At 34.9% G+C, this 72,089-nt stretch overlaps 1 pseudogene; it reads right to left on the reverse strand.

Moving 5' to 3' along the window:
• Positions 1-33,458: 33,458 nt before the first annotated feature.
• On the reverse strand, positions 33,459-34,759 carry LOC106827603 (elongation factor 1-gamma-like; annotated as a pseudogene).
• Positions 34,760-72,089: the final 37,330 nt, after the last annotated feature.

The raw sequence follows: 72,089 nt of genomic DNA on the forward strand, positions 1-72,089 counted from the left end.
TTTTAAATTTCTCTTTCTGATAGTTCATTGTTAGCACATACAAATGCAACAGATTTTTGTGTGTTGATTTTTATCCTGCAACTTTAGTAAATTTGTTTATTTGCTCTAACAGTTTTTTGATGGAGTCTTTAGGGTTTCCATATGTAATATGTCATCCACAAATAGTGACAATTTTATTTCCTCCTTTCCAATTTGGATGAATTTTACTTCTTCTTCTTGCCTAATTGTTCTAGGTAGGATTTCCAATACTGTGTTGATTAAAAGTGATAAGAGTAGGCATCCTTGTCTTGTTCCTGATCTTAGCAAAAAAGGTTTCTTCTTTTCACCATTGAATATGATGTTAGCTGTGGGACTGACATATATGGCTTTTACTAATTTGAGGTGCATTCCCTTTATACCCACTTTGTTGAGAGGTTGTTGGAGGAATGTGACATCAGCAGAAATACTGTCAGTTTGAATTGAAAGGGACAGATAAAGGAGGAAATGAAATAAAGCTGTTGGACTCTCAAAATTCTGCAGGCAGGAAACAGCCTGATAAAACTACTCAGTTCCAAACAAGTGCTTACTTTTCAGGGAAAAGGAAGAATACCTCAGAAGAGAAAATCTTAGACTCAGAGAATGAAGCAGTGTGAGGAAAACTACATAATATATTATTTGGAGATGCATAGAAAGATGGTAAAATCTATAAATAAAATCAGAGAATGATTAACAAAATTTAGGATAGTTGCTACTTGTGAGGAACAGATAAAAGGCCTCAGTGGTAGTACCTGGATGTACATTTTGTTATTGTTCATTAACTGTCTAAATATATTTCCCACACACACACAATTGTGTAGGTAAGTCTGTGTATGTGTGTATAAGAGTGTCAGAGAGAAAATTCAAGGAAAGAGGAATAAATGAATGAATACATATAAAATTAGGAACTGGAGAGTGAGTTCAGCAAGACGGCAGAATAGGAAACTCTGTACCCTTCCCCCCCACCACAAACATACTGATTCAACAATTTGCAAAGAAATTCCCCTTATGAGAAATCTAGAAACTAGTTGAGAGGCCCCTGCATCCTGGATGAGCATGAAACCAACCACATCAAAGCAAGTAGGAAAATTCAAAACACGCTCTTGCAATAAATACTACTCCTGGCACAGTATCATATAATCAGGATGAAACTCCTCAGCTCTCAGTTTCTCCATGAAGAGTGAAAAATGTGGACCATGCGTTCAACACCCTAACTTTTCTGGAGGATACCTAGAAAACTGGCTTCTGTTTAGTCTGTCTCAGAGCACTGATGGGACCCAGTATAGCCTATCTTTCTGGGGGCCAGTGAGAATAAAAACTGCAGTTTGATCTGGCATGCAACTTATCTCCACAGCTTCTCTCCCTGGCTCAGCACAGAATAAACAGGCGAAAATCCTAGATCACAGATTCTCTCTGGGGAGAGAAAGAGTTGAACAGAATGTCCAATGATCCAATTTATCTGGGGATATCTGAGAAACTGATTTCAGTCTTATTTTCTCCTATATGGGACCTATATGTGAAGTCTGGGAGGGGTGATTCTTTTGTCTAATGCACAGGCACCAATACAGAAAAAGTAAAATGAAGCAATAAAAAAATATGTTCTAAACAAAAGAACAAAATAAATTTACAGAAACTGACTCTAGTGAAATGAAGAAATATGATTTACTTGAGAGAGAATCAAAATAACCATCATAAAATTGCTCACTGAGCTCAGGAGAATAATGCATGAAAGAGTGAAAATTTCAACAATGATAGAAAGATATTTTAAATAGTATCAAATGGAAATCAAAGAACTGAAGAATATAATAGCTGAACTCACTAGAGAAGTTCAAAAACAGATTAGATCAAGCAGAAGAAAGGATTAATAAACTCAAAGACAAGTTATTCAAAATTATTCAGACAGAAGAGCAAAAAAGAAGAGGATGAAAAAGACTGAAGACAGCCTAAAGGAATTATGGGACACTATTAGAGACCAGGATATTCATTACGGGAGTTCCAGAAGGAGGAGAGACAAAAGATCCGAAAGCTTATTCATTGAAATAATGGCTGAAAACATCCCAAATTTTGGAAAGGAAATGGACATCCAGATCGAGAAAGCCCAAACAATCTCAAAAAAGATGAACCCAAAGATACACACACCAAAACACATCATAATCAAATTATCAAAAGTCAAAGACAAAGAGAAAAGTTTGAAAGCAATAAGGGTGACTTTTTGTGTAAAACAGAACCCCATGAGACTATCAGTATATTTCTCAACAGAAATCTTGCAGATCAGAAGGACATAAGATGGTATATTCAAAATGCTGATAGAAAAAAAAGTCAGTCAAGAAATACAGTACCCAGTAAACTCTCCTTCAACAATGAGTGAGAGATAAAGACTTTCCCAGACAATCAAAAACAGAGGGAGTTCATCACAACTAGACCTGCTTCACAAGAAATGTTAAAAGTCGTTCTTCAAGTTGAAATGAAAAGTTACTAAACAGCAATACAATAGCATGAGAAAGTATAAGACTCAAGGTAAATGTATATATATAGAAAAATACAGAATATTATGTTATTGTAATGGTACTGTGTAAATCACTTTTAATTGTAGTATGAAGTTAAAAGGCAAAAGAATTAAAAATATCCATAACTAAAAATATGTTAATGAAATCACAATATAAATAGATGTAAACTGTGACATAAATGACATGAAATGTGGAGGAAGGAGATGTAAAATATAGTTTTTGTATGTGATTAAAGTCAAGTTATTATCACCTTAAAATAGACTCTTAATACTAAAAGATGTTATGTCTAAGCTCCATAGTAACCATGAGGAAAATACCTATAGTAGATACACAAAAGAAAGGAGAAAAAAAATCCAAGAATATCAATATAAATAAGTCAATAAAAGACAATGAAAGACAAGAACAGAGGAAAAGAGGAACAAAGAATAAGAAGGCAGAAAAAAATTAACAAAATGGATATAGGAAAATCTTGTCTATCAACAATTATTTTAAATGTAAATGAACTAAACTTACCAATAAAAAGACATAGAGTGACTGAAGTGTCAAATAAAAACAAGATCCAATTATAAACTGTCCACAAGAAACTCACTGTAGATTTATGGACACACATTCACTGAAACTGAGGCGATGGAAAAGATATTCTATGCAACTGGAAACCAAACAAGAGCAAAAATAGCTATACTTATATCTGACAAACTAGTCTTTAAGTAATAAACTGTCACAAGAGACAGAAAGGGACATTACATAATGATAAAAGTGTCAATTAACCAGGAATATATAACAATTATTAATATATAAGCACTCAACATCAGAGAAACTAAATGTATAAATCAAATATTAACAGAACTGAAGTGGAAAAAGACGGCAATGCAAGAATAGTAGAAGACTTCAATACCCCACTTTCAATAATGGATAAAACAACCAGAGGAAAAAGATCAACAAATAGTAGACATGAACAACATTGTAGACCAAATAGCTCTAACAGACATATACAAAACATTACCCTCAACAACAACAGATATTTCATTCTTCTCAAGTGTAAAAGGATCATTCTCTAAGATACATCATGTTAGTTCCCAAACATGAATGAATATTCACAAACATGTGGAAATTAAACAACACACTTTTGACCAACCAAACATTCAAAGACAAAATTAAAAGAGAAATTAGAAAATATCTTGAGACAAATGAAAACACAACATACCAAAACTTACATATGAAAAGAAGAACAAATTAAGTTCAAACTTAGTAAAAGAAAGGAAATAACAAAGATCAGATTGAAAATAAATGAAATAAAGACTAAAAAGATAGTAGAAAAGTTCAATGAACGTAAGTGCTGGTTCTTTAAAAAGATAAACAAAATACACAAACATTTAACTAGACTAGCCAAGAAAGAAAGAGACAGGACTCAAATAAATAGAATTATAAATGAAAGAGGAGATATTAACAATTGATGCCACAGAAATACAAAGGATAAGAGACTATTATGAATAACTTTGTGCCAACAAATTAGACAACCTAGAAGAAATGTGTAAATTCCTAGAAACCTACAACCTATTAAGACTAAATCAGGAGACACAGAAAATCTGAACAGATCAATTACTAGTAAGGAAATTGATTCTGTAATGAACAACTTCCCAACAAAGAAAAGTCCAGGACCAGATGGGTTCACCTGGGAATTCTACCAAATCTTTGAAGAAGAATTAAGCCATCCTATTCAAACTCTTCCAAAAAGTAGAAGAAGAGGGAACATTTTCAAGCTCATTTTATGAGGTCAGTCTTACCCTGATACAACATCAGACAAAGATACCACAGGAAAATAAATTTACAGGCCAATATCCCCAATAACTATAGATGCAAAAATCTTCAAGAAAACACCAGCAAACATAGTTCAACATCACATTAAAGGATTATACCCCACAACAAAGTAGATTTATCCCTGGAATGAGTAAGTTCTAGAGATCCATTGTACTACATTATGCCCATGATTAACAATACTGAATTGTACAATTAAAATTTTGTTAAAAGGATAGATCTCATGTTAAATATTCTTATCACAATAACAAAAAATGAATTATTTAATGTTAAAACAGATATAGAGTTATTTTAAAGAGAAAAAAATTAAAATGGAAAAACAACAGCCAACATAGAAGAGAAAAGAAAAGCAAAAAGAAACAAGATGGGAAAAAGGAAAACTGTCCTAAATAGAAATAAGAATGGGGTAAAACATAAATAAATATGCGAAAAGGATTAAAAAGATAAAGGATGAGCAGAGAACATTTTACTTAACTCCGTGCAAGTAAACTGAAAACACATTATATTAATGACTTTCTATACAACTACAATTAACTAAAGTTGATTTGAGAAAATATCAACATATCAGTTGCTATATAAGGAACTGAATATGTTTGCAAAGATTACTTGCATGCACTCCAAACATAAGAAACCAAAGAGAATTTCTCAGGTGAATTCTATCAAGGCATGAGGAATAGAAAATTCTGATATTACTGACAGCGTTTCATAGCACAGTTGGAAAGGCAACTATCTAATTATTTTTTAGAAAGATAGATCATACAAGATAGTATCATGTATACACAAGTGCACACAGGCACACTCAAACACTACTGACAAATTTCCTTTATGTATGTCAATCCAAAAATTCACGCATAATGTTAGAAATGTAGAACCTTGCAACAAGTTTAAGACTGGTACACAATGACCAAGTAAAATTATCCTAGTATGGTTTAATATTAAGAACTCTGTTAATATAATAGAATTCATCACGTAAGTAGGTCAATAGTCACAAGATATTCTCCACAGTTCTAGAAACAGCTCTTATTTTTGTCCAAGATTATTCAGAACATCCCTTCAAATATATTTTCATAGAATTTGATCAAATAAATAATTCCTTAACATAATTTTAAAAGCAAAGCACAGCACCATGTTTAATCATGAAACACTTCCATCAAAATTAGTAACAAGAAAATACAAGAAAAAATAATTGGAAAGTATACGGCAAAGTTAGTGTTTAAAGATTGTACACATTTAAAACCCTAGAGAAACACTAAAAGTTATAAAAAACAAAATGTACTCAGGAATATGGTAATTCAGAATTGCACTATAAATATTTACGGATTTTTTAATATATATGAACAATAACAATGAAGAATAGAGTAAAAACTAAGAATCAACATATTATTACAATTGAAAATGTTGGAAGATGCTTAACAGGAAGTTGTAATAACCGTAAATCATAGAAATCCTACCTCTAGAAATAGAAACTACAGATATATCACACAAATACGCAAAGACACATTTAGAAGGAGGATCCTTGCAGCATTTTTTGTAAGAGCAAACACAGAAAACAATGTTAATTTTCATTGATAAAGGACTAAGTGAATATATTACAGTTCTAACCAGGTGAGAAAATACTATTCAACTGATTAAAAAAACTCTACCAAAATATACCAGTATGGAATAATCTGCAGATACATTCTTAAGATAAAAAAGCAAGCAATATGCATTCATTATGCAGAAAGAAAAGTTCTATTTCCATGAGTCTAGAAAATTTCTGGAATTATTTATACATATAAAAACTGCTTTGTTGTTTTAGAATGAGGATTAAGGTGGTGTGGTAATGGAATAAGACTTCAGGTTATGTTGTATACCGCTTAAAATTGTTTGCAATTTTCACATTTGTTACTTTTAGATTTAAAAAATCATAATTAGATATGGATAGATAAATAGATGATGAATGAGTGAATGGATGGATGGATGATTAGATAGAGGATAGATAAATAGACAGAACAAGATAAAATACAACCTTTTTAGAAGACAAGCCTATGAAAACGATCTCATTAACAACCATCTCAGTTTTCTGCTAATTTAGTCTATTTTCCAGAAGAAGCTAATTCATTGTTTTTCTTGTTTATTCAGACTTTCCTACTCAATACCTTCACATACGCACACTATTGCTAGTAAACTATCAAAATTACCTTGTGTACTCTGCCTTCGAATTCTTGAGTAGTTGCTCAATTTGTCCCCAAGGATACATTGGTCCTAATGCTAAAAGAAATTCTACTTTATCTTACACAACTTCTCTGACCTATACATTACAGTCTCATAGTCATTCCATACATAACCATTGCCTACACAAAATCTTAATTATTAGCAAAACACATGAAGACTGGTAAGAATTTGTATGACAAATTAACTTGGTCATTCACTAAATATTTTTTGAGATCTTACTTTACATGCCTGGCATTCTGTCAAAGAAATAAACTGAAGGATTTATTTTTAGGTTTCTACTCTCCAAAATTTCATGTTTAAGTAAGGAAGCAAACATATACACAATTATAGTGTAATGAGTGCTATAAGGAAGACATATACAAAATATCAATGGACTAACTCAAGAAGGGCATAACTGCCTGCAAAGTAGTCATGGAAGGTTCCCAGGGAGGTGACATTCTGGGAACGCGCTGAAGAATCCTTTGGAAGTTGCCTAATATACAAAACAGAAAAAAATTCTAGCAAAGGCACTGAGATTTGGAGAATATGACAATTTTAGCAAATAGCATGTAGTCTAGCATGGTTGGAATAAGGGTTTGTTGTATGGTGGGAAACTGGCAAATCCTTAGGGTGAATCTTTTTCAGGCACGTTTCAAAGTGTGCATTTGTGCTAGAAGCAGGGAAACAGAGTAGAATGTGAACATGTGGAGGATGGGGGAAGGGTTGCAACATAATCAAATTCATGTTTTGGAAAGATTATTCTGGTAGCAACATGGAGAGCGACAGGAACAATAGACTAAAGCAAAGACAAGACTGGATTTGAGAGATATGTTTCCCTGCATTTGAGACAATTTATTACAAAAACCGGAGAGTAGAGTTGCATAAAATCAGGTGTAGGTTTACATATACAAATGTAGAAGCTTTTAAGTTTTTAAGATCATCTAGTCTGCCCTTTAATCAAACTTAAATTCTCCACATACCATCCCCAACAAGTGTTTATCTAGCCTGTGTTTAAAGACCAGGAAAGCAACACCTGCCCTGACAACATACTACATTTTTTAATCTTTTGAACAATTGTGACTTTTACCAAAATGTCATTGTAGCAAAGTCAGAAAATTCATGCTGTCATTCCTTTCTCTTAAAGTTCTTTGATAATTAGCAGCCTACTTATCCCTTTCTGCCCTCTACCCTCTAAACCACCCAAAGAGTATGTGTTTAGTCTCCTTGGCCATCAATTTCTTCTTGTATAGCATATATAAATAATTAAGCTACACAGAGTAAACATGACGTTTAGAGTCGACTTGTCATATTATAATGAAGGATACTGATTTCTAGATTAAACAGTGTACAATATATGCACTTTTTTTTTTTTTTTAAAGATTTTATTTTTTCCTTTTTCTCCCCAAAGCCCCCCGGGACATAGTTGTGCATTCCTCGTTGTGGGCTCCTCCAGTTGTGGCATGTGGGACGCTGCCCCAGCGTGGCTTGACGAGCAGTGCCATGTCCGCGCCCAGGACTCGAACTAACGAAACACTGGGCCGCCTGCAGCGGAGCGCGCGAACCCAACCACTCGGCCACGGGGCCAGCCCCTACAATATATGCACTTTTAAAACCAAAGAATAATATCATATACTTAAGGAAATATGGATAATAAAAGCCCAAAAAGCCAACAATTAAAAAACAATAATTTTAAGTTGTTAAAAATGGACTTACTCAATTTGTGGATTTTTCTTAGTTTTAAAAATTTTAAATTTTTTTCCAATTATAGTCACACGCATAACATTGTGAAACGTTCTTGTTTCACATATTAAAACACATCTTAAAATATACTCGTGTATTGTGAATAACTTTTCATCAACAAGAGGATACTAGAAACCATTTTTTTGAAAAATGAACACTTAGTCCTGGAACCAAACATGCAAAATGACAGATAATTTGGTAATTTCTTTTCATTTCTGAAGGTATGAACTATGAACTATTTTATAGTTTATAGTTTGTATATATATGGTTAACAGGAATTTTAAATATACAGAAATTGAAGTTTCCAGGAGTTCAGTGTCCAAGATAAACACACAACACAAATTGAAGACCAGTTTTTACAATTTCAAACCCCATGTTGCAACCACTAGGCCATATTTCCTGAGTTAATAGAAAGTAAAGAATCAATAGTCATAACATTCTATAGCCTCTTTCTTGGTTATAGATTTGCTTTCCAGGCATGCTGTCACTTTCATTGGGCAAGGGGAGTTAGAACCCACAGCCTTCAATCCTCATGCTGCTTCCCCTGTACCTGGAAAATGGTTTTAAGTAACAAAGGTATCAGGGTTCACTGCTAATATCTGTAAAGTTTGCTACATGAAATCTGTTTCTGAGTCCACTGTTAACTAAAAGTGTTACACAACTTACTATTTACCACCCTCAGTATATATAAATTTCCACTATTAAAATTTGTTTCATGGAAAACATTTTTTTAGGTAGACTTTGATTCTGGAAGATGTATTGCTGTTCATTTGTTTAGGAAAAATCTTAAAAGCAATTTTTGTTTTATTTGAGAAAAAATGCTTGTCCATAAAATTCTGCACATTTGTGTTCCTTTTTTAACTTCATTGCCTAATTTCTATTCTTTACAATTTTTCTTCTACGTGGATTTTAAGTAATATAAATCAGTGTAAATGTTTGTAGAATAGATTATCATCCATGTAAATACATATCTAAATGAATATTTAAAAAGGAAGAAATCTTGAGGCAGGCCCCATGGCCTAGTGGTTAAGTTCGTCATGCTCTGCTTTGGCAGCCTGGGTTCAGTTCCCGGGCATGGAACTACACTACTTGTTGGCGGCCATCCTGAGGCAGCGACCTATGTATAAAATAGAGGAAGATTGGCACAAATGCTCACTCAGGGCAAATCTTCCTCAAGCAAAAAGAGAAGATTGGCAACAGACATTAGCTCAGGGAGAATATTCCTCAGCAAAAAAATAAAAAGGAGGGAAGAAATCTGGAACAAGGAAATTGTGATACATAAATTTAAAAATAATGTTCAATTGTAATTTCATCTTTCCATACAATTTTAAAATGTTTGTGTTTCTGTTTAATTAATAGCATCTTATGATTTTTGAACTATGCCTTGTAGTGGCATACATAATGATCAGGAACTTCTGGTATCTAGAGAAATTGAAACTATTTTAGTGTGTCAGTTAAGGACAAAGTTTAATATACAATAAATTCATTCATATGGGTATAATTAAAGGCTTATCCATACAAGACAGAAAAAATTGTAGCTGAGAAATAAAGAGTAGTTAAAGCCATGTAAACTGCAAATTTCTATATAAATTGCTTGGCATCCAATTTTTGTTAAATATTTAATGTTTTTGGAGTGGGTTCCTGCTTATACATCTGTCTTTTTGCTTTTCTCTATAGAAAAAGTAGAGCAGATGGGGACAGTGAAACAATATAAAGATAATTCTTCTTCCTGAATGTGAATTCGCTAAATATTTAGGATCTTGGCAGCAGCAATCGTGTGCCATACACAGAATGACAGTCCTGTAATCTCACCATCTACAGATGACAGCTGTTTTATATATTGACATATTTTTTCCAATTTTTTTACACCCACAGATAGCAAACTTGAGGCATACATGTATGTGTGTGTGTTTGTGGACATACGTATATATAAAGTTGTATATGTGTGTGTGTATATCCAGATTTTCTCAATTAACATTCAGTTACAAATATCTTCCATAAGTAATAGTCCATTATATTAATATCCATAATGTACTTTAGTATGAATTCTTAAACATTCAAATTTTTTTCTTTTTTTTCCTATTTGACTCTAGGATGAATATTAATCTTTGCATCATACCTAATGACATTCTTAACACAAATACCTGAAATCAATTAACTGAGGTCATGAAAATAATTAAAATTTTAGAGGGCTTGACTCATTGAAATTTGTTATGTATATGTATACATACATAAAGAAAAGTAGGAAAACCAATATATTCAGAAACAAACATTTTGGAAGCCCTTATTTTAGACGGTAAGACTAAAATTAGTTGGATGATTATACATAGCATTCTTACAGATTACTTCAATAATTTTATTAGTGCATCAGTAAATGAACAAAGCTTAAAGATAAAATGGATCCCAAAATTAAACATAAGCAATTGCTGAGGCAAATTACACATACTACAGAAGGGTTTCAATTCCTACAGTGGAATCCAATTTCCTTGGATATAAGTTGTTGATTTTAGAGACTTCAGGTGACACTAGAAGCTACAATTTTAACTTTTAAAAAATAAAATATTAACATATATTCAAAAACTATTGTAAAATGAAATAGCAATAAAGAATTGTGATGGGGTAATCACAGTTGCAATAATACATTTATTTAGGCACAACTAGAAGAAATTAGGAAAATCCCTGTCCTTGTTCATTCTACATTATCTACATAAAAAGATGTATTTGACAGTTTTGAGTATCTATTTATGTAAAAATTCACTCTAAAATAGATTAAAAAGCATCCGTCAGGGTATAGATACTTCAAATTTTCAGAATACGCTCATACTCTATGAAACTCAGATTTCAAACTCAAAAAAAATTATTATTTTACAGGTACTTGAAAAGGAAAATTTGGTCTAGAAATGAAGGATTCTCTTTAAAAGTGAGAGGAATTATCCTGGTGTCGCCATCTAAGCACACTGCCCGACACCTAGCAAACGCTAAATTCGTATGAGTAGAAATGCTCAGACTAAAAATGTGTCTTATAACATTACAAATTAATTGCCTGAAAGAACTCAATCCTTTGTACCTGCGTGCTGGTTGAACCAGGAATTCCAGAACCTAGACCTTCCTGGGAAATCTGTATCCCAAAATTCTGGACCTTGAATATTCAGTGAGTAGACATCTCAGTTAAGGCCAAGCTTAAAACATGTCACACACACACACTTTCCCTTAGAAGAACTGCTAAATGTATTATCTAAGCAACTTTACGATAACATCAGGCTATACCTTGATTTAATTGAAGAAATAATGTTGGTCCTCAATATGGATTATTAAGTAGATAAAAATGAGAATTAATAGTTGTAAGACATTATTCTCCCTAAAATTCTTGTCAGTATTCCCTTCTATTTCTCACCAAGAGGAAATAACCTGGCTGTTACCTGTAATTGGCTATGGCTTGCTTCCCAAAATCTACTGGTGTTCTCCCGCATCTGCCTGCAGTTATGCACAAGGCACGTCCGCATAGCCAAGCAATGGGAAGAGGAAATGCCTGTCACCACCTGTGGCTTCCTGACTTGGGGGTCAGCTAAGACCATACTTTATCTTTGTAAGGAAGAGATTCAACTCATTCTTTTGCCCCTATAAATGACCCTCATTATCAAAGGGTACAAAGAGACGCGTCCATAGTGGACATAAATTGTACTCAGTGTTTTAGGGGCCATTAATACTATCTAGTGATTACTTTAAAAATCTTCCATGCGATTCTAATTATCCAAGCTTGAAATCCATTGATCTTTTTCACCATCCACGAATACCTTTCAGAATAGACAAATTGCATCAAGATTTATATATATATATATTTTTTCAACAAATAATTATTAATTATCAATTATGTGGGGGCACTTTATGTGAATACAAAGATTAGTAAACCATGGCCCCTTCCCTCCAGGAACTCAGTGTAGAGCTGGATGAGATAGATAAACAACACATCATCACCAAAAGAGAAATGCTCCATATCTGTTAAGTGACTCAACAGGTAAGAAACGGATTTGGCCAGCCCAGAACAAATGCCACTTAATGACATCTACCACCAAGAAAGCATTTATTCTGATTTAGACTTACTTGATCTATTTTTGATAAAGCTAAACTGAATCCAAGAACATTTTGGTGTTTATTACCCCATTGAATTCCTTTATTTTAGAAACATCTCTATGTAAATGGTGTGTTGGCAAATATACTTCATTCTCCATTCACTCTCTGAAGTAGTCATTCATGGTTCATTTGACCATCTAGAGTTCAAGTTCTCTTATCTGAAAATGAGAATGCAAATCACTTCACAGATATAAAGCCTGGGATCAATGCTACTTAAAAAAAAATCTCATGATTCATTAAAACACTTCATAGCCTCTGTACCCCACACCTCTATTAGGTGCTTAAGTGCTACCAAAGCTTTATCAACAAGTACTCACACATCACTCACAGGAAACACTCGCACTGTGAAGGACATGTATTCACGTAGTAAGTGCCAAATGTGCAGAGCTTTAAATAATTACAATGCGCAAACTTAAAACAGCTCCCCATTGTCAGATTTAGTTTAAGTACCACCAATTTTGAATGTGCACTTAACATCTATGCACGTATCTTACCTGCAAAACTGAGAGAATTTCCAAATGGATTTAAAAGATTTTTTTCAACCAAAATTATTTTTCACTGAGAGGTTACTAAATAGGAAGCATATAATTAAAAAGTAATAAAAATGGAAGGCATATAATAACTATTAATTTTAATACTGAAAATGCTATATAATTTATCATGGCTATCAGCAGATATGTATGTGGTTCTTTTAATTAATATGTTGACTACTTGAACTAAGGAAGGCTCTTAGTAAAAACACCCCACAGCAATACAAAACCGTTGCTAGAAGTCAATGCAAAACTTAAAATGAAACTAATTGGACCATATGGAGCCTGTGAGTAAAGATTGATCAAACTTTGTCAAAACTTTAAATGCCATCTCAAGACCAGCGTGAACTTTTCATGAATATAATGCAAACGGAGTGCCAATTCACCTGTAAAGCTTTTTCAACTCCTAAACTAGATGATTTTATTTTTAATCTTATAATGAACTAAAGTAGGAGAACTACTTAAATGATAAATCAATATGTCTCTATAGTTACAAAAGTAGTTCTGGCGTCTTCCCGAATATCAGCATCTACTAAGGAAGTATGGCCCATTGGAATTGTTTTTTTCTTCCTTTGAGTATGAAGAAGAAATTCAGGGAGACTCATCCTTCTGCCATTAGGGGAAAGAGGGTCCACATATTATTAAACTATGCCTCTCAAGCTATTTACATCTCAGGCATTCATATAGGGGAAAACGAAGATTGAAATAGATTTACAAGTGATTGAGAAACCAATATGTAAAGCTTTTTTAAAAAAAAATCTTGATTTTATGAATATAAATGAAATTTAATTTTCCAAAGTAGACACATGTAGGCACTATGAGGATGACATTTTTAAGGTCTGAACTGTATAATATTTTTACCAATCATTCTGGTCCAACATGAAATACCATATAACTAATAAATGCAGAATATCTATTTGGGTCTGCATTACAGTTGGTTTGACATGATGCTAACCACTGCATTGGTTACCTACTTTTTATACACTCCTTCCTATCATCTTGTTACATGAGAAACAAAAATGTATTTTAGGAACATTTGAAATGAATTGATAAATAAATTGGTAAATTTAGAATTTTGAGGAAAAAATGTCTGAACAGTTGTTGCATGTTACTTAAATATATGTTCTCTGCCTTTTCAACTTGAATTTCCTTTCCAGAAACAATGCTATAGATAGACAGACATTTTGGTCTTTAAATGTCTGAATTTTTGAGAGGTTTTAATAAAGTTAATTAAATTGCCACTGCAGAAGAAAAGCTGATGAAAAGCAGAAGACAAAAGTTCTGCAAAATACTAGACACTCAGATAAATAAAATTTGATTTTTTTTTAATAATTGTGTCACACATTCTTCTAATGTAAGTAATCATGAAGTTGTTTTTGTTCATTTGGGCTCATTGATGCCCTATTCTTCTGGTGTATTGTGGAACAAACACAGGAACTTGCTTTCCACTCTATGCTCAGGACTTTCACATTTTTCTCCCTCCACAATCTTTACAAGAATTACATTTATACACTCCCATCTGTGACATTCTTCATTTATATAAGTTATTCTCAACAAGGGTGAGCCTGGATTCCCATGTATTTTAATACCTTCCTCATTCCGCTTCCCCTCCCCATATTTGAAAATAAACTTCAGTTAGAATTGACGGAATCGTATCCTCTTTAAAACTTTACTTCATAAAGTATGGTTCCAGGACCAGTATGGTGCATCACACCAGAGCTTGCTAAAAATGTAGAATCTAGGCTCCTACTCAAATCTGCTTAACCATGAAGATTACGTGTCAATCCTTCCTGGTCAAATTGAGAGTGACTAGTATTGCGGGATCAAATGAGACAAAGTATGTCTAAGTGTTTCCAAGGAAATGCCTTCGGCTGCTTAGTTCCAAAGGGGTTTTATGCACATGGCAATAGACATTCAGAGTTTCATGGGCCCCACTCAACTACAACAAATGACTACTATATATGCTAGAACATCATAAATGCCATAAGAGAATGGTTAACGTTTGTCTTGACGCTAAGAAAGAAAGATCTTTCTGTTTTGGACAGTAGAGCCTACTGGGAACTTTTTGAAAACATTAAAAAACTGCATTGAACCAATCACTTTTCCCATAGATGAGTATTTTTCAAAATGCAGTGAGAAATTGCTTAATTATGCAGTAAAAATAGATTTTAAAAATGATTGGTGAAAGTCTCAGCTGCTTGCATTATGTGGTCTGTTGTTCTTAATTGATTATTAATACTGTCAAATATAGTTGTGCCAAAATCAATCAGTTTGAGAAGCACGCTTGAAGGCTGTCAAATATTAGATGAATTTCTTGTTTGTTTATATTCAAAGTCTATCCTTCTGTTTGAGTAAAAGAAGTCCTAGATTCTTATAAACAAGTATTCATTAACCATGCAACATTGTTCTCTGAAATCAGTATATAAGGAAAAATAACTGTGTTTATTGTGTTAACAAAAATAGAGGAGACAACAAAATGAATTTCACACCCAAGATCCTCCATGATAGGACCCAAAACTACTTCTCCAGCTCCCTTTCATTCCCCTCCTACTTCCCCACATGGCACTCGCCATTGTTTAGATGGACCACACCCTTTCATCTCTCCTTGTTTGTGTCTATATTGAATTCTCTGCCAAGAATATCCTCCCTCTGGCTTTGTCCTTCCCATCCCCAAGTTTGGAAATCTCTTGATCATCTTTTAAGACATAAATCAAATAAAATTTTTCTATATTTCTTTTCTCACAAGTCAAGGGCAACATCTACTATGTTGCAATATATAGAAATTGGTATATATTATTATTGTAGCATTTATATTATCACATTGGAATAACACTTTGCATGCCCACTTCTCCCACTAGACCAGGCACTTCTCCAGAACAGAGACAATATAGCATCCATTCTGGCACTCCATTAGCTCAGTGCCTCATACACTTGACAATGCTTTTTGAACGAAGGAATGAATTTTTCATTGACTAGGCATTAAGATAAATTCATCCAAACAAAATCTTCCTTTTATTTTTTATTGTATGCCTTGTAGCAATGACAACAGCAACAAAAACAACAGACAGTTATTGAGAACTTGTCTACTGCTAGGTACTGTGCAAATAGCTTTACATCCATTATTTATCTCATTTACTACTTTACTGAGGTGGGTACAATTATTTTCCCCAATTTAAGATAAGGAAATTGAACAAAGAGCGATTACACATTTAGCAAATGGTAGTGTCAAGATAAAAACTCAGGTCTTCTGACTACAGCACTTGCCATTTTGAACAATTATAAAAGGCAACCTCTTACATGATTGATATAAGAGCTAATAAAATGCTTGAGCTAGTGGTATAAATAACAAAACATCTGAAAATAATTCCCTATTAACTGCAAAAATAAATGACTCTTCATAAGAAAGTTTCCACTGTGTTCCTCTTTCCCACTCTGCACTCTATTTATTAATGTTTTGTGGTTGTGATATAAATAGATTCCATTATTTACTTTGGTATTATTCTATTTATATATGCCTGGTTCACCACTGCATAGTCTTAATTTATCAACCATTCTACCCGTAAACATTTCTTTCAATTAGTGTAACCCATTTTGCTTCTAAAAAACTTGGCATTTATTCTGTAAGACCATAGAATATAAAAATCGTTGAAAAATTAAATTTAATCTTTGAATAAAGGATTTTTAGATAATGCTTTGATTAATCATCCTAATACTTTATTTAAAATTTAGAAAGATAGCTTTGAGCTTTTGCACATATACACACCTACGTAGAAAAAAATCTATCGTCTTAAAATTTTCTTTTGTTTATATTAATGCATATGAAAATCAATTATACCAATATTATGGTTTCAGTGTTTCTACCTTATCAGGAGAGAGGTAAATTGAGTTAAAATTCAATCATCCATAGAAACCACAACAGTGTTCATCTATAGGGCTTAGAGAGTGATTGAATGGAGAATGAGGAAACATTTGTGGTGAAAAACAAGTTCTGAATTTTGATTTGTTTCTTAGTCATCCAAAAATATATCTTTTCAACTTGATTTGATCTTCTATTAATATATTGTATTTAGTTTTCCATTATCCTTGAACTAGACTTTCCTTGAACAATATGATTTTAACATTATAACTTTACTAACTCTATATGACCTAATCTGAAATGCTTGAGATTACTAGAGTCAAAACTGAATTTATCTTGGTTAATTATCTTGAAAAAATACTGAAGACAAATTTTACATCCTTATTAGAGAGAGTATAAACTCTCTCATAGGCTTTCCCATGGGCAAGAGTAAATTATTTTCTTAGGATTTTTAAACTATTTCCATATATCCAGATTACATAGCTAGAAAGAGGTTTTAGGTACTTCAGATAAGACTCACAGTTACTATGATATTTATATGACTATCCATAATACGAGCACTGTCCTGTCATTATACTCTTGGAAGGGTTAGGGGTACATCTTTGTCAAACAGTATATTCTGGAGTATGCTTGGTTGGCAAAGAGCTGAAAAATACTATGCTCTTCTCTTTCCTGTTGTGGAAAATCTTGCTTCTCTAACTAGGTATTACAGAATGTATTTATTAATTCATTGATAGTTTCGTAGACATTGCTTAGGAACCCACAGTGGGAAAGGTGCTATGCTAGGCACAGGAAATCCCATATGGTCTGTGCCGTTAAGGAGTTCAAGATCTAGTGGAAGAAAAAAATAATTCTAGAAAATTCCTACAAAAATAAATTTTTAAAAAACTTAAGTCCATTTTACTTGCCAGAAATTATTTAAACAGGAGTACTTTGAATAACATCAAAGGATTTCTGCAAGATTTCTCTGTCTCACATTTATAAAGACATTATTGCTGCCATCAATGAACGTACAGTTTTGTGAGGAGGTATCTACAATCAATTAATTTTGCTATGATTTTTAAAGTTCTATAATTGGGCTAAGTGCCTGTATGACTTTTATGTATACAGACCAATTTTAATGCAATATTTATCATAAAAAGATACCACCAAATTGTATTTCCATTGTTTAACCTTTATTGACATTTTTATAGGCTAATTTCCAAATACTTTAAAAATATTTTGCAGAAAGTCTTTAGTTTCAACTTGTTTTTTTGCAACAATCAATTCTCTCCCATCTTATACGAGTGGCACATCTTTATTTAAAATTATGTGGAGATAAAATGGAATGTTGAATTGTAGTTCAGAATGTGACATGCCTGGTCTCATTTTAATACTATGTCTAATTATTTTCAAGTGTTTTCAGACTGTTCATTCTGTTCATTTAGACTTTTTAAAATGGAATCCATTCATTCTGGCATGAATTCTAGTACCTCCAGGGTATGCAAAACTGTAGTGTACTGGTCAAGATACTTTCCTGCATATGACTCTATCCAGTCGTATTTTTCTAAAATTTTCAGAGCAAATCAATGAGGAGGAAAATATTTCCTCCTTGAAATCTATCTTGAACATCAGATAACATTCTCATGATCTATTCAAATATTGCCATATTATTTCTGGTTGATTTGTTTTGATTTGATTTTGGATCCTTTTCGTGTTCTTATATTTTCTTTACGGCCATTAAAACTTACTCATTTTCTTAAGCTAACATTTTTATGGCTCAAACATTGTTTATTAATTTAGGAAACAGAATCCAAAAATTCAGTAGTCTTATCAGTTAGCTTAATATGCTCAGATTCAAATAAAGGGAATGAAAATAAATATGCTAAAGGAGGTGTGAAAATGCATGAAGCAGAGGTGACAATATTCTGTGGTAGATTTTCTAATGCCCTGCCCCTTTAGGACTGAAGGATGTATTCCTCCAGCTGGTGGGAAGTCTGCCAACAGACAGCTCTCAGCTGACTATCCTTTTTAGAACTGCCTCGCCTGGATCACATTGTCCTCCTCAAAGTCATGAGTGCTTTCCCAGGACAGTCTGAAGCCAATGACCGATTCATGTGCAGCTATAGCCACTTGCCCCCTTTGATCCTACCCAGAACAACTCCAAACGTCCATCCCAGCTTCAGAGCTCCCCATGATAATCTGAGGTCGGTATTGAGACTGTATCACAGCTCACCTCCATCTTCTGTCCAATCCTGCTTCTTTCCCTTCTACTCTTTCAGTGTTAATCTCTAGATTGTATCCTAAAATTCCTCCTGCTTGCTAATCTCCTTCTCAGAGTCTGTTTAGAAGGAAACACTGAGATGAGACCTGTCCAGAAAACTCTAAGAGAGGATCAATGGCTTCAATCTTACCTGGAAAAATCTAATGTATTCTACGATTGAATATATTGGTGAGGAAACAAGCACCATACTCAGCCAAAAATTCAATGTAATCTAGTATTTACCTAAGTATGCGAAAGAAGTTGATCTTTCTCTCCCCTTGGCAGATTTTACTTATCAAACAATGCAAGAGGGGCTTTCTTAGGAGCTTTGCCTAAAACAGCAGTATGGGAGAAAAGTGACAATCATTCAAGAGAACAGTAGCCTTCTAGAGAAGATTCGTAGAATTTGGGTGTCTGTAATAGGATCACTGCAGATCCACAGAAAGACTGTTCCTTACACTGGGCAAAGCTATCACATTGTCCAGCTTCATTCTTCTCCTCCTCTTTAAAAATGTGAAATTCATTCTTATATGTCTCTCCCATTTTTAGTTAATAAAAAGGACAAGGAAAGCTAAAGCTGAAGTAGAATCAAAGTCCACAAAAATTTGAGAAGAAGGCACTTTTAGGGTCTCTCATTTAGGTCTCTATTTTAATTTGATAACCTGTATAGTTAAGTTTTAGGGAAGGTACTAACAAAAGGTACTTTTTTTTTCTAAAATATTGTAGTACATTTTCACCAAAGTTTCTGTATACCAAACATGCATATTTGTACAAACTGCCCTCAATTCTTATACCCTACAGTGTGGTGAGGGCAGATACAATTAAGTAACAGTTATGTAGCAGTTTGATAAGTTCCACAGAGAAGTAATTCAAGTGTGCCTTTTATAGTTGTAACTAAAATCTATAATTAAAAATTATGTATATGCGTACATATGGTGTGTGTATCTGTGTGTGTTGTATTTCAACTTTAGATCCTATCACTTTTATTATTTCAACTTTGGGTTTTAGCCTTGACTGTACTGAACATACACTACCAATTAAAATGTTTTTTTTTTTTTGAGGAAAATTAGCCCTGAGCTAACTGCTGCCAATCCTCCTCTTTTTTCTGAGGAAGGCTGGCCCTGAGCTAACACACATGCTCATCTTCCTCTACTTTCTATGTGGGACGCCTACCACAGCATGGTGTGCCAAGCGGTCACATGTCCACACCTGGGATCTGAACTGGCAAACCCAGGGCTGCTGAAGCAGAATGTGCACACTTAATCTCTGCGCCACCGGGCGGGCCCCCAATTAAAATTCTTAAATTGCATAACTGATAATAGAACTCTCTACCGTAGATAAATATATGCAGATATCTAATCATCTACTTAACTGCACATTCTCAGGTGTTAGATATAGTTTTATCAATGAGAATACAAATATTATTATTAATATTTCTATAATATTAGTAATAATGAATCCTTTTATAATTGCAACAAGGTATAGCAAGCCACAAAGTAAAGTTGATTAATGCCTTTCTGACACAGATTGGAAGCACCAAAGAAGTGCATTAATCAGAACTACTGCATTGCTTGTCATGTTCTATTGCTTAAGTATTCCACATACTACTTTAGCCGCTAAATTTTAAATGAATCTAAATAACATATTGCATCAAATTAATTTACTCCCCAAGGAACTAATTCTATAGATATTAACTGTATATCTGAGAATTGAAAATATATTTGCCTCAGAGTGTGTAACCATTTACAACTCGGGTCATATTTACATTGCCTGCCATTGGCTTATTACAAATCATGCAACTCATTCCTATTAGAATATATCCCTATTCTATGAAACTAAATTGTATACATCATTTAAACCTCAGAGTGGGGAGACACAGTTCATCTTCCCAATGACTAGTGTAATGTGTCACCCTGCTCTGCAGACTTTAAACTCCAGCATCAGATGTGAAGACAACAATCTTACAGGGACTGCCTAACCAGATCACACAATTGCATAATGTCAAATCCCTTCATAAGCCCTGTTTCTGTTTGTGGGCGTGTGTTTATAAACACACACATATATACAATCTCCTCTGATTGAAACTTCACTGACACAACTATCCCAAACAAGTCAAGCAAAAGGAGTTTGGACTCTAGGAAAAGAAACTAAAATTGCAAAAAACAACAACAATAAAAAACCTTTACTTTTCCTTCATCCTGAAGCTAATTAAAGAAATGTCCTAATAGACCCGTCACTGAGCTCTCCTTATAATCCTCAGGATGCACTCATCATCGTGTATAACTTAGTAGATATTCTCTTTTCTAAAGCAGGGATCTTCAAACATTATTGTACTGTATTATTTTACTTTATTGCAAACTCCCATCAGTAAATTTGAGAATACATGGAAACATATGCATATTTATTTACCTTATGAATCATTCATATGGAATTATATTACTCTATATATCAATATTGTAAAACTTTATTTTCATTTTTAGATACGAATAAGTAGAAATTGAAATTCCAGAATTTTCTCAGCATATCAAATTTTGTCTTGAGCACCCACTAGCACTGGTATGCAGTTATTTAGGATGGGGCAAATTATCATTGCACAGACTGTCCCACAAAGTGGCACCCTAGTCCCCCACTAAATGCTAGTGTCTCCCCTCTAGCCATTGAGACAACCAAAAACACCCCCAATGTCCGTATGCTCTCTAGGTTAGCAGTACTCCATCTAGTTGAGACGCTAACACTGATCTGGAGGTCCAGAGAAAAGGCTGAGTACTGGCAATCTGACCATATTGGGTTTGTTCTTATTTTCTCAGCTGTAGATACAGTCAGTTGATGGGATTGTTCCAGTGGTAAGATTGACATTCTCCTTCATTTACAGAGTTGAAAAACCTGGCACTTTGCTGCGTTCACTAACATAATCTATAAATTAGAAAAAGAGTTCAAGGGGTATTGTAAGCAAGGAACATAAAATGTTGATGTTAAAAATTGCAAAATATAGGTAAAATTCCCAGTAAAACAAGGATAATCTTCCCTTTCCCGTCTGTTTTAATAGGATTATATAGAAACACCAACCTCATTTCCAGTGTTACAGGTAAGTTAATTCTTTTCCTAAGTTCCCCTTTGCCTAAGGGTGCCTTGGTAAAGTTCCAATGCAAATGACATTTGTAGCAACACACATTCAGATCTAAAAGCATAATATAGTCCACATTCTGGGTTAAGAACATACAAAAAATTACAGCTATACTTATAACATTATGTTTATGAAATTAACCACATTTTCTTGTTTATTAGGAACAAAATGTAAATAATGATTGCAATTGCTCTTCAATGTAGATGAGAACAGTATACATAATTATCTGACATAAATAATCAATTTTTAAAACCACTATTTTTGCAGGCTTAAAAGACGATATTTTATAAAATAGTTCCCTATAATGCAATTCACTTAAACAATTCTTGTATGTATTTCTTGTTGCAAATGAGATTTTACTGGTTTATAGAGAAGAGATGATAACAAGATTTCTAAACTTGTGGCTAAGAGTCATTTCCAAGATATATTTCTACTGTCAGGGTTTATCACCAATTTCCATAATTGATGTTTCATCTACAATACCACAACTTTTTAAATACAGTATAGATAATTAGCTAGTCCTTACTTCCAGCTGATTATTTCTATCCTCTGAGGACCCTCATGGTATAACGGACAAAATGTCAAGAGTAATTAGGAATAATGGTGGTGGCAACTACGCTGTCAACTGACGTGCACCACAGACTGAATCTTTTATACTTTGCCTTTGAAGAAGAGATTTAGACAATTTAAAACTTCGTCTTTTAGGCTTTAATTTCCCTTGATGCAAAAATAATAAGATTTTGAAAAATAAAAACAGATTGCCTTTATGTTCATATATATATATGGTGCACAAAGCCTGAATTTATGTATTTATTTTCATATTTAAGGTCATAAAATCAATAGAGCCTCAAGCACTTCACAGCTTTAGGGTGTCTCTGCTTATGTAATCATTTGGTATCTTCCACATGATTTTTGAAAACTAATGGAACTATTCATCGTGCTGTATGAAGTCAGCAGAAATAATATTTTCTTTTGCTTTGTCTGGGATTTGATACATTTATCTTTAGTGATATAGATACACATATTTTTACTTCTTGGGTAACCCAATATGTGCTCATCCAATACATTGTCCAATAGCAGCTTCCTCAGGGTGGTTTAGCTGAGCAGAGGAAAGCAATGGGTTCTCTCATGGTGTCATAGTCAGTGTAATTCACAAAGCGTCCCTTCTGTCAAATTTCATAGAAACCATCTTTAACAAACAAAGAATGTTGAAGTTTAGAGAAAGCATATTTGATTCTTGTATATAACCTTCACTCCCAAAGTCTTGTGTATATCACCTCACCTGTCAACCAAAGTTAAGTAATGTTGAACTCACAAAATCAACATTCACTTTCACATTCAGAAAAGAGTAAAGAAATGCAACAGGAAAATGATATGTAAGAAGATGACCCTTTCTGGATCCCTTGGACTCCTCAGATTTGTCATTAAAACAATAAGTAAATAAATAAGAAATATTGCTTAAGAGGCTGCTGTTCAGTCATGCTCCTGGGACCATGCTCTAGAAAATCATAAGCAGAGCTTCTTGAACAAAAGTGTATTATCCATGAAGATAGGTTAATCCTCTGCCATCACCTAAATCCATGCTAATCAAGTAAAGAGGGGAGAAGCCTGGGAGGAAGGGAATCTAATGCCTCACTTAATGAGGAATGCTGTATTCTTCCCAATCTACCCATTTCATGCAGTACTGGTATTGGGTTAAGTCTAATGCCATAAAACAGGTTGACAACATCACTAAAGTCCTCAAGGACTGGGAAACATTCACAGGAGTAGGAGACCAATACAGATCCCTTCATTCTTCACGTCTGGAAAAAACATTCACATCACCACACATGCCACATGTTACCACTCAAGTTACTTATGCTTATGATCTGGTAGTTGGAGATCTTTGAGGATGGAATCTTCATCTGTCCTGGGTGTGAAAGTTTCCTTGATTTGGCAACTCAAGCAACGAAGAAGCTGAAAATTACACCAGTGATGTGATGGATGCCAGAGTTACCTGCAGCAAATGTTTCTAATGGTTAAATGATTCTAAATTAGAAAAGCTCAAAAGACATGCTTTGCAGCCCCTTAAAATAATATTTTGAAATATTTTTATATATTTTAAATAATTCCTTGTCTGATTAATATTTATGATTTTCCGTAGAAGCTAGCTTGGGTGCTGCAGTTGGAAAGTTAATAATTTACAAAGACTGCTTTGTAGTCTAATGGCAGCACTTGACCTTTGCTACTGCTTGAGGGCTTGCAACTTTGAGGTTTCTGTCTTAAATTAAGAGCAAAGAAAGAGTCAGGTATCAGCTCTTGTTCAGTTACTTTTCTGAGGGGTTCTTTTAACTGAGTTCCATGAAGCCATAATGTCTTTTAAGAAGAATATTGATTTCAAAATAAAGCCTTGTTCCATTATCTTCTTAGAGGAAGCATCCAGATAGAAGTGTCTTAAAAGTTTGAGTAACATTAATTCTTTGCAGAATACAAGTGTACCGCTCACTCTCTGGAGCACATAAAAGGAAAGTTTTCAGAGGGGTTTGTTATGTAAGCAAATCTTTTCATCCTCCCCAGTTCAAAATAAATTTTAAAAAGCCACGGTATCATTTCTTCTGACTGTGAGTGCGTACGTGTGTGTTTTAATTTAGAGTAACTCTCGAGACCTCTAGATTTTACTTACCAGTTTGATAACAACCGTGTACAATGAACACTATTGCCTGCTACCTCGAGACCTAGGAATTGACAGGTAAGGGTTATTAAGGTAACCAGCAGTGCCAATTATCCAGCCCCAGTGCCCAGTGAAGCTGGCAGACTAAAGCTCACCAAAGTTAACTGTTGCACACTGAGTGTGCTTAGCAAAAACTCAGAGGATCTCCTTATCCAGTGGATGTTATCTTTAGTTCTTCATCATCACTGCGGTTGGTTATTCCCAGATTCCAAACATACTATTCGAATTCAGCAACCCTGCCATTTTATATTATAATAAACTGTACAGTTAAATATAAACTTTGAAATGTACTTATTTTAATGGTCTGCCAAATAATAAACTGAAAATTTTCATTGAACAATCCAAACAATCAACAATTATTTTATTGAAATATGAAACACTGATATATTGGAAGTCTGATTTCTGACTCCCAAGCAAATGTAAAGTAGAACTAATTCAAATGTTTTGAACTCATTTGCCAAGGGTTATATTTTGCAGACTACATTAGGACTCAAACACAGACAAAGAGAGAAAACATGACAATGGGGTAATTTCCGATAGCAGGAAGGACAGAGCTGAATCTAAGCTACTCATACTCTACAAGTAACTAAATAGTAACTAAGTTTATGTGGTTGGTGAAAGCTTGAAAGCCTCACATAATTTCTACTTAGTCAAAGAACTAGTGTTCAGTAGCTTTTTGGAGCCTGGTGGGAATTGCAGAAATACAAAGGATGGTATATTTATGTGACTCAATGACTTGTCCATTGATAATATACAGGCAATAAGTAATAAAAATTCATTGAGAGTGCTTTCTTAATTTCCATACTAAAACACAGCTATATCACGATAAGTATATAAATGATACAAAGCAACTTAAGTGATGATTTTTATGTTATTTTGTGAACATTGCTGAGAAATTTAAGTGCTTTAAAATCTGAGCTTCCATATGTTTGATTAATTCAAGAAGATTTTTGAACACTTAGCATGTTGTTTTTCTAATTGGTGGCTATCAAGCAGAATTTAACATTAGTTCCAATTTCCCATTTTTAAGCATTTCTCATTAGCTGAAGTAAACCATATCCTGAGATAACCCATATATATCATGTGCTTCCAGAAAAGATGTTATGTAATACTTTGGGTATTCCTTGAGTTTCTCTTTAACTCTTTTTATAAATCAGATTCCTCTTCTGTGCAAAAGCATTTCAGGCAAATCTTCCTAAACCCTGTCTATGGGTTACTAATATTCTTTCAAATTACCTTTATTTTTTTCTTAAGTTTTTAAGTTACATGATTTTTAAAATCTGTCCATCTCTCTATCTAATCTATCATCTTCTATCTATGTGTGTGCAAGTTTTGTCCACTTGTATTTATTTCATCTTACCAAATTCCTGTAATAATGGGGAAATTTCTAAAGAATTTGCTTCATTTCCTTTTTTTGAGGAAGATTAACTGAACTAACATTTGCTGCCAATCCTTCTCTTTTTGCTGAGGAAAACTGTCCCTGTGCTAACATACATGCTCATCTTCCTCTACTTTATATGTGGGATGCCCGCCACAGCATGGCTTGACAAGCGGTGCATAAGTCCACACCCGGGATACGAACCAGTGAACCCCAGGCCACCAAAACGGAACATACGAACTTAATTGCTGTGCCACTGGGTTGGCCCCTGCGTCATTTCTTGATGCTCCCTTATTGATTTGTCCTACAGATGATCAATAATCACCCACAGATGTACCTTAGGATCTTTAATATATGACAGAAATTAAAGAAGGAATGGAGGTGGTTAATACTGAGAATACCATTGAGAAACCCACCAGCAATGTGAATAAGTCAGAATATGTGGCGAAAAAAGACTGGAGAAAATGATCACCTTATTAATTAGTTTTTCCCAGAAACATAGTCAGTCTCATGATTTTTCAGGGGATCAAATTGATTGAAGTTTTGTAAATCATATAGACCTCATCATGCGTACTATTGACCTAATGAGAAAATACTTTTTTTTAAAGATTTTACTTTTTTCCTTTTTCTCCCCAAAGCCCCCCAGTACATAGTTGTATATTCTTTGTTGTGGGTCCTTCTAGTTGTGGCATGTGGGACGCTGCCTCAGCGTGGTTTGATGAGCAGTGCCATGTCCACACCCAGGATTCGAACCAACGAAACACTGGGCAGCCTGCAGTGGAGCACACAAACTTAACCATTCAGCCACGGGGCCAGCCCTGAGAAAATGCTTTTTAAATAACACCTTTTAGCAGATATTTTAAAAATTATTTTGTTGCATTTTTCTATTGCCATGCAAATAAAAATAAAATTACCCTATTGAAGTTTTGCACAAACTGCACAAAATTTCTTCCTTATGGCCATAAGGAGGCTTGTGCTTTTTGTATCTGGCTTAGCATTTCAGAAGCATAGATTATACACCGAGAAAAGGGCAAAACAATTTACCCTAAGGTTATGTCTTCATAAGCAAAGTAATTTTAGATAATTACACAATTCAAGTAGAGTGGAGTTGAAGTCACATTACACAAATTGTATAATAAGGTAATGCTTTAGCAGAGCACTGCCAAGGAGTCCAGAATTCTATTTCTAGTATTAGCTCTTATTGTAACAAAATCTGTGAACTTGAACTAGTCACACTGACACTTGGTCTCAGTTTCCTCATCTATAAAGTGAGGCACCTGGCCTAAGTTATATCCATGTTTCTTTCCTCTACTATTTTATGTTTACCTCAGTTTTCACTTCACGTTAGCTTCCAGATCATAGTCTTGAAATTCTCGAGCTTTTTATTCTATTTGAAAGTGTTTACAGATTTATAGTATGCTAAGAGGTTTTCCAAATCTACTTGTAAAAAATATATCGTTTAAAGACATTATCTTTGGACAGAATTTCCAATTAAAATATACACTGAAAGTTAGAAAATAATTTAAATGTCCATTTATATTGATTCATTTAAAGGACAGAATGAATGCAATATTCTCCTGATAGAACAGTTTTGAGGAATAAACATGAACTGAATTTTAAATGGATGAAATGAGAAAGCAATTTTTAAACAGGGGTAATCTATACATTTGGTGTTTCTGTTGTGAGAAGTAAATGCTTATTCTAGTGCATTTAAGCAAGCAGTATTAATTATTAATGATATTTCTGATCCTGTAACTAGACCTACAATTTCTTGAATAATTAATAAGGTACTCAATACTGTACAGGATATACATCTGCTAAGAATTATGTGTGTATATATGCGTGCAAGCTATTAATATTGAAAGCCTTACACAAAAACATGAGGGAGGGACTTTGGGGTTGAAGTCATAATACCTATTAAAATGTACAAATTTTTTTTCCTTGTTTTAAATGTTAAAATACTAATAAACTGGTCATAAAAGAGGTAATTATGATCTAATACATAAATGACAATGATCAATCCTTTCTTGATTATGTTTTTCTCCTATGATAATAATGAATAGCTATTGAAGAATTACTAAATTGTAGGTAGTGTGTTGGATCTTAAAATCCAAAATTAAGTATAACATAATTTAAAAAGTCATATTTCTTCATTTTATTTAGTGTCTGTGAGGTTGAGAGAAAATTATTTCAATGGGCCATTTTTCTAGGCATTACTTGTGTGCTCAGTGGAGACACAACATTTTTGAGAAATATAATGAGAAAATAAGTGTTAGTCTAAAAGTCACTACCATGTCACCCTAAATGTTTAAAAGATAATCTCAGTCTTCATATTTAATCTCATCTTCTAATTTTCAGGGTGAGCTCTTCAAAAGAAAGAATCCTATGGTGATCACAGAATTACAGAGACTTAGATTAGAATGGGTTTTCAGGAACATTTAGCTCTGCTCATGTGATGGAACAGCTCTGTGGTCTAAGGTAGTCGCCTGGAGAGCATAAAAAAGTACCATTCCTTTTCGCCTTGGAAGCATATCACAATTCCCTATACAGTGGGAAAGCAGAGGGCATGGAACTATTTAAGGTACCACTGAGTTCAGCTCTGAATTATTCTCATTTCATTATCAAATAAAAACTGATAGACAAGTTATAATAACAATACGCAAACTATTGACAAAAATATTTTGTAAAACTAACAATATAATTATCTGCAATTTTGACACTGTTGTCAATATAATCCAGCCAGCTTATGTGGATATAAACTTGCAGTGTCATAAAGCCTACCTGTTTCATTAAGCTAATAATTTGACACACTGACACACACATTCATAGAAAATGGATAGACATACAGACAGCTGTGTTGTTACAGTACTGTAAATGTTTCACTCCTCTGAGAATCAGAGACCTTTGAAGTTAAGTTTCAGGACTTTTATAGTATCCTAATTTCCAAACAAAGAAACTCCTAAAGCTCAAATGACTCAAGTTTATCAATGAAAATAGAATCCTGAGGATCTTATAATCTATTTTCACTTAAAAAATATTTTTGAATATGAATCATGGGTCAGGCACTAGGAATATTGTGGTAAACAAGATAAACACACCTCTGTCCCTCTAAACATGAAGAGGCTAAAATAATTACAATATGATATAATACATTTTTGATATGGAAAAATAGTATGTCATAGTAGAAAAAAATTCAAATACAAATTAGATTAATTTATATGGAATTTTGTTTGTAAATTATTTTATTGGGCTACAATTTACACATATTAAAATGCACTGATTTTTAGCGAATAATTTCATGAGTTTTGACAGCTCGTATACATCCGTGTAACCAACATCTCAAGCTCTATGTTTCTATTACTTAAAAAGTTTCCACATGCCCTTTCCCAGGCAACCTTCCCCCAGGCAACCTTGGATCTGATTTAGATCCCTATAGATTCATTTTCCCTATTATAAAACTTCATATGCAGTCATGCACCACATAACTACATTTAGGTCAACAGACTGCCTATACGATGGTCGTCTCATAAGATTAGTACCATACAGCCTAGGTGTGTGGTAGGCTATACCATCTAGGTTTGTGTGAGTACACTCTACGATGTTTCCACCACAGCAAAATGACCTAACAATGCATCTTTCAGAATGTATCCCCAATGTTAAGACACACATGACTGTAATAGAGTCGTATTTATATTTTGGTTGTAATCCCAAATCTAGGAGTTTAAAGTCTTTGACTAAAATCTATAGGAAGAATACTGGTAAAATATCAAGCTGGGCCTTATGTTGAAGGATGCTATAATAAACGATACCATTAAATTTGGCATTTGGCCTTAGAATACTATTATTACTTGATATAAACATTTTTTATACTGCATTTTACACATTTTTATTACTTTTATAAATTTTACATATACAATATTCTCACAGTGTTAGGAGGATTAACTTTACAGTATCACTCTCTGATTTTTTTAAATCAGAAATATCCGTGCATTTCCTTAACAACTATTCGGTATTTATCTTAAGAATTTTGTAAATAACTAGGTTTCTTTTCTCATGGTCACTGATTAATGTCAAAATTCTGGCCCACTCCTGGCAAAGGTATAGCACTTATGGTATCCATTTCTATGATAACCTCATTTCTAGCTCTAATTTGTGTCTTTAACTCTGTTGAATTTCTTTAGTATCTATATTTTAAAGTTATCTAGCCCTATGCATAATGCCAATATGAGCTGAATTCAATAGATTAATTAAATCGATTAAGCTAAATATTTAAATTATTTTCAAATTCATGTAAACTTATAATCATTTAATATTTGGTTCAGAGGACCACTCAAAGTCATTGTCTTTAACTCATCTTTCCTCTTTTTAAAAGAACAAAATGTCCTTTGATATATACATCTTGGCATGGAACTATCTCCTCGAGAACACTGACTTGCAGGCTAGAAAGTATTGCGAACAAAGTGAATTTGATATATGCAGGATACATATGACCCTTTGTTGTTAACGTTTATGTGCATTGCACTTCCGGAAGCAAAGTCTAAATCCTACCAGCTGTTACAGAAAATCAGTCTTAGCCCATTACTCTAATTAATCCAAGCTTATTATCGGCACTTCCATTTTCCTGCAAATAGAAAGTCAAAGAAAATATAGAATCAGTGAACTTTCTGAGATTAATTAGAAGGAATAGAAGCCTCTAAACATTTCTAACATAGTAAAATTCTTTGATCACTAACAATACCACACACAACCCCACATGTACATTTGAAATAAAAGTTTGAAGGCATAAAAAATATGCTCATAGTAGAAATTATTGCTGAAGCTAACCAGCTGCCTTTTCATTCACAATGAATTGCCAAGGTATACCATACACATATGGCTTTTAGTTGTCCAAATATTATTAAAATATAAAAATTGAACTCCTTTTCCCTATTGAGAATAAAAATACTAACAAGTTTCTTGCCATGAGGAAGAAAAAAATTGCCAATATCAGTGCTGCCTGGTGGCATAGTGGTTAAGTTCAAACACTCCACTTTGGTGGCCTGGGGTTCCTGGGTTTGGATCCTGGGCACATACCTAGCACCACTCATCAAGCTGTGCTGTGGTGGCATCCCACATAAAATAGAGGAAGATTGGCACAGATGCTAGCTCAGTGATAAACTTCCTCAAGCAAAAAGAGGAAGATTGGCAGCAGATGTTAGCTCAGGGCCAATCTTCCTCACAAAAAGACAAAACACTGCCAATATCAAAATATAAATATTTAACACATGTAGCCCAGTCACCTTAAAGACAGGAAGAATGTGGCTGAGACCATCACATTAGGGACTATCTCAGAGTGAATGTTTTGCTTCACAACATTAATATGAATTCATATATTTAATGGAAACATGTAAAAGACCACAAGAATAAATTGACATTATGCATTACTAAATCTATAAGAATTATGATTTTGGCCTTAATTTTCAAATTTCTAAACACATAAAGTAAAAACTTCTGAAATTTAATTAGACTTGTGTGCAAAGATAAAAACAAGACTATTGTAGATTTTCTGAAGATTATCTCTGACCCTTTAAGCAGGAAATCATTTTCTAAGCCTAAATTAAATAAATCAAAGAAATCCTCTCTAATGCAGGTTGGTTAAAACACGCCCACCAAGGGTAGTTTCCAGGGAGTTAAACTAACGATAGGCTCCTGATATGACAAATGCTTGTCAAGGATGTCCTCCCATGCACAGTCAGTTCTGAGATACTGGAAGTCTTCTGGCCAGCTTTCAGGATGTTTTATTCCACCTGGCAGCCAAACTCAAAGATTGTATTTGAGGCAGACACTGAAATCTATTTCTGATACCTGTTCTACTGGCTCATTTCAGGTCAATAACTTAACTTCACTCTATTGTTTTGGAAATGAGAATAACTATAATGACATTTGTGAAATTGTGTTTGTAGACCTCTTGAATAACAATCACCTGGAGTGTTGTTAAAAATGCATATTTCTGAGCTCCACCACATCTCTATAATGTCAGAATGTAAGTTGTAGAGTCCAAAGCAATTGTATTTTTGATAAACTTTGTGGTCAATACATATACAACAAACTTTGAGAGCAACTAAACCAGGCTGATTATATGGGATGTAAGAACAAGAGGAACAGAGTCTGATGGAAATTCTAGATCTTTTTTCCTTCCAAGAATGAAGAAGTGACTGCCCTCTTCCTGGACCTTCACGTTTTCGTGAGCAGGAGACAAAGGGGACCTGAGGGAGCCCAGCTCCTGGTGGGACTTCTGTCTTATTTTTCTTTCTTTCTTTTTTTTTTTTTATTTGAGGAAGATTAGCCCTGAGCTAACATCTGCTGCCAATCCTCCTCTTTTTGCTGAAGAAGACTGGCTCTGAGCTAACATCCATGCCCATCTTCCTCTACTTTATATGTGGGACACCTACCACAGCATGGCTTGACAAGTGGTGCCATATCCGCACCCAGGATCCAAACCAGTGAACCCCGGGCCACTGAAGCAGAACGTGCAATCTTAACCACTACACCACCAGGCTGGCCCCCCCATCTTATTTTTCTTCATCATAGTTACCAGTATCTGACTAACAATATATATTTTACTTCTTTATTTTTGTCCTTATCACCCTCACCAGAATTTATGTGCCAAGGCTGAGGGAATAGTTTGTCAATAAGTATTTTATAAATGAATAAACAAAAGTCCATAAATTATATTACTCTTTATATCTCTACGAAGTTACAATGAATTTACGATAAATTTTATAGCCCTTTGACTATGAAGTTGACTTCCGTTCCTCGATAACTAAGAGTGAATTCCAGCTTTACAGAAGCAGAGGAAATATTTTTTTGTAGTCTCTGATGTTGGGATGGCCTCCCTCCCACCTCATACCCTCAGTTTACCAAGCTGATAAATGGTCTGTCAGCCTTCAATCATCTCCTCTTCTGTGAAACGCTTCTGGTGCTTTCAGACATCATTCATAAAATTTTAGCAGTCATTCATAATAAAAATCTCATAACTAAAATAAAATGGAGTAGGGATTTAAATATGGAAATCTAATAATAATATTCATATTGTTAATGTTTTCTCATTAACTCTGAAATCAAGAGCCTATGACGGAGGTCCATTGATTTTTTTTTTCTTTCAATGTTCAGTTTCTTTAATGGCCCCCATTTCTCTGAAGGGCAAGAGCAGGCAGCTTGGCAATGCCAAGAGACATTCACTTGAAGACCTTGCCCCGATGGAAGGCTTTGCTCACATCCTGGAAGGCCTCATCCCTGGAAAAGTATTCTTTAATCAGCATCTGGATCTCCCTGCTGCCAGGATCCAGTTTCTACCACGTATATGACTCAGTCTACCTGCCAATCTGGACTCACGGGAAAGGCAAGCTCCTAGACTCAGAAGATCTGAACTCCTGAAATGGGGCTGCTATTGTTGGTTCCAAAGAGGGTGACACTGGCAAAAGCATTCTTCCTCAGCTTGCCCAGTCACTGGAACACTCCAGTGATGATGAGGCAACTCATGAACATTTGGGTGAGTTCTTCAGGGAAGTAGTCCTCGAGTATCACAAGGACCAGCCATCCTTATCAAAGTGGTTCCCAAAATACAGCAATGTCACAGATTGTGTCATCATTGGAGTACTTGATTTAAATTTACCCGACACAAACGTACTCTTGGTCAGATGAGCAAAGGGGTCTTTGGCCTTTGGTTCAGCAAACAGAGCCTGCACGTTTACCCATCTCCTCCTCGGGACTAGGGGCAGCCACCTTTTTCTCCTCTTCCTCCTCAGCCTGGGGCTTCTGCTTTCCTCACATGAACCTTTCTCTTTCCATGGGGTGTCCTTTTAAAGCTGGCTATCTGTAAACTTTTTAGCACCAAACTGGGACGTCTTCTCCCAGATTTTCACCTCTCCCAAGACAACTCGGAAGTGGAACTGGTAGTGCAGATGAGGAAGCAGCAGTTGGTATTGGGAAAGGCCTGGCAAAAAGAAGCCACCAATGCCTGTTTATACAGCCAAAGTAGAGTGCAGACAACTGTGACGTCAGCCAGTGTCACAGTTCACCACCAGAAAAGTCCTCATTTTCAAGTGAGCATCTAATAACCTCAGAATTCACCTCACCTCCTCCTTTGCGTTCTCTGTGGCCTGCTTATTGTGGTACACGATGCTCAAGGTGGGGAATCATCAGGTACTGGCTGGGGGTACTATGTTACTATCAGCAAAGTTCATCCACTGCACCACAGAGGCTGCTGCCTCTGAAGCACTTCCCCGCAGCTCCTCATTGCTAGTATGGTAGACAATGGCATCGCTCTCAAACACAAGAATCTGTCATCACCCTCAAATGCTGAAAACTTGCCAGTAGGAAATTTATGGAGAAATTCAGGGGTGCTGTTGGTTTGGCCGAAGTGGAAGTGGGATCGTGCAGACAGCACACGGACCTGAGCTCCACTGTACTGGGCGGCTGTCAGAGCCTGGAAGACCTTCCAGTTTTCAGGATCTGTCTACAAGGTCCCAGCTGTCATGGTGATTTTGCAGAGAAAGACGCCATTGATTCTTTAACAGCTTTAGCATTTATCCTTTCATCTTCTTCATTCCAACCATCAGTGCCATTGCATTCCCTTGTGGTCTCTTCACAGCACCATCGTAAATGATTCCTAATTGACCACCACCCATCTAGCGCATCTGCAGTCTGTCTCATGTATTGCCAGAATGCTTTTTCTAAAATGCATATCTAATTATAGCACACACCTACTTATAATACTACTTTGCTTTCACATCATCTATTGAATAAAATCCATAATCATTTCCTTTGATCCATAAGGTCTCCATTATTTGGCCTTTAACTACTACTGCAAATGATTGCTCACCAATTTCCTATCTTTACCTTCTACTCCACCAGACAAAACTACTTACGGTCTTTCAAATATATAACAGTTTCATGTCTCTGTGCCTTGGCATATGTTCTCTTCATTTTGAAAAGCTTTTCCACCTACTTAATGACCTGGAAAATGGCTACTCAACTCTAACTCAAGTATATTATCTGTATGAAAAGGTCTCTGATTTCCTAGTTTTGTTGTTTATTACCTCCTTGTGCTCCCATTATATGTTTTATGGGATGTTATCATTGGTACTCTTTACACAGTGGTGAAATTATTCCTTTGTGTGAGACAAGTCAGTCATTTCAAGCTTTTCTACTGTTAACGCCTAAAGAAAAAATTAAACATCCATGTTTTTAATCACTTTCCTTCCCTTTCCTTAAGCCACAGAAAAGTAGATTATGGATGAGTACCAAGTCCAAGGTTACCTGTTCAACAGAATGAACAGAAAACACAGATGAACTAGGCAAACATAGTTTGTCTTTCAGGAATTTGAACTGGAAAATGTGGGTGTGATAAGGTAGTTTTTAGCAGGGAATAAAAGCTAGGAAGACCCATTCAAGAAAACTCGGGTCATTTGTGACAGGTAAGGAAGAGTCAGCTTCATAAATGTTCATGGCATGCCAAAATTATGAGGAAGCAAAGTTATGAGTAAATAGGAGCTATATGGCAAATCAAATATCTATGCACAGTGAAGAGGAAGACAAAGTGAGCTTGTACCGAAATAGGAAAATGACAGAAATTTGGAAGGTCATGAGTCACAGAAGCAGAGCACATAATCATTAACAATTCTGTCCAATCTTCTACAGCTGGTGTACCACCTTAGATACTCAAAGAAATTTAGTTTCTACATTTTCTTGTTGGTCTGCAATATTACTATTTCTATCTCCTTATGACCTAATTATGTATTATATTTCCCTTGGGTGAACAGTTAGTCTTAAAATCAATTCTTCATTACTAGATACTTCATAACTTGAATGACTCTCCTTTTAACCATGAGAGCCTAGCTAGAACATCTTTTCCTACCATAACGTGCATTTCACACAGGCTAGGATGTTCTCATCTTTCTCGTTATGTCTCTGATCCATAGTAAGCACTTTCCCTTCCACCAGTGCCAGATACCATTAAATGCTCGAGTCTGTACCCAAAATTCTATCGCTTATCCTACAAGTTGCCAATTCAATGCAACCATGAAAATTACAGTGTATAATCTCTTCTAGTAATTACCACGAGGTGTTGGGAAGAGGGCAGCTGGTCAAACTAAATTCTGTCGGAAAAAGATTAGAAGAGCAAACGTCCTGACTCATGAACAAGCAATTCAGGGTGTGTTACATCTCCCAGTGACCACAATGGGGAACACTGAAGACAGTAAAACAGCTGGTTATTGGGCCCAGAAAGCAATAGGAGTCTAGAACATCTAGTATGCCTGCTGAAGTGAACACTTTCACAAGGCCCATTTGAAAAATCTTCCAATCTTCTCAAAACTGTCCCCTGAATTCAAGGCTCTCAGCAGGTCCTGAAATTCTGAATTATGATTTGTTCAGATGACCAACATTTCTTATATCCAAAGTCTCCATTAGCCCCCCACACCCTCATGTTCCCCAGTTCTCTTTCCAAGTCTGGAAGCTTCTCATTTCAGACTTTCACAGTGCAAAAGTTCTCATGCAATGGCAAAACCCATCAATCCTCCTAAGATATTCTCCTAATACTTTAAATGATCCTTTACATCAGCTTCCACCCTAGAGCAAAACTACCTTTGGTAACTCAAAGATGATTTATTCCTTTATGGGTGATAAAAGGGACCTTTTTTTTGCTGAGGAAGATTAGCCCCGAGCTAATATCTGGTGCCAATTCTCCTCTTTTTGCTGAGTAAGGCTGGCCCTGAGCTAACATCCATACCCATCTTCCTCTACTTTATATGTGGGGCGCCTACCACAGCATGGGGTGCCAAGCGGTGCCATGTCCGCACCCAGAATCCAAACCCGCGAACCCTGGGCTGCTGAAGCAGAATGTGCGCACTTGACTGCTGCACCACCGGGCCAGCCCCAAAAGCTATCTTTAAAATATCTCTTTTGCTAGAGACTTTGATAAAGCAAGGAAAAGAAAAACACCAAACATAAGCAAAATTAAATTTTTGTCAGAGTATGCTAAAACTGTAATGAAGGAATGAGTCAATGGAAGATATTGCACAAAAGACAAGTGGTCAAGACCATGATCTTATAACCTTTTTTTACACTTAAAAAGAGTATGTAAAAGAGTACTGTTAACAAGGTTAAAAACAAATTATTTTGTGATCACAGCAGAAATGATATAGGCACACTAATTTTCCCAGGGCTCCGGGCTCATTATCACTAAACTCAGCACTCAAGTAATCTGGCTTCACTGTTCTTTCTATATTAGGAAGAACGCTCTTAGTACCTTTGTTAGGTAGCATTTACACACCTAACATATCAAGAAAATCTTCACGCATTGTCTTACATCCACAAAATTATACGATTTTTTCTGGAACGAGTTTAGAGATTTTCAAAATGTAAATGTAGAATAGCTATAAGAAATCCATTTTAAATTTAGAGCATTTTATAAAAGAGTAGGAATAGATTGATAACTGCACAGTGTACATTTTTAGAATCCAAAACTTCTTAATTAGATTAAAAACTACTGGTTCCTCCTATTCTAGTGTGAGGCATTCCATGTTCTTCCAAATAAAATGGTTGACATGGTATTGTGAATGGAGGAAATAAAAGAGTCCCTGAGAATGATAGCAGACATTGATAGGAGAGCTATTTTTGTAGTTTATCAAGGTATAATTACTAGGGTATAATTTTCAAAGACTCGTGCAAACCAAAGTATATTCACATTATCTTTTATTGCACATGTATTATTAACCAGTCTGTGGATTCCTTAATTGTTTTTCCATACTGGACAATTATTAGATTTACATTTCAACTATACATAGAATTAACAGTGAAAAGTACAAATTTCAATTATTCCAAAACTATTCTTTTAGCACCGCTACAACTGCATCATTCAAGCAGTCTTACAAGGCCTTTTGCCTATGGTTGTAGCATCATAGAAAGATTTGTTATTGTTCCTAGTTCCAGGCACACAGTTCCTAAAACCCTTGAAATTTCCTGAGTGATAAGGGTGATAGGTGCTTGTTTTTTGTTTGAATAAGGAAACTTTTGGTGGGCTCTAAGATATCTTCAAAATGGGGGCTAGTTGCCAGAAATACCAAACATTCATTAGAAACTTGAAACTCTCAGCCCCACCCCTCAACCTCCAGGGAGGGGAGAGGGCCTGGGAATTTAGTTACTCACCATTGGTCAATGATTTCATCAATCATGCCTATGTAATGAAAATTTACACTAAAAAAACCACTAAAGGATGGGGTGCAGAGAGCTTCTGCGCCAGTGGATACGTTGAGGAACTGGGAAGGCGATCTGCCTGGAGAGGGCCTAGAAGCTCCAGACTCCTCTCTCGCAAAACCTTGCCTTATGAATCTCTTCCATTTGGCTGTTCCTGAGTTGTATCTTTTATAACAAACTAGCAATAATTAGTAAAGTGCTTTCCTGAGTTCTTCTGAGTCTTCTAGTGAATTATTAAACCTAAGAGGCAATAATGGGAACCCCTGATTTATTTACAGATGGTTGGTCAGAAATGCCAGTGGTCTAAGACTTGTGAATGGCTTCTGAAGTGGAGGTCTAACCTTTTAACTCGCGGGATCCGATGTTAACTCCTAGTAGATACCACCAGAATTGAACTGAATTCTTGGACACCAAGCTGGTGTTAGAGAGTTGGAGAAGTGATGGTGGAAAAGATCATGTGTTTGGTGTCAGGAGGGAAAAAACACCCCTCTTATTTGGTGTCAGAATTTAGAAAAAATAATCTGTGTGAATATGTTTAATGCAACCTTTGAAGAGAATGTGTTTTCTGCTAGTTCTCTGGACACCCCAGGCAATGAATGCAGTTGCTAGGCAAGAAGATCAATGGAATGAGGAAGGCTATAGAACACAAACCTAGATTCAACAACTTTAGTTGTTATGGAAAAATGTCTTGGTATTACCTGATATTCACAAGAGGGTAAAGTATTTCTATAGTATGTAAAACCAGGAAATTTTACATACAAATCTTTAGAGACCACTGAGAAGAAGCCATAGCCTGAATTTAAAACAAATGAAAATTTAGTAATGACTCTTCTACTGCCTTCTAGTTTCTGCTGCTCCAACTCATTGCATTTCTATTGAAGTTGATAAAACTTGCAGACCAACTTCAGAAGGATCTTGAGATGCAGTACTGAGTGCATTCTCCAACCTTCTATAGAACATATTAGGGTAGACAACGCTGTACATCCAGCACTCAGCAGATATCCTAGGATTTAGAGAATGGTCTTCCTATTCAGAATAACTATAGGATCCTAGATAGTGTGTTTAGTGTATTTTCTTGAGAAAATATTTCTGTTAATATAGGAGAATGAAGGATGAATCAGTATTAGTTGTAATTTATAAGGGAATTTTGCCTGTTTTGATCACTACTGTACTCTCAAAGTGTAGAAAATTGCCTATAACATATTAGGTGTCAAAAAAAATCACAAAATACTTGTTGAGTGAATTAATGAATGAGCAGAAGCAAATTTGAAGCTAAAGAGAAAAGATCCAGGACCTAGATAACCTTCCCTATTTTACAGATAATGAAATGTGCCCTAGAAAGGTGGCCTTCTCAAAATCATAAATCTAGTGAATGGTAGAACTAAAACCAGAGCCAAATTTCCAAGCAAAGTATTAACCACATGACACCAGGTGTTGCCACTATACTTCTAAGCAAATTTCTCTGGTAACAACTGTGTGATTGGGCAATGAAATTGCCTTTTCTGTAGGTCAAAATTAACCAAATATCAGCAATTTCGTAAGGTTAAACATATATACATCCATAAAGACAGGTAAATAGACAGATAGACATAGATGATAGGTAGATAGACCTATCTAAATATATATATATATAAACACAGATATATCTATGTACACTCAGATATATCTATATAAGGTAGATATATCTCAATGAAGCTGTATGTACTTATACAGTCATGTATTGCTTAACAACAGGGATACGTTTTGAGAAATGTGTCAGTAGGAGATTTTGTTATTGTGCGAAAATCATAGAGTGGACTTACACAAACCTGGATGGCATGGCTTACTACAAATTTAGGCTATATGGTACCAATCCTATTAACCACTGTTGCTTATGTGATCCATCATTGACTGAAACATAGTTATGCGGCACATGACTACATACACGTACAAATATACACAAACACACGTATATACATGTACATAAAAATACATATAAATATACATATACATAATCATAGAATTTCACTTCCCATTTGAGTTGTGGAAGCTTAGAGAACAAAGGGGAAGCACATTCGTTTCTTTGCAATTCCTGCACCATTTGTTCTAAGTCATTATAAATGTATTACTTGAGTATTAATCAATCTGAGAAAGACCAAGTTGTATGTGCTATGTCGAGTGTTTGCCTGCAAGAAACCTCTCTTCTAGATAATGCTTTTTTCCTTCTTCTTCCAAAAACTTTCTTCCTTCTTAGCAAATTAGTTCCTTCCTTGGAAATTTTCCGCTCCTGTTACAATGTGCACATTTTGAATTTGTTTTTCAAGAAGACACATTTGAAAATATTAATCTATATTGTTCATATAAGATAGTTTCTTTAACCCTCTTCCATTTCTAAGGGAAAAGTTTGAGTTTAGTAGAAGAAAAGATTAAGAAATTATGTTAGTATTTTTAGGCTTTCTATCACCATTAAGATGGCAAATTAGGGTATCTATGTCATGGAGAGTTCTTCAGTTGCTGTGAGAAACAGAGAAAGAGGGCGTCAGACAGTCATAAAAGAACAGTTCATGTTAACATAATTATTTAAATAAATGTATAAACACTCCCTTATTTTTATGCTACTTGAACCTACTTGGAAACCCCACCTTCTTCCCTTTCTGTCTCTAGACAGTTAGGTAAGGGACAAGGGAGCTTATCAAACTCAAGGAGAATTTTCTGGCAAATAACTGTGACACGTATTTGAAAGGCCACAAACAATATGACTTTTTTGGAGGACATGGACTTTGTTAGAAATGCAGTAGAGATACAGGAAGTGGGAACTTGGAGATTTCCTAAGGAATCTTTAAAATAAATAAGAGCCCACATAAATTCTGTAACAAAAATGAGGCCGAGTGGATGGATAAATAGATGATTTACAGAAGTTTCTGCCAAGACTTTTAATCTGTGATTTCAAGAAACATGGAAAAGTCTAAGCAAATTTATATGCAAGCTTTTCAGAACAGAGAGTATCTAAATGTCATAATATTAAATAATATGACACAAATGGCATAGCTGTAATAAACGTACTTTTTGAGTTATTATCTACACTTGCATATATCAATGCAATAAGCTCAAAAATTCCACAGATTACTAACCTCCAATTTGAATATATTTACTTGTAAGTGGTAATTCCTTCAGGGCAACAACCTGCATTATTTGTAACTTAATTTTCTATAATCACTACATTAGCTCACAAGAGTGTTACGAAGTATAACTAATTAATGATTATAGTATTTTTTAAATTCAGTGTGTTAAATTAGTATGAAGTAATAATGATAACAATAATGTCAGATGTGTAGTATATCAATGGACCCTTACAAATGATAAATAATTAAGTAAACATATAATTGTCTCTGCCTGAGCTATTATTTGCCCCAAATTGGAACAGTTTATATTTATATTTTACTAATCTAAGGATAGTATTAAATTACTTATTTATTCCAGTTCTGTCTTAGAAATCATACACTAGGAAACATTTCAGAGATTGCACCATGAGGAAACTAAACACCAAAATGTTATTTTTGCATTCAAAGCTGAAAATCTTTCTGATGGAAAAACGTTACACACCTGATTTCACAATCCACTCATGGAGCCATGTATTTGCTTAATTCAAAAAGTATCTATACTACCGATAATAAAAGGATCAAAATTGACATGTTTTCAGTGTTCTGAGACCCCTTTCAAAATTTCTAAAATAATTACATATCTAGTATATGACAAGATCTGATTTTGAAATCATGTAATCCATTAATCATTAAATTATAATTAAGTACATGGTTCATATCCTCTGGGTAATAAGCAGAACATATATAGTAACTCTTTCATAACTAACAGGACATTAGCATGAGTTGAAGAATTTGCTCCTAATATGTCAGGGCATAGAACGTTTGCTGTATTTGACCACTATATTTCCTTCATCCTAACACTTGTCGTGTTTTTATTTACGTTTGTGTTAGGTCTAGCACTGGGCCCTTGTGCTTCAGGAACAAACTCGCCAGCAGATGAAGCTGGGAAGGTGGATGTTGAGAGTAAGAGCAGTTTGGTAGAAATATCTGTTAAACCAATCAACAGATCCCATTCCCCTAGTCAAAATTATCAGTTCACTGTGAGAGAATTATAGGACTATCCTTTGAATAGCTAGGATGGAAGTGTTTTTTTCCTACCAATAGAAAAATGAAGTTGTTATTCCTAGTTACCTATAACTATGATGAAATCAGCCTAAAGACAAAGAAAGAGGACAAAAATGGAGAAATCTTAAAGAAGCAGATGAATCCTTGATCAAGCTGGCTCTCAAGCCTTCCTTACTTCTATGCTATTCAGATACATGAACCAGTAAATCTCCCCTGTTGTTTGAGATGGATTTCATATTAGACAAATTGTATAAATTTCCCTAATTTGGCAAGTAAAATTTTATAATTGTCCTATTAACTGGACATCTGTTCTATAATGGTATGAATTGTGCAATCTTATGAGTGGTACAATTTCATCTGTTCTACGTTGGTATGAATTTATGATTAAACACCAAAGTCTCTAGTGTATATATATATATATATATATATATATATACACATACATATGCATATTATATGTGTTTTATATATATATTATATAGAACATGTTATATATAACAAGTTTCTTTTGTTTATTTGCCTACTGTTATTAATTATACACAGCTCCTAAGACAGTTTCCTTCACAGCTTATTTGATATATACCTTTCCAGTCCAGAGAATCTTTCCTGCTCCCAAACTCTTTCATCAATTTTCTTCCTTCTCCTTTTCATTATGTTCTTTCTTTTAAGTCAGTCCTACAGCTTCTGCAATATTATTGACTTAGCAAAGTTTCATAGAATAGTTTGAAAATTCACAGCTTTGTAAAATCTTTCTATTTCTCTCTGGGTCTCTGGAGTTCATTCCTAACACTGACACGTACATAACATGGAAAATAGTAGGGTTTTAGATAGCTAGCTAGCTAGCTAACTAGCTAGATAGGTATAGGTAGATAGATAGATAAAATAGAAATAAATTAGGTAGACAGTTTAGAATATATATTATATGTCAATGCCAATATGTTTATATTATCATTACATCATTATACTGTATCCCAACATAAGGATCCTACACTAATACCTACCAATGTTAAAATTCTATATGGAACTCCCCACTTCTTAAGTGTGGGATGCATAGTGGCTTTTTTCCAAAGAGTAAACTTTGGAATGAAAAAACAGAAAAAAAAAAATAAGAATAACTTCACAGTGGAGAAACCTGGCAAACACTGTCTCAGCCAGGTAATCATGATTGTTGACGTTAATCATGATTACCTGGCTGAGACAGTGTTGCTTTGTATACCCTTGATATGATGTGATGAGAACAGAACTTATCTCTTCAGTCTTCTAACAAAGAACTTACAGGTACCGCAGTCCAATCATAAGAAACACATAAGACAAATCCCAGTGAAGGGACATTATATAAAATATCTGAACAGTATTCCTCAAAACAGTCAAGGGCATCAAAAATGAGGGAATTCTGAGAGATTCTATGGCCAAAAGGAGCCTAAAGAGACAGGATGACATTGCAATATAGTATCCTGGATGGGATCCTGAAATAGGAAAAAGACATTAGGTACAAGCTAAGGAAACCTGAAAAAACTGTATGGGCTTTAGTTAATAATAATGTATTAATACCAGTTCATTAATTGTGATAATATTCTAAGGTAGGATGTAAATAATATGGGAAACTAAGTGTGGAGTGTATGGGAACTCTCTACTCTATATATTCACAATTTTCTTTAAATCAAAAGGCATTCTAAAATAAAAAGGTTATTCGAAAAAAATAAACTATATTTGGGACCCTTGAGCCAGCCAAGCTTGCATCTTTTCTACCTTTGACCCACTAAATTAAAGCCTAAACTAAAAGCAGGCTATGTGACCACTCTGGGCCATTTTACGCATATCCATATCATTGAGCTCTAGCATCACTGAGCTCTTACATTTAGGTAGAGTACGATCTCACAAAAAAAGGAAAGAGAAACAGGAAAAAAACCCCAGTCCCCTGGCTTTGGAGCTGACTCTCAATCTGGTGGACTGATCAGGAGGAGAACTAAGTGTGAGGGGCCCAGGTGTATGAAATTCTGAGAATAGAAGTCAAGGCCAAGAGAATCTTTGCCCAAGTCCATTTCTATTTACAGTCCCTTCATTTCTTTCCCTACATTTTCCCCTATCCACCTCCAAGCGCCAAAAGATCCTCAGTGTCCTTCATTCTCATCATAACTTTTTTCCGTGTGGAGAAGGGGGAATATACCACCACAACATTTATTGCATGCCACTAAAGCAATAAATCAATTTTGAATAGCATAAATATAAAAAATGGCACCTTTTAAAGAGCTAATAGAGTGTAACCATGAGTTTAGGACACAGCAGTTATATATGGCATAATTTTTAGCAGTGGGTCTTACTTTTAACTTTAAGGAAACTTACAATGAAAGCCATATGAGGTACATTTGCTCTTCTTTGTAACTTCATTGGTCTCATATATTGACATTTATATAAGATCATATTATACTACTTTATATTTAGAAGGTACATCTTGTGAGAATACAAGTGTGTTTTGTTGTATTACTTAATTCAAACTAATGTCTGCCATGAACTATTTTTTCTTTCATGTTAATCTATACTCATCTTCACTGTCCACTTTCCACTTTCTCATTGTTGTTTTAACATTGTCAAATCTTTAAATATGAGTGTATAGCCATATAATTATCTACTACTAAGTAACAAGTTGCACAAACTTAGAGGCTTAAAACAACATACATTTATTATCTCATAGTTTCTATGGGTCAGAAATCCAGGCATGGCTTAGCTGTAATCCAGGTGTTTGACAAGCTGTATGCTCATCTGGTAGTCTGACTGGGGAAGATTTCATTTCCAGATTGTTCCACATTTCCCTCAGATTGTTGTAGAATTTATTTTCTTATGGCTGTAAGGCTGAGGACCTGGCTTCTTGCTGACTCTTGTTGAAAGATGTCCTCAACTCTGAGAGGCTTCCTACAGTTCCTAGAGACTGCCCACAAATTCCTTCCATGTAAGCTTTCCTAATATAGCTACTTTCCCCACCAAGCCAGCAAAGAGAGCCTCTAGAGCAAGTCAGCCAGCAAGATAGATTCTGATATATGTAACATAATCACAGGCGTGACGGGCTGTTACCATTTCCATATGCTATTGGTTAGAAGAAAATCACAGTAACCCCGCAAACTCAAGGGGAGGGGATCACACGTAGGTGTAAATATTAGGGGACAGGGAGAGGGGGGCCACCTTAAACTCTATCCATCACAATGACACAGTTGACAAGACATAGTTCAAAGTTATGACTTCCTAGCATTTTTCAAAATATGCCAGAAGAGACATATTCATTTTTTATATAATTTGTTGATATATTAGCAACTATAGCATGAATAACATAGTATCAAAACTCAGAACACATTTTATATAATAGTGCCATTTATGAAAAAATAGGTGACTTTATCCATTTATTTATTTATTTTCATAGGTCTATGAATTCACAAAGTATCTTTCTTTAGAAAGCCGTCCATAGAACAACGTAATGTTGGTAGTTTTCTATGGGGAGGGCAACTGGGTAAATTTTTATTTTATTTATATATTTGAACCATATTAGTGGTTCCCTATCCAAAAATTTAATTGACATAAAAAATTCATTAAAAATAGACACAAATTCTAAGCAATATCACAAAATATTAAAGCTGAGAACTATCCCTATTCTTTCTGCAATTATTAGTGATGATGCATTAAATAGAAACTTCTGGCTGAAGAGCTAGAGAAAGTAGTATTAAGAAGATAACATCTATTAAACACTTTGACAGTTAAAAATATGTTAATCTTCCATGTTCTTTTGTGTTGATCCACAAGAGGGTTAGAGAAAAGGAAAGTGGGAAACACATATGTACATAGAACCCAAGGGATACTAGCAATTAGGGAAACTTACTGCAGACCCCAGAGACAAATTTAGTGACCTCCACAGCATCAACACAAATTTTTGACATCCTTTTAGGTGTGTTAATGCCTTTTTTTTTAAGATAGGTGTATCAGCATTTAACGACTTTGGTTCCTGGATACCAAATGGGATTTGAGGCCCATGCTGATCATAAAGGCCAATTTTGTTCACTTCCATTTTTCACTGTTGAAACTAACAGTGTAGAACTGAAAAGGAAAGAAACAGGAAGAGCAGTGTTTATGAGCTCACAATTTTTGAGGCGAGTGCCTTTTAGGAGTCTTCAGAATGAAGTCACTGAGGAATATTACAACCATATTTTGAAAACCTTTTAAATGAGCTGTTTGCAATGCTCTCATAAATGCTCTCTTCCGAGCTCAACCATTTCTGTTTTGTTTCTGCCCATGAGTTTGAATGTTGCCCTAGAGGCTAAGGGACATCAGTCATAAGCACTAGAGTTTGTCTGTGGCCAGAGTAGATGCAGATGTACAAATCCATCTTTCTCCATTTGAATAGTCTGCCAAATTCTGCATGCAGCTGCTGGCTCTGGATGGTTTTTAACTCTTCCATAAAATATATTCTGGAAATATTAAGTGTACATTATTTTTCTCTCTATCTACTGTCCTTTATTCCCTTTATTCTCTCATTTGCATGTACAATTTAAATATAATGAATCTGATGATTATCTCAAATCCCCATAAGGTGAGTGTCTGCAACAATATCATGGTTCCGATACATTTTTGTCTATTCTTCGATTATAGAAATAACATACAACGAAGCAGAGCAAGAGAGCAAACAATATCAGTTTAAATTTAGAACAAAGATATTGGACAAGTTTCTTCTACAGCCAGTGTTCAATCAATAGCTTTAAAATAAAATGGGAATAATGAGGAGAATAAAGACACAGGATAGAGCGGAGATCTAGGGCGGAGAATAAAGCTTTCTCAAAGTTTCAGCTTTGAAAAAAGAAGATCAGAAAAATACGGCATGATATGGCTGACAATTTCCTCACTTTTCCTCCCTATTTAGGAGGGTTAGTCACTTTCCACTCATGTCTCTTCACCCTTCTGTTCACTCTTAACTATTTCAAAAGATTGAATCTAGCTGTTGTCAATGAGCATATCCAGCAGTCTCAGTCTTTAACAGAAAACTAAAATTGGGCAATTTTCCCACTCATGTCCACCCACAAGTGTTAAGTGAATGCATCAGCAAAGTAATCATGTGTAAACTCCCCCTTGCTGTAAATGCATATCTTCTAAAAATGTGTTGCCAAAGGCAGTTCAGGTCTACTCTTTAAAAGAGAAGCCTATCTTACTCATGAATGCAGTCATCTCTTCTTGCTCAGATCAGAGTGCGGACCATTACCACTGAATAAGCTTGGAGGCACCGCCACACTCAGAAAATGAAAACAGTGATAATTTTCTACTAAGAAACCAAGTACACAACACAGATTCATTCACATTGTGTGGTTCTGGCATCTGCCATCTGTAACACACAAGCAAATTCCCCTAATTACTGACATCTGTCTATGAAGGCCTGTGTTCTCTGTGTGTGTTTTGCACTTTCCTTTTCATCAGCTCCCTTGTGTACCAAAAGCAACAATTCTGCCAGGTGAGCTTAACAGATGCCGTTTTCTGACCTAGCCAATAAAAGGTCTGTTGCTTTGTTTTTAGCTGGAAATATGTCTTGTTGGATTGTACAAGGTTTGTGATTTTCAGACTGAGCCACCAGCTTGTAGCCCATGTTCCAGCTCAAAATCGTTATCAAAATTAGAAAATGTATTCACAGTGTAGCTATGGCACATCCATCAAAGGCATATAATGCATGCCAAAAATATCATCCATGAAAACAATGATGAGTGAGAAACATGATGGGGTCAGGTACAGAGAAATCAGAGCAAGCAGCACTCAGTCCTAGTAAGCATGCAGGAGCCAAGATCTATAGACAAGTTCAAAGTCAAGGTCAGCTGGCATGAGGAAGAAAGTGAAGTACATGAACTTGGAAGATACTAAAGCATTTTTATACAATATAGTCATTTCTGGCAAGTTTCTGAGAAAATTCCAGACTCGGCACCTTTGTTTATGTTTCTTTCTTAAAGGCTCTAACATCTGTTTCTGTCATCTAGACTGTTTTACACTATCTATTTCCCCAAATTACCCCAACTCTTTGATGTCTACCTATCTTCTTACAAACATGTCCTTCTTGTACTTGAGTATGCAGTCATTTCTTTCATTTCTACAATACCATTGTGCTTATAATCTCTATCTTACAAAGCTAAACTTTATTTAGTCATTCCACAAGTATTTATGAAGTTTTCATGATGTCCAAGTTGTCCTTGACTTATATTTGCTTTTTTCTTTCTGCTTAGATATAAGAACCTCAAGGATAGGTATTTGGTGATATAAACTTTTTTTATGTCTCCCATATCCTTTAGCATAGTATAGGATAAGAATAAGAATTTAATAAGAACGTTTTAATTAAGAAAAAGATAAGATGGAATTATAGGCAGATAAAATCGAGTTGAGTATTACAATTTAAACCAAATATGCAACAAGTATATTTGTTTTGTTTATTGGAAAATCTATGTGTAAAATGAACAACAAACTTCTTGGTAAAATTGCAAGTTAGGTCCTCAACTAAGGCTATAGCATTTGGTATGCTGAGGAAGGGGGCAGAACCAGAGCCAGAGTAGAATTGTCAGAATTATCACTGATTGGACATGAGGGATAAATTAAGAGAAGCTTTTATAGGATGAATTCTAGGTTTAGGGATGAATGACAGAATAAATTTTAGTATCATGAATCAAGATTTTTTTTTGTCATGCCTTATCTTCCAGATGAACAGATGAAACTTTCTTTCAGAATCAGTAGCTGAGTCTTATTCCCTGTCAACTTCACTATCCGAGATGGATAAACTTTTCATTCAGCATTTATTTAGCAATTTTTCACAGGATGAATAACAGGAGAAGAAGTCAGACTGGCACAAAGATGCATAAGACCCAGGGGACAATTTAGTCAGACAGACAGTATTTAAACCAGGGAAATTTGATATGCTTTACATATTCACAAAGTGTTCTGGAATCACTTATAATCTGGTCTTGGAATTCAGAGAAAGGTTTCATGAAAGGAGGCATGCTATTTGAACTGAGTGTTGAAGAACAAGTGCCATTGAACTGAGTAGTGGACATTCCACCTAAAGGAATGCCTAGGCAAGCCCATAGAGACCAGAAAGAGCATGTTACCTTAGGGAGATTCCCAGGTTCCAGCCTTCCCTTACTCTTCAAGCTTCTGTAAGCAAAGGGACAGTACTCAGCTACGTCTTAAGATGTAGTGTGCTTTGTATAGGAATTAAATCTCAGAAATGCTGTATTTTAAAAAATCAACTCAAGTTGTTGAATCTCCTCCCAAGGTCAAAAAGATAAGCCATGATCTGAGCTTGAGTTTTGGCTTCATTTCTCCATTTTACACTGTGTGTGTAAATCATATTATAATAATGACATAGAGCTTTCATTTTCAAAGTCCTTTGAGAAACTCTGCTATCAAACCAGGTCAGAGCATTTTGACAAAGATTATTTAGAGTTTTAAAAAATATAGTTCTCTATTCGCCACATGAAGTATTTTAATACTTTTTTTTCTATTAGAATAGTTGCATACCATCACAGTGAAATTGTAATAGTGAAACAGCTGATTTACGTGATGGTTTCTCTCAAAACTATGAATTTACAGGGACAATGATGAAACTGATATATACACCAAACAAGATCTCTTACTGATATATTACACGATATTTTTAAGGATTTTGTTTAAAGTAAAAATATTTCTTAAGACTAAATTTTAGCTACTTGCTAGATTTCTATTTAATATCGTTCACGTAAAATGAAGGTGAGGAAGTGACTATGTTAAACTTGAACTAGACTACCGTGAACACTTCAAATTGTGAGAAGAGTCTTAAGATAAAAGAGAAGGGTAATAACACTGCCTTTCCCCTGTCCACAGAGTGCAGAACTCCTATTCATAAGGAAATTGTAACCGCCTAATCTTTGGGCTTGAGTGTTGAATTGCAAGACAATCAAAGGTAAATTGAGAGAGAATTGGGAAAATTGAAAATTAAACAATCAGTGATGCCACTTTCTTTCTTCTTGAAAATCTCTCCAAAAGGTAGAATGTATGGAAAAATTTTTTAAGTTTTGTGATTTTCTTTTATTTTACATTTTCTCTGTTAATGACTCTCTACTATCCTTGCAATAGGACTTTACAATTGAGTTAGTGTGACCAGGTAGATCTCTATGCAGGCAGAAAGAAGAAAGCAGGATGCCAGCACTCTATTTCACATCCCCACCGATTCCTTGCTTGTTAGCCACCTTTGTTTCAATGCCTTACTAACTAAGCAGGTAGGGGAAAGGTTATACCCCAAGTGTCATTGATCCTGCTTAGTATAATGTGAAAACATCTCTTTAACCTGCTTCTGCATGAATGGGTTATCTGGTAACAATCTCAGCTCAGGCACCACTTGTGCAACTATAATCAATACAACTGTCAGACACAATTAGGAGAAAGTGTTTCCTAAGCACACTTCCTGTGTTCACACAGTTGGTTGTGTCCACTTGGGTTTATCTGTTTCCATTTTAATGATGCTCGAACAGGGTCTTTTCAAAAATTAATTAGGTGAGAGCCACAAAAACAGTTACTAGAAAATTAAACTATATATTCTATATGTTGATAATTTCGATATGCAGAGCAATCATGATTTTTATTTAACAATCATTCCCAAATCAATGGAGCCCTAAATCTTTTGTGGTTAAAGGAAATATGTAAACCCAGATACTGGTCATTTGTTGTGTGTCATCCTATTCTCTTGTCCTCTTCAGTTATCTGCTGATGAAATAGAAAGACCTTCAGAAGGAAGCTGTCTGCAGGGCTTTGACACCTTCTGCACTCACTGAAATGCAAAATGTGCTTTCTGACAACGACGAGTTTCTCTCCCCGACTGAGGTAACTAATGATGGCAATGCTTTTTGTGATTATCTGTCTTCGATTGGAAAATGCCCATCTCTCCCTCTGTGAGTTTGCATGTTTTCACTGTGTTGTTCTACGCACTGAAGCTACAGTCTCACGGTCTCTTTTATTGCATCATCCTTCCAAGCTTGCTGAGCAACTGGGTTACACTCTGTGGACTGATGTCCTAAATAGTCTCTCTCATCTCTGCTGATCCCAGAGTCTCAATGATCACTGTGCTTTCCACCCTGAGCACATTATCCTGCTGTCATCATTTTGAGTGTGAATTAGAATAATGGCTATAATTGTTTTTAGTGCTTCTTATATGCCAGATACTGTGATAAGTACTTGACACACATTATCTAATGTAATCCTCAAAAATAAAAATGTATGAAGGAGGTACTGATATCACCCTCTTTTAGAGGTGAGAAAAACAAGATCAGAGGAAATTTTTCTATTAAATACTGTTTACAGAGCTAATAAATGACTCAAGCCTGTCTGACGCCAGAGTCTACGCTCTTGTCAATTAATCTCAACAGTATGACAAACAGTTCTCAGGCAAAGTGAGACTAGAAAAAATATATCCCTTTCTCTGACCATGTCCTTATCTCTTTCAAAAACTTGCCATCTATTCCATATCTAAAGAAATGAGTGTGTCTCTCAGACAAATTAATATTGACAGGGAAGTCAAGATTATATTTTAGCATTTTAAAATATTTTACCTCTTTCCTCCCACCAATGGGCTCATACTGCATTTATAGTCAATTTTTTCGAACAAACAAAAACAAAATCTAATTATGTTCTCCAGAACTGAAATTGTAGAAGGTCTGTAAACCAACACTCCTTCTAGAGGTTGGACCGTTTAAGAGAGACAAAGGAATTACATAGGTAGAAATTAAAGTACCAGCTTTGTTACTCAAAGAGTAGAATTTGGCTCAGGTTAATTAAAATTAGGCTGAGTCACTCATTCAGTCTAGGGCAGTGCTCCCTGTGATGGTAAGCCTCAAAGCAGCTGTTCTCCACTGGAAGTGATCCCCTCAGCCCTAGGGGACACTTGGCAATATGTGGAGAGAGTTTTGGTTGTCACAAGTCGGGGAGTGTTACTGGCATCTAGGGAACATAAGCCAGGGATGCTGCTAAACGTCCTACAATGCAGGACAATGTCTTGTGTGGATAAGACAGTCCACACAACAAAGAATTATCTGGTCCAAACTGTCAATAGTGTCGTGGTTGACAAACCCTGAGCTAAGCTTATGGAAAGGATCTGCATGGTGTAGAATTCATTTTCTCTGGAAGGAAGCAGACCCCTAAAAGAAGGAAGAGTGCTGATACTAATTACATTTATCTGATTCTTGCTTCAAAATTATTAATCTGGGGCTGGCCTGGAGGCATAGTGGTTAAGTTCACACACTTGGCTTTGGCAGCCTGGGGTTTGCAGTTCGGATCCCAGACACAGACCTAAAACCACCTGTCAAGCCATGCTGTGGCAGTGTCCCACGTAAAATAGAGGAAGACTGGCACAGATGTTAGATCAGCAACAATTTTACTCAAGCAAAAGGAGGAAGATTGGCCCTGAGCTAACGTCTGTTGCCAATCTTGGCAAGATTGGCAACAGACGATTGGCAACAGACGATTGGCAACAGACGTTAGCTCAGGGCCAATCTTCCTCACAAAAAAAATTATCAATCAAATAATTCACTCATTTTGCCCTACTAAAGAATAAGGGAAGAAGCTTAGAGAGCCAAGTTTGTGTTACACTAATTATTGTCCTTTGACAAAGAAACACAAGGAGAGGAGAAAGAAGATCCCCACTCTAACACCTATTTACATAATACGATTTGTTCACTTTTTCTAAATCGACTCTCACAGCATAGGATCAAGATAATCTGAAAGTAGTTTGACTTTGTATCATATATTTGTTTAATTCATGCTCAGAAGAATACTGAACCTTTTATTTGTATTTATATCTATCACACAAGGAAGGAGTGGTCAATTACAATGGTATTTTTATCCATGCTATCTTTTCAAGCTTTACTTAAGTACATACATAGATTTTTCTTAGATGGAGGCAAAAAGCAAAACTAATATAGTTTGCAGAAGGCATATTTGCTTTATTGATTAAACAATTGAAATTGGGTTTGACTAGTTCCTACAATATCCCAGAAGCACTTAATTAGCCCTACTCTTAAATTTAAACTGGACAGATGCAGAAAAGGAGGGCAGATAGATAGGCAGAGCCATGTGAATCACTGCAAAAATTGAGGTTCAGGTTGCTGGAGCAAAACTAAAGATGGGTTCCAAAAGGTTTCTCCAAATTTACTTCTATTTTCCAACTCTTCTTGCTACTTTTATATTCTGAAAGAATCAGTTTTCCCTTTTCCTTTCTTCCTTCTTTGGGCCTGAAGAGAGGGTAGGGCCCTAAAGGTTTTAGTCTACTGACAGATGCCAAGCAGGTTTCCATTCTCCATTGCTTTGCTGTCTATATAAAATAACCTAAAGGATTAACTAACACTATTAAACATTAAAGTGAGCACCTGTCTTCCTCGACACCATCAGCTCATCCACACAGAAACATATGCCATTCTTAAAAGAAACAAGGATAATAGCATATTCCTCATTTTAAAGCTATAACAAAGAGAAAAGACCAAATCACAAAGCAGAGGCAGGTTCTATTAATAACATAATATTTAACACACTAAACATCTGCCATGAAACAGACACCATAGAGAGAAAATTTTACACATTATGTCATTGTGTTCTGACATTATATTGCTGAATAAGGTTCTATAATTGTCTCCATTTTACAGATAAATAAGCTTGTCCAATGTCAGAGTATACTGAGTGCCATACTCAAGTTTGTTGACTCTATATCCTATCATTTTAACCACTATGTCAAAATGACTTAATTAAAGAAAAATCGTAGTAATAAATTTTTCTTGGATTCATTGGTCCCTAAATGTAAGAAAACCATTAATATATGGCAGTGTTTAAATACTTCAAAACTCCTCCTTCTGTATGCCGTAAACTTTAACTACACCTATATATTTTCCTTCAAATGCTTTTCTAACTAAATATAAATTAAATTTCCTGTGTGAAAGGAAAGAGTCATGGATGAATCCCAGATAATCTGCCTGGGCAAAAGAAAAAGAAGAAGGGATCACTGGTTAAGAAATAATGTAAAGAAGGAGAAATAGATTTTTAGAGAAAGATGACTTCACTTTATAAATGTTGACTCTGAATTACATTGAGTATAAATGTTGTTTTTGAAGGTTTGGGAACACTTTTCCTCTGAAAATAGAACCCTTTTTTTCAAAAGTGTACCTCATACTAGTGGTTTTAGAGGGGTAGCCCCTTCTTCACCGCTAGCCAAAAGGTGGACCCATGAGTGAGGTCTCGCCAACCAGAGTACGACATGTCTCTAGTCACAGTGATTTATTTGAGGATAGTATGTAATACAACAGTCAATAGAAGTTCTCCCCGTAATTTTTGCTGGTACTGTCTGAGAAGAGTGAATGATACGAGAACTAAGTACCATGTAGACCTCAAGCTGCCAGAATTATCTTTGCCACCATGTTATAGACCGTTCCTGTTATCGACACTTTCACAGAGCAAAGAAGAGGAAGAGAGACTGACTCATCACTTGAACACCTATACTAAGATATGTACTAAAGTAGGTTTTCAACTGACAGCCAAAAAATTCCCTTTTTGTGAAGAAAAGTTAATTTAAATTGTATATTTGTAACTTGCGATCAAGAGTGCTAAAATATAAGATGTTGGTGTGGCACGAAAGTGGCAATATTAACATCTCCCACTCTCCTCAACTCAACTGAAGGTGGAATTGTATCCACTCTGCCCATATACTATTTTCAGACTATTGATCTGCTGCCACGTCACACTGAAACATTAGCTCTCCTGCTTCCAATTTAGATATCACAATTTATTTGAAGTCATGCCATGTAACTTTGCATCTTTCCCAAAAGATCAATGCAATTCCTCCATCTTCCTTGATGACTTCAACACCTGGCTTACTTGCTTCCTCTCTTCATGCTTAATCATTTATAGTTCCTTTAATAACAATGTCAATGATTTATTGAACTCCTCAATCCAGTCGCTATTATCACTCAATTCTGTGCTTCCTAATCAACTGACTTTTAACTTTACATCACTCCACTTTCCTTTTCGATTTTCACATTTATCTTGGCCATCCCATAGTACAGTTCAAACCTCAAAAATCTAAACAGGACTTTCTCCTTTATAATGACCTCTGAAAATTATTACACTTCATTTGTTTCTCTCCAGCCTTCTGTGAACTCCCTTTCATCAACCCTCTTCAAGTTATACCTGATTTCATCTTTCAACTTTAAATTTCTGTTCAAATATTTCAATATTATTATTATCACTGTTACCGTATTATGCCTTTGGAATTGTGTCATATCACTCACTTATCCATTCCTTTATTCTTTTTACAGTCTTACTAGAAAATGGCCCAATATCCACCCCGTTAACTTGACACAACTTTCTCTGTCACCTGCAACATCCCATCTCTCATTAAATCTTATTGATTTTACTTTTACTTCCTAATATCCATTTCATTGACTCTATATGCATTATTTGTACCCTGGTCTGGCTATTTCATCTCGTGTGATTCCTAGTCTTCCATATTTATTCTTGCCTGATTATATTCAGTTGCTCACACTTTAGTTGCTTTTTAAAAGATGAAATATGTCATCTTCTGCTCAAGACCTATTAATTGATTCTCCCTGCATCTGTAAAAAACCTCAAATCCTTACTGTGGCCAACAGGGTTCAATGGTCTGACCCTTACCTTCCTACCTCTTTCCTCTAATCTCATACCACCTATGCACTTGCTCTTTAAGATTCAAACATACAGTCATTCTTTTCATTCCTTGATTACTGCATGCTTCTCACCACTGGTTCTTTGTGTACTCCTGTTCTGTTTGGAATGCCCTCCCCTCTGCCCGGCTTCACCTATGTAACTCCAATTCGACATTTATACTTTTCTCCCCCTTAAATATTCAGGGAAACCTTACCTGGTGGCCCAGTTTTTAGGCCAGGTTCCCATCTTAAGTGGACCTCTATGATTGTATTCTTTCCTTTGCTTGCTTATCTCAATCTGTAATATTACAAACACTGTGTTGGTGATTGTTCAATGTTTATCTTCCCCACTCAATAGAAGCTCCTAAATAAATACTTGCTAGACGAGTAAATAGATGAATGGAAAATTATTGAGAAAATATTATGTTTCAGGCACTGTACTCCATACTGGATATGCAAAAGACGACATGGAAACTGTGGGCAAATAAACATATATATGTGTAAAGATATAGTGTGATAGCTCAGGCCCAGCCCAGTTAGGATGAGATTATTATAAGTGTCCAAAAGAGGATGTTCTAACACAGTCTGAGGACAAATTTAATGAGGAAAAGACCAGGGGTGGAGACATCACCTAGGAAGTGGAGAGATATTGCCATACTAATCCCCAAAACTTATAAATTTCCATCCTTGTGTCTCTGGGATGAATTCTCTGAGGGAAAAAAGACAAAAAAGCAATTTATTGCTGCTTCACAATCAATTACCATTTAATTCATTTAGCAGATTTTTATTGACTGCCTACTATGTGTCTGTCATATAGTGTACTAACCTGGAAATGTAGAAATGAATGAAACTGTCTTTGTCTTCAAATATTTCCTGTCAAGTTTGGCAGAGGCTTTTATGGTATAATATGATGAAAGTATTCAAATGAAAGTGCCAGATCATAGGGGAATATCATGGAGGGCCATCTAGACAGCATGATGGATCTGGAAAAATTTTCCTCCTTTGATGAAATTTAAGGTGAGTCTAAAGATAAGAGTAAGATTAAACAAGTTGGACAACTGCATTCAAGCAGAATAATAAGAAAAAGATGAATTTGGGAAAATATAACTCTTGTGGGTTGGCTTTATGGTGTAGGATATTTCGAGGAATATTTAGAGAATATCAAGAGATGAGTCTGTAGCTGTGGGCAGAGGAAAATCAGGAAAAGTCTTATGAGCCATAAAAGAAGTTTGGTTTTTGCCAGGAAAGCAGTAGGAAAGATTTTAACTTGAAAAGTAACAAGAGATTCATTTTTAGCAAAAATAATTTTGGCAAGTCTGTGAAGAATATATTGGAAGACCAAGAGAATCAAGAGAAGGGGGTTAATCTTACTAATCATGGAGAATCCAGATATTTCCCGGAGTAGAAAACTCCTTACATTTGCTCCCACAGCACCTTGTGCTCACCTCCATTGTGGAATTTACTGAGAGTACTGTGCCAATCTGATTATAAGTAGGTAGTATCTAGCATAATCCTAGGTATACAGTAGACTTAATGAAAACTTCTGGAATCAGTAAGTGAATGAAATAAGAAGTCAATCACTCTGTGAGAGAGCCTTGAAGATTCCTAATAGTGACAGATATGGTTTCCATATTTGCCTTTTATCTGATGCTAAATCACACTGAAATTGATTTCTTTTATCTACAAAAAATACTTAATATCCCTCTGGAAAACTTTTCTATCATCCCACTGTGGTTTTCATGGAACAAAGCCAGCTATTTGAAGAAGATGGAAACTCTAAAAAACGTTGTCACTTCTTTTTTCCCAATTAGCTGTGTATATATCAGATATTAGAGTGACTATTGGTTTCAACTAGGTGAGCAAATATTAGATGAATGCAACTTTTTGGTAAGAAAGGATCAAAATGTTAAGTTAACTATTCACAGAGGTCAAAGGATTTCTCAGTAGGTTGAGTTGGAGAAAAAAGAATAATTATATCTGTATTTATATAACATCACTTTCAAAGTTATAATAGAAAATATAGAGATGCTGCTTGTTTTTAAACATCCTTATTTTTGTTATTCTAGCTTAATAAAAATCTTTCTACTAATTTTATTCAATCTATCGTAGTTAATTTAGATAACACATGAAATTTTAGACAGATGTTATGTCATAAATATCCAGAGTATAAATATCAAAATTATGCTTGCTAGTATAGAAATGATCTATTTTTATTTAAGTAATTAGCACATTTCTAGAATGTTTTTACAAATAATTCTCAACTTCAGAGAGCAGCAGCATGGATTATCCAAAACTATGAATAATCCAGAAGGCATTTGTGTCCAATTTGGGGATGTATTTTTTGATAACAGAACCACTTTATTAATTGTGTGTTACTTAAGCAAAAACTTGAATTAGCTTAAATTTCCTATGTACAAGGAAAATGGCTTACCAGCTGAGCTATAAGGTTAGTTGATGAGAAATATGTTGGGCTTTCAGAGGAAGATAAAGTTGATCCATAGGTGAAAGATATGTCACAATTCTTTTATTACCTCATTTTATTAGTGCATTCCTCTTCCTTGATTTTGACCAGATTTTCTTTTCACAGACATTTAGATAACTCTTTTCTTCTGTCTCATTTTTGTTTGAACTAAGAACATTTAAAGTGATCAATAGTAGCAATTAGTTGAACATACAATATATTTTTCAGCATGAAATAAAAACTTTACATTTTCTGTGGAAAAACTGAACGTGTGCCTATAGCCATAATGTTCAAGGATAAATTAATTATAGTTAACAAATACTGTCAATAATAATTACCTTTGAGTGAAGTCAAATTCACTAATTCATTTTTGTTTATTCATATAAAAATTATTAAGTGTGTGCTACCTTGTATGAAGGATTAGTTGAGACCTGGGGATACAGTAATTATTAAAATAGAATATCTATCCCGATGGAACTTACCTTTTAGAAGTAAGCTTCTTTCTCTAAATGAAATGAAGTATAAAATAAAATAACTTTTAGAAATAATTTTGGATATTATAAATATTTCATAGCTTGGCTATTTACATTTCTTGAGGAAAAGCTCTGGGTTTTGAGTATTCTCCCAGTTGTGGGTTGCCACACTGGGAGTAGGGTTTATGACAAGATTGTGTCCCAGCCTCTCCTGCTCACTTCAATGTAGTTTTCTTCTTGTTTGATGACGTGTAGTCGTCGCTCAGCCAGCCTTTAGGTTTTTTTAAAAGGAAATTGTTCCATATGTAGCTGTAGACTTGTTGTGCCCGTGGGAGGAGGTCACTTCAGGACCTCCCTACATTGCCATCTTGAACCAGAACTCCCTCTGATACCAATTATTTTTTATTTTGTTTTAGAACAAAATATATATCCACCTATCAGAACAGAGGAAGATGGAGTTGTGGGTAAAGATGGTGGGGCCAGTGTAGACAAAGGCTGTTATGGAGAGAGAGCTGAGATTTCATATTAGGGTACAGAGAAAAGAGTATGGCTGTGTCATTCCTAATGAGCTCTGTGAATAGTTGTTGCCAGTGGTTGGTGTATAATAGTAGGGAACAGGGATAGTTTTCAGCATATCTGTTCGGTGTGGCACTGGAAAATCCATGAGGAGAATGAATATAAAAGGCTGAGGGGAAGAAGTAGCACTCTGATTAGCCTATACAAAAGTTGGAGATTCCAGTTAGTAGACTCAATAATAGAGGGAAAAGGGCTTTCCAAAGGAAATGGAACTGGCCAAGGTTGAGAGGTAAATAAAGTCTTAGGTACATGGGCTAGGACTCTAGTCTTTGAGTGAAACTAGAAATAGGAAGAACCAAGAAGAAGCAATTCAGATTGGTCAGGAGGGATAGAGTTTTACTTCTGGAACAACGGATTCTAAGTGTGGTTGATATCGAGATGAAGAAGTGAGCCCCACTGGACTGGAGTGAGATGCAGAGGGAATGAGGGTTTGAGAGCAGTGCTAGACAATCAATCAACATATCAGCATTTCCTTAGGGCATTAGCTAGCAGGAACCTCAAAATTTTGTTGGAAGAAATTCTTGATATATCACCCTTCATCAAAGTATGAAAGTAGTCCTTATGGGAAAATCAGAGTATTTTTGGATTATTAACAACTATATTAAATTATAATTTAGTTATAAAATTACACGTGAGGAAGGGACTTGTTGTTTTCCAAGCTTTATGTGCTTCTAGTGATGTCGTATAAGCTCTGGCTGTGTCTGAGAGTGTGTATTTTAAGAAAGACAGGGTACCTATTGCTTCTGCTATTATCTGACCTGAACCTATACCAGAATGCTGGTAGATTTATTATTTTTGTTGTTTCCAAGTTCATATCTGTCATCTAGGCAATCCGAGCATGTGAAAGTGACACGGACGGTTACCACTGTGTTTTAGGTGATCAATAATCAATAACAAACTTCATTTCCTCCCCCTTCTTTTTTTTTTTTTAACATCCTTCCTTTCTTGCCTTTGTTCCTCCTTCATTCCTTATCATCCCTAACGCTGTAGTCAAATCTTTAAGCCTTGTCACTCAATGTGTAGTGCAGGAAACACAAACCCTTGTCCTTATTTCAATCAGAAAGGAATTCAATGCAGAGAATTAAGAGCTTCCAAAATCCTTGGAAGTCATGGGGGTGCCGCAGTCAGAGAACCATCATTTTACTAATGATGTGAAGTACCACCATCTAGCTCCAATCCACAATGTGAGAAGATGCTGTTGATACTGCAGCCACAAAGACCGGCCAACAGTGCTTCTCAATGCCCAGGAAGCTGGAGACCAGATGTCGGAATGTCGAGTCTGGTCACCACACTTTCTCATGTCTCATGATCTTGCTTGCAAGAGAAAACAATAGCAGGAGACAATTTTTGGCTCACTTCTGCCTTCCAAGCCTTATATGTATACAATTATCAGGAGTCCTATCTGTAAGAGAGTGTGGGAGAGGTTGTTTTCAGCTTCCTAATATCTCCAAATTGAATGAAGCTGGCTTAGAGTTTGGGAGAGCCAAATCAAATGCCTATGACAAGCTGGTATAGTGATTTATGTTGACCTCCCAACTGTTTCCTATATTTGTCCTTTTATATTATTCATGACTTTTGTTAAATCTGTGTCTTATACACTGCTTACCTCTCCCTTGACGCTGCTAAATCCCATTTCTGTCTTTTTGTGTAAGTACGTTAACCAGTTCTGTGTTTCTGCAACATTGCTGCTACCTGGCATATTTGCTGTGTCACTAACTCAACTTTTGGAACATTGTTCTACAATTTAGGGAAGAAACACTCTATAAGGCTAAAATCAGAACTTGTGTACATAAACAATTATTCATTTATTTAGAAATAACTTATAGCTTAGAGATAACTATTATATTATTTCATCAGAATTTGTTTTGAACAGGTGTTGCCTCTATAATATATTCAAAATGTACAATTATTGAACAATTAATATGACCTAAGGTGGACAATAAAAAAAAGTGTCTTGAATTTTAACTAGCTCCTAAATTGACTTGTTAAAATTAAGAGAAAGACATTTATTATTCAGGCAAAATTCTTCTCATTTATTAACATCATGGAGCTTAAGTTTGTGTTGTTTTCATTTTAGACAAGCTAGCAAAAGGGATAAAATATCAGCAGACAAGAATCATTTAGGTTTTAAAATGAACAGTTCATTTTCCTAGTAATTTTTACTAGAATTTTATTTCCATGGTACATGCTTTCACTGTGCATGGGCTGATATGGTCCTATCTTAGTGTAAAGGGTTAAACTTGATTTCAAAATAAGAAATAAGATTATGTCTGTCCTAATTATAATTTAACTTAATTTTTAAAGATCAAAGTGAGATGACTCCTCTCTATTATTAATTTGCTTAGTTTGACACTTCTATCAATTATCTCAATACTTTTTCCATTTTCTATTCTTGCCTCTAAAATAAAATGGGCTTGGAAAACTAGTTTTTAACAGATAATCTACTAAAAGGTCTGCTTTCCCTTCTGGATGAGTATTTTTTCTCTACTCGAAGCATGTCCTGTTATCAGAGACTGTGAAGCTGTGTTGTCCCTTGGTTCAGACTGCTGGACCCCAGAGTCTGATGTTGTATTTACTGCACGAACAACAACTTAATTAAGAGTTGCTTTAGAAATAACACCAGAGCTTTGTTTCTGGTATTGCACTCGGGCACGCATCACATTGTTTTGACATATGCATTGGGAGATTTGCTTTGTGGTTAGTCATGTTTTTGGAACACTACTAGTAAAGACAGAAGAAAAGAATAATTCTATTGGTAGAGCAGGGAAAATGTTCTCAGATCCAAAACATGACTGTAAAAGATAGGATCAAGAGCAAAATTTTCTTCTGAAAACACTCGGTAAAACTAATTTTTTTTTTCCGGAGGAAGATTAGCCCTGAGCTAACATCTGTGCCAGTCTTCCTCCACTTTCTATGTGGGTTGCCACCACAGCATGGCTGTTGAGTGGCATAGGTCTGTGCCTGGAATACGAACCCATGAACCCAGGCCACTGAAGCAGAGCACACTAGACTTAACCATTATGCCACAGGGCTGGCCCCTAAATTTCCTCTTTTGACTTTTAACAGCTTAAAAGCAAATGTTTTTATGCCTTCATAAACATTAATAAAATGAAATGTGGAAAAATTTCTTCCTTTCATATTTGTATCCCTAAGAAACATATTTTATATACCTAAATAAATTTGATCTTTTAATTTTAGGTTGTTATTTGTCATAATAAAACATCTTTTAAACAATGTCTGTCATAAACCAGGAAGGGTTTGTGAAAGGATGATAATGCCTGAATACATTTTCATGCTCTCTTCTTCAAAAAAAGTAAACAAATTTTTCCTTCCTGATATGCTCTGAAAAATGCACCTGAAACTAAGAGGAATTAAATGTATCAACTTCAAAGCACTAGAAAGTTTAACTCCACTATCATTGGCTTCATATTGGAGATTGTAAAATTAATACAATTGTTCAACAAAGATCCAAAAACTAGGAAAAAGGAAATCGCCAGCTACAAAGAAAGGTGCGATTTCTTCTAAGGCAGTGTGGCCTGGAATCTCTAGGTAAGATGGCCCAAATGATCAGTGAAGGAAAGTGCCCCAGAAGGCACATAGAGCATTAAAGATCTATAAAATCAAGAAAGGAAACTAATTATTTTCAAAAGTTTTCTCACCTTCCTGTTATCTCAATAACAGTCCCTATTCAATTCCAGTGATAAATTGCACTGACTAAACAAAGTATAATCAGACTTTGTTTATTTCTAAGGTAAATTAATATTAGTCCTCAAATCTTAAGCCATCCAAGTTAAGCAAGATTTTTAAGCACCTGCTAAAAGGGACCCATATAGGGCAAGCATAATTCAACTGTTGTCTATGATTTAGTGATCAATCAAGTGTATTCTAAAATTCCATATGTATCTGAGAAAAGTGTTATAGTCAGATTTTATTATTAAAAATGTGATTATTTGTGTAAATTTATAAGTATATTGGTATATATGTTTAAGTCCCTATAGGTGTATTTGTTATTGTGTTACAAAACACCTCTACGTTCTAAATTATTGCTTTATCTCATTATTTCAAAGATCAATACCACACTACATATTATGTGACAATGTTTTGCCAAAGTAGAAGGAATGAAAGTGAGAGCAGCAACAGTAAGCTTTTCCAGAACGTGTCAGAAAGCAGCCAAGAATTAAGCAAAGATAGAAAACATATACATGTTAGTAACCATGGCTGAAATTAAATAAATTGTCCTAACTTCCCTCCACAATGGCACTGATCCCAGAGAGCTGATTCGAATTGCATTTACACTTTCAATGGACAGCAATTCTCATGTTATGTAAACTATTCCAGAACAAAGAAAATATGAAAAGTTTATTTTTCCGTTTTGCAAACCTATTCTATCTATAATACCATGCCAACCATACTTCAAATAGAAATTATAAACCAGTTCCCCTGGGTCATTTATTAAACAATTGTCTCTTAACTCGGAAGTCACCTTTCTATACAATTTCCTGTTGTTGGAGCTGGGCCTTTGAAAACCACATTTCTCCTTTGTCAGCTGGCTGTCTATCAGTTTTCAGCAATCAGCGGTGTCAAAGGGAAACCGGCAGGAAGGAGGGAGAAGGGGAAGCTTCATTCTGTTTTGTTTGCCGTCCCTGTCGTCATCATCTCAGCAACAGTTTTTCACTTCAGCAGAAACAGATATTTCAAATTCTGTGTTTTTATTTTTTTCCCTCCGTATCTCAGAATCGGTTTCAATTGCGCAGCTTTAGAAGTACCAAGACCAGATGGCCAGTGCCCCCTCCTCAGAGTTCCAGCTCCTCAGGGGTCTCCTCCAAGTTCATGAGGTACAAGCAATCTCTCCTCAGAGGTCTAGGTCGCAGCTTGTGGGGCCCCTCCTGCTACAGTATATTCTAGGTTCTGGTAACACTGTATCTTCCATTTCTTCCTCCTGTCCTGAGGTTGATGGCTGCTTCCCTAGTTGCTATGTCCGTATTACCTTCCTTTTGGACTTTCTCTTTCTCTCCCTTTTTATTTTTTCCTCTTTAGTGCCTGCATTATCAATTTCATATATAAAACTATCTTTTTAAAATATCTGATATGGTTTCTATTTCCCAGAACAGACTGTGCTTGATTCACTTATACAAACCCTGATACAACAATCCTAAATGAAATGTTAGCAAATTGAACTTGTAGAAGGGGGTACAAAAAGAGAAGGTGAAAAAAATGGAGGAAAAAGAAGTAGAAGAGGAAGAGCAGCGAAGAAGAAGAAAAAGGAGAAACCCTTATCAAAGACAGAGTGTGTTTACGGAGGACCAGGATGGGTAAATCAAACATTTATTTATATAATTAATCACAGTAAAAATTTTAAAAACTTTATCTGATTCTCTTAGTAGAATCCAAAAGCTTTTGGTAAAATCAACATCTATTCCCGATAAAAATTTTTAGTAAAGTAAGAAAAATTTTCAGGATTGAACTAATTTTAATAGCCAACATCATACAAAACAGGGAAACCTATGTACCATCCCCATAAGCTCAAGAACAGGGCACTGATACACACTTTTGTCACTACTGAATATAATCAGTGCAAGTAGCCGTATGACTTGCTTCAGCCAATGAAATGAGAGCAAGTCACATAGCCGCTTTTATAATTACATGTTTTCCTATAAGCCAGTTCTTAGTAAATGGAGGAATATTTGGACGCTGCTCTACATTTTCTTTTAGTTAGATTTGAGCAGAACCAAGTCAATTTCAGAAAGAGTAAAACAGTTATAGTCTTCCTTTTATTTTGATCAATCTAATTATAGAAGTAGATACAAGAAAACAGAAAAAGAAGATATCTTACCACCATTCAAGGTAAATAAAAAATAATTTAACTGACATAAATAATCAATTTAATAACACTTTAACTAAGCAAAAATTAATTATTGAACATTTCCAGCCGCAAATATTAGAAGTTCATATGTAAAGAAAGGTTAAGCGACAGAGTAAGACATGGAAACATTTTAGATATCTGATTTGTTAAACTTGAATTTGCAAACTAATGCCTTAATCTTCCTTAAGAAGTAGTATACAATCTATTTATAAAATCATAAATATTAGGTAGAAAAATATTTCCCTTGATTGCAAATGAGATTATTTTTAACATATTTGCTCTGAAAGTTTAGTTCACAAGTGATTATCATTACTTCTAAAATAATGTATCATTAAAGATTTTTACCTGATTAAGAGAACATGAGTCTGCATATTTTGAATTCTCTCCTTGAAGTGTGGAAACATTTGGGGAATAACCTTTACTGGTTAAAGGGCTCTATCTTTAAAACCTACAGAATTTGGTAATGATTCTCCTCCTTTATGGCTGTGTCAGAACAGACTAGACTATGTTATGATAGCAAACGACCTGAAAATTTCAGTGGCTGAAAACAACAGTTTTCTTTGCAATTCATGCAGCCTGCTACTACTCTTTGTGGTTGCTCTTCATATGGTGGATGTTTTATCTATACGGCAACATGTAGCTCTATGTTCAAGCAACAGAAGAAACAACAAATTGTAGAGTTATCTTTGATGATTATATATTTCCGTCTAGAATTGATACATGCAATTTCAGTTCAAATGTCATTTGTTACAAGAAGTCATATAGCCTCATTTCTCTTCAAGGAGATGAGTACATGCAATTTACTTGTTTGCCCAGAAGGAGACAATTAGATATCACTAAATAGTAGAAGTGTCCACCACTGGAATGCTTTGAAAGTGTTTTTGTTAAGTAATCTAAATTAAAAAATCATTAATGTTGCTGCTCATAACGCTCAACATACCACATCCAAACACACACTCATACACATAACCACACATACACTCATTCCATGCCCAAATTATGTAAATTACCCAAGAGGATGGCAATGAAGCCTCTGTATTTAATTTATACTAAAGGAGTTAGGTATAAATTAGAAAGCAACGGAAAGCACAATGTTTTTTAATGAGATTATTTAATAATGCACGGAAAAAATTTTCAATTTTAAATAAGAACTATCTTTAAAAAGGGGTCTAAAAAAAAAAGAAAGTAGATGATCCACCCTGAGTGATAGATCTTTCACTTGCATGTGAAAGCATAGGCTTCTCACTTTCATTTCCAAAACCATTAATGCATCAAATTAAGGAGGAAAATCTCCATTTAAGGCACCAATATCTAGAAGATTTCATCAGTTGCTTCCAATCACTGAATTCTACAATACACTATGTCTTTCACTCATCTGCCTTCAAATCCAGAACCATCTCAGGCCTATTGATTCAGGAGCAGGAGTTTGGAGAACTGTATCTTGAACACTCATCTCCTCTCTGTTTCTACATTCCCTGCTGTTGTGAACACACTCCAGCAACCTCAACTTTTAATACATCTTTTGGTTTCTGAGTCCTCATCACTTCTGATTTCTGTTTACTTACAAATTCTACTGCCTCCTAGCTTGTTTACTTATAGCTTCTGCCTCTGTTGTCTCAAAGTCTCCATGTGTCTCCGGAAGTGATATTTCCATAATCAAATCATGATGCTTTTCTGTGTGGTACAATTAAATTTCTCAGAATAGATCTTAACCAGTTAACTACATTATGCCTATTTGCACAGAACTCTAATTTTAAGCCACTTTATACAAAACTTTTTGACCTATATATTGGTTTCCTTTGAATCAGTTATTCTTACATTGAGCCCATCAGATTTTTCCAAAGAACCGCCACATACAAACAAACATGATCCTCTGTAGGATTTTTTAGGTTCACTACTGGGAATAGAGATCATGATCAGTGATCATCTCAAAAGGAAACAGCGGTCATAGCTGTTTGCAGTCATGGCTGGTCTTACAAGACTTATTATGACCAAGGCAATATCTATTGGTATTACAGTAGATTATATGTGTTGGAAACAAAAGAACGTAAGGGAATTTTCAAGAAATAAACATACAATTAAAGCAATCATATCGTGTACAACATTCTTAGGAAAAAAGAACCATGAATAATTAATACTAAAATAATTCTATATGATGTTTGTTATAGCCACATTTCTTTCTAATATTTCTTAAATTTATCATTTATTGCTCTAATCCTCTGCCTCACTGTGAATATGGCCTCATGCTTTTCAATTGACAGCCACTTTCCTCTTGCTCTTATAACCTGAAGAGATCCTCGGAGGCCATAGATTATGTTGGATCCAGAAATAAAATCCCAGTGGGTAACGCATGTTTATAAGTTCTAAAGTACACTTTATTAGCATATAAATTGAAAATAGCAACTTTGATCAGGTTGTTTAATGAAGAACACCTCTTACTACAAGTGAAAAACTATTTCCTTAACCCAGGTTGCTTAAAAAACAACAACGAAAACTACTTATGTGATTACTGCAAAAAGTGACAGGAGACAGGAAATCAAAGTGATGACTGAACCAATCAACCTTTAGAAAAAAGGCTTATGTTAACTCTGGAAGGGTAAATAGCTGGATACATGTGTAGACAGAAAGCCTTCCAATAATGTTCCTAATGTCAAGGTCTCTTGGGCAATAAAGACTTCCCTGTGATGGAGTCCATTAGGCAGCAACCTTATTAAACACAGCACACAATTAGGTCTGGGTGACTACCTCCAGGCGTCTGTCTGGTGACAAGGCTAGGAATCCTCAAATTTCCAATAAAGAGTGATATGGCTTTGATCAAACCTTCCAACTTCAATTTCCCTAGGTTAAAAACATTCCTAGAAATCCTTTATTTGAGACCCAACATCATAGAAACATCCTTTTATTTTTCTTCTCATAGGACATTTTTAGTCTATATGCAAAAACTACAGTTAAAGAATGAACTACTTTATTAATCGTCTCTGAGGGCTACAATTTTTATATCACAAGTATTACGTCAATTTTGAGAAAAAATGTCTGACAAATTCATCTCACTATCTATATTTTTTATTCCTTCATTTTGAGAGTTTACATTGACTTAAACAATAAACCTCAGTTTACTTGAAAAGAACATCTTGTATTATTGGCAATTATATGACTAACAAGAAAGAGAATAAGTACATGTTACTGAATGTGAAAAGATGGGGGATCAAAGGGTATTGGTTTATATATGTGTCCTCCACAGCAGCGACATGAAAATCTACCAGACAAATGAAGTAATGCTATCTAATAATCTAAAGAATTTTCATGATTAAAAGTAAAGTGTATAGTTTGAGAGAAAAATATGTACTATTATTTAAACACTGAAAAATAAAGTAAAAAGTATGTGAAATAGTAATAATGAGAGACATCAATTTTCCGTAAAGAGATACTTATAATTCTACCTGGGAATAAGAGAGAGCCATATAGAAAATTGTGCAGATATAGCAAATATGACTGCTTCTTTTAACAGAAAAATTTTAGAAATCCAAATGAAAGGAAATGATTATACCAGAGGTTCGCAAAATACTGTTCTACTTTCATATTGTGGCTTTAGCAAATTTTTTAAAATTTTGTGGCTTTAAACAACATAAGTTTATTATCCTACAGTTCTAGTGGTCAGAAGTCCTCCAGAAACGGGTTTCACCGGCTAAAACTACGTCAGCAGGACTACATTCCTTTGTGGAGGCCGTCAGGGAGAATGCATTGCCTTGCTTTTTCCAGCTTGTAAAGGCTGCCTGCGTTCTAAGGCTTGTGGCCTCCTTTCAACGTAGTAGCAACATTTGCCCTGAAAACCGTTCAGACTCTGCGATAGCCTATGATGTGGAGTTGTTTTTATATCAATCCAGTTTTGATTCAATTCATAGATCACGTAAAAATACTTCTTCTTAAGGAGGTTCTTCCTCCTTAACCTATCTTCTTGTATAGAATATATGAACTGACATACTCAGTTAAGAATTTTGGTTAGGATCTTCAACGTTCACAATAAAATTTTTCTCCTAACTTCTATTTGACTTGCTTCCTTATAAATCTTATCTGATATAGTGGTACAAGATACCTTCATTTTAGCTCCATGATAGCATAACTTTTAATTAACTATATTCTAGGTTCTATCAAAACCCCACTGGAGACAAAAAAAAATTATTTATGCTATATTTTTAAGTTACGTTTACAAAGTTGGGTTTCAATATTGCTCTTTGAACTTAGACTGAAGGTCAATAAATTAAAAAGCCTATGATTTCTTCTTTATTTGTTCTGAAATCATTGTTGAGGGCACTATGTATTTCAAGGAATAAAAAATTCTAAACCTTAAGCAGATGTTGTGTTTGGTGTATATATATAAGCAATACGTGTTTTTTATATATTTGAAATGTATATAATTTAAATACTAAATATTTAAAATATGTATTTAAATATATACCTTTAAATATTAAATATATACAATATTAAGTGTATTTAAACATTAAAATGTATGCATTTACATATACACACACATATACGCATATACATACCAAACACATCTGAAGACTTATATATATAAAACATTTTATATATACGTATAAAATAACATTTGAATGCTTTTAGGCAGGGCACTGTCCCTATCACACAAGACCGTGATGCCTGGCCATGTCAAAGAAAGTTGCTTTAAGCATTTATGTTTCCTGGCTGACTCTTGAAAGTGTCTGTGTTCTGTTCGCCTTATCTATTATATTTCTAAGTGTTACGGCTCACGCTCAATTTCTCTCAACACTTGGGAACCACGAAAACTTTGTCTTTGCTAAAGAACTGGTAGTTTTTTCCCCTATATCAATGTCTTCCAAATGTTTACAGTATCATGAACATTTTTTCAGCAATCTTGCCTAGACATATATATTTTTTATTAAACCTGTATAAATATATTATGTATATCATAAAGCATACACAAAAATGGATATTAAAATATGCACTTAAAAATATAATTAGAAATGCTAGTATTTTTACAGTATCCCACTATGAACATCATTATTCTAGACATTATCATTTCATTTCTTATGTATAATGACTGGTGAGAAGCCCAGAGGAAGTGGCGATGCCCAATAAAAATAACTTTATTGACTTGATGTTGTCAATGTTGGTCTTTTACTTTAATCCTCATTTTCTCATCTTATTTTTAGCTTGATAAAACATTTCTTTTGGTGTGTCTTTTCACATCCTTTGTGAAAAAAGGTAAAATACTATGAAATAATTATTCAATCTATTGGATAGAGTATCAACACAACATAGAATCTTGGAGCTAAAAGAGCAATTAGATAAATATTGTAATTGTATGGAGAAGTAAAAGAAGGCTTACAAATTTTAAATTATGTTCTCAAGGTCACATTCTTCTCTAGGTATGTCACGTCTAACTTAGTATAATATATCTGAATTCCCTTAGAGTTTCCAATTGGATCTTTATTCTTCAAATTGGCTTATACTTTAGGAGTACTTTTTTGAATGGACTCAAATTTGAAGAGACTGCATCCTTTCCAGAATCTAATGGAAATTTTGAAACTATTCTATTGAGGAAATACAGATCTGCCCTCCTCATAACTTTCCAGGCCAGAATGTACTGTATTATAATCATGCAATTTAGCAGTTCTTCATCAGGCTTACACATCAAAATCATCATCTCAGGAGATTTTTCAGACTCGAAATGCAGGGCTAATTCCAAGAGAAGAATCACTTCTAGCCTCTTGATACGTGAAAAGAAAAAGGAATGGTTCTCAGAACAAAGGCTGGACATTTTTACTTAAAGACCAATTGAATACAAAGACCTGAGATAAAATTTAAATTTGTGAAATTTAAAACCTCATCCTTAATTAAAACAGCTATAAAAATTGGCAGACTTAGGTGTGTGATCTTCATACATAAAGAGCTCTTTATTTTCATTGAGTCATTTTTGAACACGACTGGCTTTAATTTGATTGTATCATATCAAATCCTTAGTTGGATAAGAAATTAGAAGGCAAATATGTCTACCAAAATCACTTTAAATGAGCCAAGATCTTATGAAATCTAAAACGTGATAGTACTATTGGCTTAAGGCCTAATAAAACTCTAATATATGTGAATCATAACCGGTCTTCTTTGCATTTCTAAACCCAGGTGATGTTTGTTTTTTTTCCTAGAGAATTGGAAGTTGGGCTGAGATTTATCCCAATAAGCCCTGTGTGATGCTAATGTATAAACAACTTAATTGGTGTGATTCACAAAATGAGATATAGAAAAGGAATGAACAACAATAAAATTTTGTACAGTTCTTTTCATTTTCTAATCACCATCATAACGATGAAGTATGACTGCACTTAAGTGGATAAATAAATAAGAGACAGATAAATT

This window comes from Equus asinus, chromosome 11 (genome assembly GCF_041296235.1).
Source record: "Equus asinus isolate D_3611 breed Donkey chromosome 11, EquAss-T2T_v2, whole genome shotgun sequence".
NCBI classification, from domain to species: domain Eukaryota; kingdom Metazoa; phylum Chordata; class Mammalia; order Perissodactyla; family Equidae; genus Equus; species Equus asinus.